General features: G+C 38.3%; 3 protein-coding genes across 4 annotated transcripts; 2 read left to right on the top strand and 1 right to left on the bottom strand.

Moving 5' to 3' along the window:
- Nucleotides 1-6,031: 6,031 nt before the first annotated feature.
- LOC586758 (leucine-rich repeat-containing protein 51) lies at nucleotides 6,032-11,660 on the top strand. Its single transcript, XM_786528.4, has 4 exons — nucleotides 6,032-6,179; nucleotides 6,968-7,130; nucleotides 8,033-8,241; nucleotides 8,773-11,660. Exons 2-4 carry the CDS (start codon nucleotides 7,013-7,015, stop codon nucleotides 9,061-9,063), a joined length of 618 nt encoding a protein of 205 aa, XP_791621.3. The 5' UTR covers nucleotides 6,032-6,179; nucleotides 6,968-7,012; the 3' UTR covers nucleotides 9,064-11,660.
- Nucleotides 11,661-19,647: 7,987 nt separating this feature from the next.
- On the bottom strand, nucleotides 19,648-36,465 carry LOC581890 (ragulator complex protein LAMTOR1). Of its 2 annotated transcripts, none has more exons than XM_011665890.2 (6): nucleotides 36,243-36,465; nucleotides 25,625-25,689; nucleotides 23,229-23,312; nucleotides 22,313-22,390; nucleotides 21,000-21,129; nucleotides 19,648-20,390 (listed from the first exon to the last, which is right to left on the bottom strand). In XM_011665890.2, the coding sequence occupies exons 1-6, from the start codon at nucleotides 36,282-36,284 to the stop codon at nucleotides 20,292-20,294; spliced, it is 498 nt and encodes a 165-aa protein (XP_011664192.1). In that variant the 5' UTR covers nucleotides 36,285-36,465; the 3' UTR covers nucleotides 19,648-20,291. The 2 variants fall into 2 exon arrangements, with proteins under 2 accessions (XP_011664192.1, XP_003725044.1); XM_003724996.3 differs by lacking the exon at nucleotides 25,625-25,689 and adding an exon at nucleotides 25,754-25,824 and having other exon boundaries at nucleotides 36,243-36,463.
- Nucleotides 36,466-40,273: 3,808 nt separating this feature from the next.
- LOC593601 (N-alpha-acetyltransferase 15, NatA auxiliary subunit) lies at nucleotides 40,274-59,704 on the top strand. Its single transcript, XM_030981096.1, has 19 exons — nucleotides 40,274-40,461; nucleotides 42,090-42,174; nucleotides 42,790-42,894; nucleotides 43,375-43,463; nucleotides 44,190-44,258; nucleotides 44,864-44,998; nucleotides 45,616-45,763; nucleotides 46,324-46,539; nucleotides 47,055-47,234; nucleotides 47,740-47,915; nucleotides 48,498-48,650; nucleotides 49,062-49,190; nucleotides 49,878-50,027; nucleotides 50,705-50,953; nucleotides 52,550-52,658; nucleotides 53,650-53,748; nucleotides 54,339-54,485; nucleotides 56,044-56,141; nucleotides 57,026-59,704. The coding sequence occupies exons 1-19, from the start codon at nucleotides 40,405-40,407 to the stop codon at nucleotides 57,302-57,304; spliced, it is 2,673 nt and encodes an 890-aa protein (XP_030836956.1). The 5' UTR covers nucleotides 40,274-40,404; the 3' UTR covers nucleotides 57,305-59,704.
- The last annotated feature ends 223 nt before the right edge of the window (nucleotides 59,705-59,927 follow it).

Consider the following 59,927-nt stretch of genomic DNA (forward strand, 5'->3'; position numbering starts at 1 on the left):
AATATGGACAACAAGAATAAGGAGACCTTTCAAATGATATTATGCAGTGCGATTCGATACAAATTTTCAAAAGGAGACTTAAGAAAAGCTTTCTTCTGAATAGTGACTAGTAGTAGAGTCAAAGTGTGTAGACCCCGCTGATATTTTTCGGGGACAAAGGTTTTTAAGTGTTTTTGAGTTGTTTGGAGGTCAATGATTAAAATTAGCTTGGGTAGTCCCCTCCTAACTCCCGGCAACTCTCGTAGGGGTCAAAATAAGGTCAAAATGGGGTCAATAGGGGGTCAATTTTTTTAAATGCCCTGATTATGTTAAAAGACATGTCAAATTGTTTGTCTCGTCATACTGAACAAAAAAGTGTACATGATCATATACCCCTGACCTCCCGTTAAGAAGTTATGGCCGGAAAAGTCAAAAGGTCAACAAACTTTCATTTGAGGGCAAAATACACTAAAAGTGTTAGGATCGATAAATTTTCATGTTTTTTGTGTCTATTTATATGTATTTTTATTTAGAAATTTGAATGAGACAATTTCTACTTGAGAAAACCGTTTTCAGTAGATATAAGGGGTCAAAATAAGGTTTATGCTTGGGGTATAAGTGATGAACAGTTACTACACAATGTTGCTTCGCGCCTTAAAGACAGGCTGTCAGGAGAAAATGATATGCCCTGGCCACCCCGTGTTGTTGATCTAGAGGATATAGAAGAGCCTCATGTACTCCTGCGCAAGTTTCTGACTTGGCTTAAGGACCCAGGTGTTCGAAACTTTACTGAAGCATGTGATGACCCGGACATTGTTGCACTGTCATCCCTACTGTTCTCACTAATTACTGGTAACCGCACAACATTTCAAACATGTTTGTCAGTCACGTTGCATGGCTTAACCCGAAGTCGTGAAATCTCTGACATTCTCAAGAAATTCGGTTTGGGAATTAGCTACAGTGATACTCTACGTCTATACGATTCATGGGCCATGCATGCAGTAAAGGAAGACTCAACCTGCCCAGATGCAATAGCAGAAGGTTTTCCAGGTACTGGCATCTTGGACAATGATGACTTTAAGGATGACACACTTACTGGGGCAGATACATCTCATCGAACTAATGTTATGTTTGTCCAGCCTGATCACTTCACAGCCACAGGAGACGAATGCTCCCCTCTTCAGTTGGTCAAGTCCGATGACCTAAAACAAGTAACTTCTGAACAGCTCAAAGTACATCCATACAAAACAGTGAAACGTGATCAGCCAGAAGTGCGTACTGAAGTTGATACATCTCTTCCGACGAGTTGTGGGCAAAGAAAGAGGAGTGCAGTGCATTCATTGGCTCGGACTAATAATGCAGGACATAACATCCAAGTTCCTGATCAAAAGGTTGGAGGTTTCACTGGCTTCCAGGCGAAAATCCAGGGAAATGTTACAAAGAGTTCTGCTCACTATTTCCTGACATTTCCAAAGCCACCTCAGAAATCAGTAGTTCATGAGGTCATGTGTAGGATGGTTTCTGCAGCTGTAGCCAAGTCAATGCCATTTATTCAGCTTGTTGGTGACCAACCTGTGTATCCATTGATGGTACAACTAAAGAATGAGAATCAAGCCAAATTTGAGCTTATCCTCCCTGTCCTTGGTCCATTCCACACTCAATTGTCATTCATATCAGCAATCAACAAGCGCTTTCAAGGCTCGGGATTATCTGACATTCTTGTCGCAGCAGACATCATCGCAGAAGGTTCGGTTGACCAGGCACTTCGTGGGAAGCACTACAACAGGAGCATAAGATGTCTCACTCTCATGTATGAGGTACTCATGCGCAGAGTCATTCGACATGAACTTTCCAGTGGGGTAGATCTGTCACCTGAACTTAAAGTCAGCCTTGAGATTCTCAAAAATCCATCTACATGTTCACAAGCGCAGTTGCAAGCAGCAGCTGCAGATCTCCTGGAAAATGAAGAATTCACATATTTTGTGACAAAGGCATTTGAAAGCGTTGAAGCATCTGATTCTCCAATGGCTAGGTTCTGGCTAAGCTTCATGGACATGGTGGAAATACTGCTCATGAACATACATGCTCTGCGGACACAAGACTGGGATTCGTTCAAAGCTTCTCTCAGGATGATGTTTCCATGGTTGCGCATCTACGATAATGACAAATACAGCAAGTGGCTGGTTGAGTTTTGGCTCGAGATCTCAAGTCTACCAGAAGAGAAGGAAACCTACTTGAAAGAGGGGTTGTTCTCCCAATCAATGACCGGGAAACCATATTCCTGTTTACCCCTAGATCTATGGATAGAGATGACCATGAACAAGGGTTCAAAGATGAAAGCAGGATGGAAACATATCTTGAAGAACGAAAAGATGTTACTTGCACACACAAAAACCACAAATGCTTGCAACAAAGTGAGAAACTCCTTGCATGTACTGGCAAACCTCAAAGACTCTTCCAAGGATCACAGAGAAAATTGCAAGAAGAGACTGCAGAGAGATGAGAAAGGGGTTCAAGATCTGGACAAATGCCTGGGTGAGTTTGACTGTGACCCGTTTGATGAGACCAAGCCAACATTGAGGTCTCTGCAGTCTGGTATGATGGCATCCGATCAGCTGGTCGTTGACTTTGAGAATGCGCACAAAGATGGTGAAGTGCTTGTTCAATCATTTTTCAAAGAGAGGATGTTTTCCGATGAGAAGAACTTTGATGACACGATGCACAGGAATTCACGCTGCAGTTTCACCAAGCCACCAATTGTTAAAGGAACATCTCGGGTTACAAAGACTGATGCAATGGAGAACAAGGCCATGACAGAGGTAATCTCTCTTGCTCAGAAATGTGAGGACACATTTCGACTGAGCGATGTACTGCAATATCGTGTTACAGATGAATGTCTACCTATCTTTAACGTGAACGGAACACTGAGAAAGGTGATGAAATCAAAATTGGTTGACAAGCTCAATCTTGAGGAGATAAACTCGCTTAACAACTACATTGCACTCGTCGACATGGGATTCATTTGGAGACTTAGTACTCCATCAGTAGAGGATAGAGAGAAGCAGGATGGTACAGATTACACGTGGGGCGATTATGCAAACAAGATTTACAACATAGTTGCAGGTCGTCACAGAAAGGCGACCACAATTTTCTTTAATTGTGAATGATCCCTATGACCTAGATGAGAGTATCAAGGATAGTGAACATCAGAGGCGTACAGGCGTTACTTATGTAGGAGGTAGCCGAAATGTATTTATGAGAAGAGATGATCCACTGCCAACATCCAGGCTGTTCAATGATATGTTAAAAAATCCAGGCAACAAAGTTCGGCTCCAACAGTTTCTGAATGCAGAGTTCAAGATCATGTCATTAGAACACCCAGAGACGACTTATATATACTCAGTGAGAGATCGTTGCTCAGATCTGCAGAAGGGCACAGAATTAGAAAAATTCACATGCCAATTAACACACAGAAGCGGACACCATCCTTCTCTATGTGTATTAATTACCAACTAAGACAGTCAGGTGTGGAAGACACTGTTGTTATCGATGCAGAAGACACAGATGTTATGGTTCTAGCAGCATACGCAGCCCATCAGATTGAAGGACCATTAGGCATCAAGAGGAAGGGCTTCGTCTATGACTGTAAGAAGCTTTGCAGTCCTGAAGTGGCAGATGTCATTGTCCCCTTTCATGTTCATACTGGTATTTGTCACATCTATCCGTCCTTAAAGGTATGTTGCAACAAATTAAGACATTTACCATACCTAGTAAGAGAGCGCAGGGTTGTGTATGTAACTGATGGGCAGATAAAAACAATCAAGCTAATTTGACATTGTGGCCACCAGTTAAATTACATGTAAACTGCATTGTGACACTTAAAAAAAATGAACATGGCTTTGTTGTCACTCCTATCGTATTTTAACCCTAGAATGAAATTGCTTTTTCTCATTCAGTGTGAGAGTGCATTACAGCACAATTTAGGTCAATTAAACATTTTTGACCCCAAATGACCCCATTTTGGCCTTATAATGACTCCTTACATCAATTGAATATGGTTTTCTAAATTTTAAAAAAATAAAATAAATTCATTCACCATTATTCATCAATTTACACATAATTTGACACAAATAAGTCCTAAGTCTGTTAGTGTATGTTGATCCCAAAGGAGCTCATTTGACCCCAAATGACCTTATTTTGACCCCTTATATCTTTTGAATACGGTCTTCTTAAGTAGAAATTGTCTCATTCAAATTTCTAAATCAAAATACATATAAATAGACACAAAAAACATGAAAATTGATCGATCCTAACACTTTTAGTGTATTTTGCCCTCAAATGAAAGTTTGTTGACCTTTTGACTTTTCCGGCCATAACTTCTTAACGGGAGGTCAGGGGTATATGATCATGTACACTTTTTTGTTCAGTATGACGAGACAAACAATTTGACATGTCTTTTAACATAATCAGGGCATTTAAAAAAATTGACCCCCTATTGACCCCCATTTTGACCTTATTTTGACCCCTACAAGAGTTGCCGGGGGTTAGGAGGGGACTACCCAAGCTAATTTTAATCATTGACCTCCAAACAACTCAAAAACACTTAAAAACCTTTGTCCCCGAAAAATATCAGCGGGGTCTACACACTTTGACTCTACTATAGGCTATTGCATTCCATTTTGTTGTGTGACTTTATGCAACTTTGATGTTTGTGTAACTTTGATTGTTTCTTGTAATGTATGCAATTCTCATTGTTTTGCGTTTAAAAAAGATTTTTGTATTATACTGAATCAGTTATCGTATATTGTTTATGTTTTTTTCCTCATAAAATAATAATTTATGATAACTAGGCAGGGGACGTAGGCCTACATCTTACAAGCTCTGCTTTTGAGTCGACCCTCCTTCCCTTTCAATTGTATGTTTTTTAATGTATTGTATTTTGCAAAAAATGAGAGGAAAAATAAATTTATTTATTTATCTAAAATTATTTATACAGGATGTACAATATCAGCCAAAGCTGTATGTCATATATGGTAAAATACAAAATTAACAATGAAACACAAAATATCAACGAAATAGGCAAAACACAAAACATATTACATGGATATTAAAAAAATATAACAGTTTATAAAATAACCAGCGACTAGAGACATGGATTTACATAGATTTACCCCAGAAACACAAAATGAATGATTTAAAACAAATTAAGAAACAAACAAGAGATACCAATAAATGAATTGAATGGAATTGAATCTATAATTGAATTGAATCTAATTGAGTTGAATTGAATAGGTAAAATACCATCGATGATATTCAATTTCTTCACATTTTATTTTAATTAATCAACTTATGTTTCAAACTGTAGTATATAAGTACGAAATCGAGATCAAAATCTGTTTAAACTAAATGCTCCCGTAATCACCGGGAGCAATTTAAACAAATCTGTATTCAGTGAAGACAGAATTCCTAAGACTAAGAGAGCTATAGGCTATATCTAACCTATGAATATAGTCAGCAGCTAGAATACGTTGCGTAACACGCTTTCATTTTTTAAGTTGTAATTCGTTAATAATGGAAACGTGACGAAGAAAAAAACCTTGCTATATATTAAAGGTATACAGGTCCAAATGTAGCTCAAAAATTATGAGTTCGCTTCTCATTTAAAATTCCCGCAAGACATTAATTGTTCTGCTCTTTTTTGCATATTTTTTTCTCCAAGCCAGGGGCAGATCTAGGGGGGGGGGGGGGGTGAGGCGGTTTACCCCCCCCCCCCCTTGGGCAGCCAAGTGAAAAGAAGGGGGACTGAAAAACTCGGGGGGAGAAGAAAAAAAAGAGGAAAGAGGCGCGATTTTTGGAAAATCTTGGATCCGCCACTTGGTCAACCCCCCCCCTCCCCCCTTGGCAAAAAAGCTAGATCCGCCCCTGCTAGCTAGAATATCAAATTGAGTTATCCAAAACTATAGTGATACCAAAAATGAATTTGATGTTAATGTACCACCGGTGCACCTTCTATAAAGGGACACTATTCACAAGAAAGGTCTAGCGCCAGCTACTGTTGAAGATGTGCGTTGTCCAGAACAACCGGTACACAAAAGTGTCAGCTGTGTGAAAAGTAAACGCAGTGTTCAACTTCATGTTTTAGTTTTAAATCGTTATAAAGGTAAATTTCAATTAAAGAATACATTGGAAACTATCGCACAGTAAGTACAGATATATTTTTGCATCAATTTTTCGAATATTAAGTTACAAAACTGTGTGCAAATGTTGAACTAGAGGAGAACAGTGATCAGCTGTCCCACACGTTCATATTTATGTCTTTTGTATGTGTTATAAAAAAAAGGGTTGGAAGAATGAAAGCGACGGAAGTGAAAATAAGAAAAAGAAAGTGTTTCATACATTTGACCGGACTAATGTTAGATCAAAATTTGTTAAATAGATCTGGACTATTTTTTGGTGTCTTCTTAAGTTACTCTTGACTTGTCATGACTTGTTGATTTTTTTTAAATACAGCGTTTCACCGTTTGTCTTTCAATTTGTAATATTTACGCTTAGGTCTAATTTGTTCTAGATTAGGTCTAGTTACAACATGGAAAGTACTTTGGATAATGGATATTTAATTATTTTGAATCTTCATTGAAATAATTAGCTTATTTGTGCATATAGATCTATGACATTCATGCCAAGCTGTCACTCTTTGTTCGATGTACGTGTAACCTACCCCAAATTCTCTTTGAATTCAACTTAAGGTTTGTAAGGGATTTTCAAATTTGTTATTTTGTGTTTTGTTGTTGTTGCAATACTTTAAAAAGGCAAATGTTTTGTATGTCTATTAAAATACAAGGATATATTAATTTTGTCAATTCTTTTATATATATTTCAATCATAAAATAACAAACCTACATGTAGGTCTACTCACATACATCACATGTAGTTCTAGAATGTATTTATTATGATACTTTGATGAATGATAATTCATATCTCTTTCCAGCTTTCCATATTATTTAATGTCCTGCTGATACCTGTCATCACCGCCATGACTACCATGACAAGTACAATGAAGTCTCCCCGTGATACCTCAGCTGCCATAGATGCTACCAATGAGTACGGCCCACCAGTAGATTATTCCTTTAAAAGGCTCACATCATTTCTTGGTAAGTTTGAAGTAGTTCAGTGTTGATGTCATTTTTTTAAACAAAGTGGTACACCAATTTATTCAACAGTGCCAAAGGTGGTTCAATGTACTCAATTTAAATTTTAAGATATTCAAATTTCCTGATCCCTTAATTAATGTATTCAAATCCAAACTTAAAAGGTAGCTTTTACATAATCATCAATACCTTCGCTCATTCATTTAACTCAAGTTAATTATTATTTATAAATTTGTTTTTATATGTAATAGTTTGCAATGTAAATTAAACATCTATTTATTACAAGCATGGGTTTTTGCTATAAGTTCATGACTTTTTATAATCCTGCATATTAACATGCATTTGTTTGTAGTCTAATTTTATTCTGTATTTCTGCTACTGTTCTTGTTGATTTTCTTCTTCTAATGTTTATTATGTGATTAATGTATTGAATAATTACCATGTATATCGTGTACATTGTTTAGTTATATTTTCTATAAAAATGCTTCTTCTTAAAATTCTAAACCGGTTTTTCAATTGTAAATTTTGATTTAAAGGAACACTGTTCGTGTCAAGATAACTTAGACTTAATTGTGTGCCCAATTAAAAACTATAAATGAATATAAAAAAATATAAAAAACAGGAATTTTTTTTTTTTTTAAAGGAAAATGTAAAAATAAAAGAGAATATAAGTGTTGTCAATTTGAAGAAAAAATTAGCCTTTTAGAAAACTCCTGTTATGGATATTTATTGTTTGATTTTATGGTTTATTTTACCTGACTGCTAAGAAGGCATGTGTATGCTTTTAATTAAGAATACCTCGAGAGGAATAGCTTTAAGTCCTCTCTTGAGGGAATAGGTAACGGGCCTAACCAAAGGGCACTGGCAAATCCACTAGCCATCTCAACCTTTGTCCTTTTGTGCAGATGTTCCGGATGAAGTACCGAGGAAAGGACAGAAAAAGAAGGATTGCAAGAACCAAAATGGAAAGTACAACAGCACCACACTTAAGTTTAGCAACAACACTATCACAGACTTTGAGGGATTTGAGAGTGCCGTTGAAATGCTGCTGGAGAATCCTTCTGAACTGTCTTACCTCGATCTCTCCATCAATTACATAATGAAGCTGGATGAGGTAAGTGTTGACATCACTGTTCAGATTTGTTTGGGGGTGTTACATTGAAGGGTGTATGCTGTCTTTCTTTACAGTGTGAATTAGTAGAAAGGAACACCTACAGAATACCCCATTACACAAGTAAGACCCTGACCTAAGGGCCTAACCCTAAACCTAACGCTCATCCCCAACCCAATCCTAACCAATAATTTAACTTTAATCTTTGAACTCCAACTCTGATATGCCTGGTGGGATATTCTGCGGTTAAGCCATCAAATAGATGAATTGATCTTTACATAAAACATACAATATGTACATGGTAGGCTATAACTCCATCTGATTAGACACTACTCCAGTACTTCTTTATGAACGATCAACTTCTTGGGGTCTGCTAAGCTGATGGGGAAACTAGATATTTGCACTGTAAGTTTATATACTTGCATTATATTAGATTGACCCATATATATATGCTTCTTTTGTTCCTGTCCCTGTTTTCTTGAAAATGAGATCTTGATATTGTCTTTGGGTGCCCTTTCTTTTTTCTCTTTCAAGGCTATTCTGAAATATCCCAATATCAAGATGCTCTATCTCCATGGGAACAGGATAGATAAATTGGAAGAGATTGACAAGCTAGGTGCCTTCCCAAACCTGATCAGCCTGACGGTTCACGGGAATCCGATCGAAGACCAGGCGGGGTTCCGTTCATACATCCTCTCCCATCTACCAAAACTCAAGAATTTGAACTTTAGTGGAGTCACCAAAGCAGACCTGAAGAATGCAACGACGTGGAAAACCATGTACGGAAACAAGAAGAAGAAGAGGAGACGAAAGGAGGAGGATTAGAGGCACCAGGATTGCAGAGATTTTTTAAATATTGACCTTGTAGCACCATGTGAAGAACTGTTTATAGACAATCTCAAATGGACGACTTCTACCTGTAAAATAACGTATCTGCATTGAAAATCATTCACAGAAACAAAGAGGAAAGGAAAGGATGATGAATTACAGCATTTGAATTTTTATTTCTTCTTTTGTTTTTAAATTCATCATGTAGCCCTTAATGAAGAAAGGGTTAACGACAGTCCTGACTGAAACATCTTGTAAGATTATAGTGTATGAGACGATGCATGGTCCTATTATAGCTTGGATGAGACAAAAGATTATTGAGGAAACTTAATCTTTCAATGGCAGTCATGTTTCTTATTCCATGGTGCTTAGGCAATGAATGAAACACAAAATGGCCAATTAATTTTGACTCGCCCTTGTAAATCATACGTAATTGTTACATGAGTAACATATAAGAATCAATTTGAGAGTCTGAATACCTGAAAAGACCTGAAAGGAACCAAATTCCTGTACATACATTCACAGGTTTTCAAAGATTGAATGTACATCCAAAAGATCTTTAATTTGCTTTATGAAATATATACATGTATAGTGTGTACTTAATAATTTCTCTTCAATATATCTAGTATAAAGGGTCAACTAAAGCAATACTGTTTTGTACATTATTATGAGTGTTTTGAAAGTATACATACAAGGTACGGGGAATTTACATGTATATGCAACCTTTGTATATGTCAGTTCTTTATGCATTTGGAATTGTACCACCGTGGAAGGATTATTCCGTCCTAGCAACTTGGCTGACGTGCCTATAAATAAGAACTTATTTTTTATACAGCAATAGCAACAAAGTGATGAATATGAATTAATTGTTAGTTTACCGGTATATCAATTCCACTTAGTGTATAGAGCATGTTACAAATGAACCAGTTTTTGTTCGCACTCTGGAACTGAAAATTTGTATAGCTCTGGCAGCCATTATCAGATCCCAGTTCATTGCACAGAATATATTCTACGCAGGTATCCATCTTCTACACCTGGGTAGCGAGTGATAACTGTAGATGAAGTGCCTTGTCTGAGGATACAGCAATAAACCAGTATTCAAATTATCAGCCTCTTGGTCGAAAGTTAAAAAAAGATAACACCATACAGGAAAACTATATGTGGGGTTTAAATTTTCAACCATTTGCAGATCAACAGAATCCACTGGTTTCTTTAATAATTTGGTTTCAAGCATGCACTATATGTAAAGCATACATTGAACATCATCCCATTTTAACACTGTAACACAATTCCATGATTTGGTGTATTTTCAATTTGTTTTCTAGAGTTTTGATATATACAGGTATCATGTATGAATTAATCTTGTTTCTGTTTTCGTTTTGCACATTATGTTTTGCATATTTTGTATACGCACGCCAATGTAACTTGTCAGTTTGTATAATTTTATCAACTGTCCCGTTTTTGTTTTGATTAAATGCACTCGAGTTTGCATTGTTGAAATTATAGGAGCATATTCAAGTTTTATCACAAATATATCATAGATACTTGTGCATATCACATCCGATATCAAATTCATATCAGAAGAAAAATAATCAAGCGCAGTTTACTTCACTATATACCATAACTAGTTGCTCAAGACATTTATACTTGCATGATTCTTTTTGTATTCTTTGCTTAAAGCTATCTAAAGTTCAATTTATTATCAGTTGAACACTATATTCATTATTGCCAGTTATGTAGTTTTCATATAGCCTGAAATTCCATATCTTGCTGTCATTAAACAATTCCCTTCAGTCACTGAAAAATGTCCGACTAACAACATCGTTTGACATGCATACCAATTATATATTTTGTTTACCATTTACTTGTAGTGCCATGTTTTATTTTTACATGTTGTATGATTATGTTATTGAACACATAAAGCGTGTCCACTTATTGATTTTTTGTTTTTGCAGAAAGTATATTTCACAATGAGGGTACTGAAGGCATGACACATTTTTAGATTATTTTTTTTTTGAGGGGGGGGGGGGGGGGTACGAGGAGGGGCTGGGAAGTTACAGTCTACTCCAAAATGATCGAACACACTTGAGAATATTATTTCAATTTTGACCTGTGAATTATATCAATCCTGTGGTTTCCCATTAAACAGGTAAACACAAAACTTACATTATCCTCAAATTCCATTGTAACTTATCGTAAAGCCTGTATATTCTGTAAAGATAATCTAGAGTTCTGGTAATTGAGGAAATAGATATTAAAAACTTACACAAGAAAGTCACTCACAAGAGTAAATGTTGTTTTCTCAATGGTTTAACCAGTGCATGACCTGTATTTCACAATACCAAAATTACAGTCAAGTTTGTCAGTTAATGAAATTTCAAGCAAGTTTTCATTACTTGGTTTTTATTTGACTGATAATGTTTAATAAAAATATTTTAAAAAATCATAATTTATTTCAGAGTTAGTTTCTCTTCAAACGAAACCCACTACCAAAACTCAAGATTAGCTTGAACAGGCATGATTCACACATTGTACTCAATTATGACCAAGACCGATTGTTGCATTTATAATAAATGTATTTATTACAGTACAAATAGCATTCAACATTTCATGACTTTCTTTCTTTCAGAAAAAAAAGGAAAACAAAAATGTCATGATTATCAATTGTATACATTTCTTCACATTACAATATTTCATTTTTTTCTTCACTGGGCACTGGATGATATATACGCCTGATATAAAAGAGGGGCTGAATCTTTTTTCCATAAACATTCAATTTTCCATTCATTTTATGAAGACCAGCATGCAACCTCTGAACACTGAGAAAGCAGGAACATTCTTTTGAAAAACAAATATTTTTTGTTGCTATATAAACTTTACATTCTGAACAGTTACATTACAAGTATATTTACTTGTCTCCACAACAATTTGTTTATTTTGTTTTCAACATATTGTACATGTTTCCAGATCACACTGGAATGTTAAGTAACCCTCGGCCAAACTGTTACTTTGAAAAGGCAATCAAACTAATAGTGCAATACACAAGGCAAAATAACTGCAATGCAAAATAGATCTTGGTAACAACATATACATATTGCTTTAATTGAAAATAAAATACATTGACATTGTCTCAAAAATACTATCCTTTACCCTCATCATTCCTTCCATCGGGGGGAGGGGGGGTTAAAGTTTCCTTCAGGCCTCCAGAATAAACAGCTAGTGGCATACTCTGCTATTTTGTACAAAACACAATACACATTGAACAAAAATTCAAATAATTACTCTTTCTTTCCAGAATATTTCATCTAAAAAAAAAAATTCATCTAAACAAAATTACTACATAAATCACATTAAACCTTCAGAGCTCTGATGAAAGGCAGGCCACCATTGAAAATTTGCCACCCGAAAAATGAAAGAGATGCGTACAGCATGTTGTACATGTTTATCCATTAGAAATTGAGGAGAATGCATCGGTACCTGCGCATGAAACTATTTTTGTAGCCTGCAGCATTGCCCCTTTGTGACTCTTTCACACATACAGTTGTAGGTTTGTTATTTGGTTGCTATGATACGTTTCCAGGTTGTTATCAAACTCTTGTCTGAACAGGGCTACATAGAACAAACTACAAAGATGGTTTTAATGTTGTTGCCAGTTCCTTGAAATAATCAAAGTAGATCCAAGCATTACAACAACAACCCCCAAAACACAAAACAAAACAAAAGGATAAAACAACAAAGAAATAAACACAAAACCAATGCCAAACAAAATTGTTTTAAGAAAACTGAGAAAAGCATTCTAAAAAGGAGTAATATTAAGATCAAAGCATATATCATACCGAGGGGTAGTTTTGCCATACAGAGCTCTTGTACAAGCCTAGAAATAGCAAAAATCCAATGATGGAAGTGGAAGTAAATTCCAAGGACTGACATTTTTTTCTCTCGTCTAGACAGAAATTACAATGTCTTTATTGCAAATGCGCAGAAGGGAGAAAAGATACCATAAAGTAATACAAGTAAAATAAATGGACAACAAAGTATAACAACAATCTCCAATATTAGATATATAATTCTTTATTCTTGGAACTCCTTTAGAATAGTCCCTAAGAATGACAGCTAATTTCTATCAAATATGGGTACAGTTTGAAATAAAGATTAAACATAAAATGTAAGATATGCCAGTAAACTTGAAGTTAAATCTTAATACTACTATACTATTTATATATCCAACTTAGTTGGTGAGAGAGAGAAAAAAAAAAGGAAATGGTTACATGCAATATAACAATTATGAGGAAGCAAGTCAATTGAACTTATGCTTGGCAAGGAACTATAGTAAATATGTACGTATTGTGACTAATTTAGAATTGATATGACCAAAGAGTAATACCTGCCACAAGCAAGGTTGATCTCCGTCCTGTCTCGCCTAATAGAGTACCGAAGTGCTAACGTCATATTCGCTCATTGTCCAGGTTACTGGTTCTAAACGATAGAGCCTGCACATGAGGTTCACCGCAAATGTATTTAAAGATAAACTTGAGTTTGGGTTAATATAGAAAATAAATTCTCACAGAATAAAATGAAATTTACACTGAATGTTCAAGATTACAAATGACATGTGCCAACCAATTTTTGTAGAAAATGTATAGATGCTGAGTAATGAGCATAGAAAGATAAGGAAACCCGGGTAAGTAGGCCCGACACCATGTGCTTAACACAGGTCACTATGTGCATATGGGAGTTGAGGTTTTTATCAAAAATGATGCCCAGTAAGTTTTTGTGCGTTTTTTTTATTTCACTGGTTCAAACAACCGATTTCCTGCAGGATAAACAATCCAGAATTAATCATAGCAATTTTCTCCAAAAATATTTTTTTCCATACCAGAGCTCAAGATTAGCTTTAAGCAATTGAGTGCTTGGCACTGGTGTGATCATCACGCCATTGTTTAGCACAAAATTGTTTGGAACCAGCAACCTTGACAACTTGGTCAGTGCGACCTCACACTTCAGTCTGTTGTCTGGAGTTAGGTGTGTGACCCCTAAAACAAGTCAATTTGATTCCATCTGAGGGAGTGTAATCATTATCTATAGTATGCACAGAAAATGACCGAAACCAAGAATGTTATGTGGTGGTTATTTTACCCGACTGCTAAGAAAGCATGAATGCTTGTTAGTAAGCAACCAGACGGCCTACGGCTTTAGGTCCTCTCCGAGGGACCTGGTAATGAGGATTAATGCCTTACCAAAGGGCACTAGCGCATTGACTTAGTTTCGAACCCGGGTCACCGGATTATGAAACAGGGCTCAACACTAGCTTTCTCTGTCCGGAACTTAAGTTTTAGAGTCCATTACAAACACCATTTTATAAATAGAAATAAATTTTCTTTACAGAAGGATTAGTTGAATTCTTGGCGTTTTCAGATTACACAATAAATTGTGACATCTATGACAAGGCTACCACATTCAAACCTGCTTCAGTGACTACCTGTATAGAAAGAACATACATTTTGTTTCTTTTGTGAAGTGTTACAGGAAAATGTGTCTATAAAGACCACTTGCCTATAAAGACACTTTAGTTTCCATTGAAGGGTCTTTATCATAGGATTCATAATTCATCTCTCTATATATGCTTTCTGAGATTTATAAATATTTTTTACTGTAATCAGAATCGATGCATTTGACAATTTCATTGCCGTGATAATTTTTTAACAAACAAGTCACAGTTTTTGCTTGGCGAGACAAAAGCAGTGTCGGTTGTTTACAACAGGTTATCTAGGGACTCTGTAGGGAGATAATAAATTTGGTTCTATCTTACCCCCACACATAGCCTCTTCTTGCTGATCGCCATTCAATTCAACAGAAAATTTCTGCTGCTTTGTCCCAGGGTAAATATAGCTGGGGAATTATCTGACCCATGGGTATCTGATTTTGGAGTTCCTCAAGGGTCAGTTCTCGGACCGATCCTTTTTAGTTTATATATCACCCCAATATCTGATATTATTAATAAATATGGTTTACAGTATATTTGCTATGCTGATGATATTCAGTTATTTACTTCTTTTGACCCACGCTCTTTGGAAAACATTAACGAAACACTCCATCAAATCTCACTGTGCATTGCAGAGATCAGCACTTGGATGTCGTCGAACTATCTCCAACTTAATAATAACAAAACTGAATTCATGGCCTTCTGTTCTTCTGCTCACCATCTGCAATATATATCAGATGTACAGCTTAAAGTAAATAATCAATTCATTCCTCTCTCTCCTAAAATTACGGATCTTGGTGTATGTATCGATAATATGTTCAAATTGACCTCTCATGTAAACCAAGGGTAACCCGACACATGCTCCGCCGACGATTGCTCCGCCGACATTTACTCCGCAAAACGCGACAATTGCTCCGCGACATTTGCTCCGCGACATTTGCTCCGACGTCAAATGCTCCGCCGACAGTTGCTCCGCCGACAGTTGCTCCGCCGACAGTTGCTCCGCCGACAATTGCTCCACCGACAGATGCTCCGCCGACAATTGCTCCGCCGACAATTGCTCCGCCGACAATTGCTCCGCCGTCAATTGCTCCGCAAAACGCGACAATCGCTCCGCCGACATTTGCTCTGCCGACATTTGCTCCGCCTGAAGCGACACTTGCTCCGCCGACATTTGCTCCGCCGACAATTGCTCCGCCTTAAGCGACAATTGCTCCGCCGACATTTGCTCCGCCTGAAGCGACAATTGCTCCGCCGACATTTGCTCCGCCGACAATTGCTCCGCCTGAAGCGACAATTGCTCCGCCGACATTTGCTCCGCCGACATTTGCTCCACCGACATTTGCTCCGCCGACAATTGCTCCGCCGACAATTGCTCCGCCTGAAGCGACAATTGCTCCGCGACATTTGCTCCGACGTCAAATGCTCCGCCGACAGTTGCTCCGCCGACAGTTGCTCCGCCGACAGTTGCTCCGCCGACAATTGCTCCACCGACAGATGCTCCGCCGACAATTGCTCCGCCGACAATTGCTCCGCCGACAATTGCTCCGCCGTCAATTGCTCCGCAAAACGCGACAATCGCTCCGCCGACATTTGCTCTGCCGACATTTGCTCCGCCTGAAGCGACACTTGCTCCGCCGACATTTGCTCCGCCGACAATTGCTCCGCCTTAAGCGACAATTGCTCCGCCGACATTTGCTCCGCCGACAATTGCTCCGCCTGAAGCGACAATTGCTCCGCCGACATTTGCTCCGCCGACAATTGCTCCGCCTGAAGCGACAATTGCTCCGCCGACATTTGCTCCGCCGACATTTGCTCCGCCGACGTTTGCTCCGACGACATTTGCTCCGCCCAAAAAGTGTCCCATAAACTACAAATGCTACTAGTAATACGACAAATGCTTCGCCGACAATATTTTCTTTACACCTCTTTTTTTCGTTTCTTTTTTTCTTCTTCATTTTCTGAATGCATTTCTTGAAATAATGTAGATGAAATGAAATGAATGAATGTTGATGAAGTGGGAGGAAAAAGGAGTTACCTAAAAGTCATTTCGAATATACTGAAATAACTTTCCATCTATCACTGTACGTCCCATATAATGTATACTAAACACTCATTACATGTCGTGGGAAGTTTTTTTTAAAAAGTAGAGCAGCAAGCCACATTCCCCAATACGCGCATACCTCCTAGTTAATTTCAAGTAGCTCATCAATATGTAATACCTGAAATTACCTCGATCAATGCATCTTACTAGGTAAAGCATTATACAATGTAATAGGTCATCATGGAAGTTTAGAAAATAAGTAAGGGGGATTTACCAAGTGTTGATCTTTTTAAGAGTTTTATAAAGAAACAAAAAGATATTGAATATTTCTCAGCGAAAAAAAGGAACAAGCTTGTTTCGCATTTTAAGAAATGGCGATTTGACTTATGATACTCATGTTGATTTAACTTTTATTCCTGTGCCCCCTCACTCCCCTTTATGCACTGGAGTTCAAACTATGATTTATATGTGTACAGTGTATTTTTTTTTACTATAATGTTTTTTTTTTATAACTTTCTTGTCCTTTCATTATTGTTAGTTGTTCTTATAGATATTGTTTTTTGTTTTTGTCTAATTATTACCAATGACTTGTAAATATGTAATTTTTATATGATTGAAAATTTAATAAACACACAAATATAAAAAAAAAGTTTAGAAAATAAGGGCACTTATATACGTAAGGAAGAGAACCCATTCAGACGGGAAAATGAGATGGCAGCCTTTCTGCTTATTCACATTTATACAAATCATTTTGTTGCAGTTTGATGTTAGTTCTTCATGATAAGCCAATTGCTCTTCTTCCGGTGGCTTCGTGAGTCCCTTAAATTATTTAGTGAAAACAAAGTACTCGAATGAAACGGAGTGTTTTGCACACTAACATATATATATTAAAGCTACATACACTTAACCAAAGGAAAGAAACCTTTAGAAAATGGACTGGATATTATTGAAAATATTATTCTAAACAAGAATGTACTACATGATTGTATTACTTTACGTTTCAATTTCACGAGAGAAATAGAACTCGAGAGGGGGAGCAGAGAAGAAGTGATGGAAATGAAAGAAGACTAATAGCATGAGAGGAAAGAAAAGAGCAAAGAAGACAAGAAAACGGTGTAAACAGGAAAAGGAGGAGCATGGGAGAGAGAGAAAGAGAGAGAGAGAGATAGCCTTGAGCTTTGGATCAGCTAATGAGTAATACATGAAACAGATTTTGAGCGGAGTAATTATCTTTCGCCGGAGAACTTGCGTAAGGAGCTATAATTATATTTTTTATTTTTTTAAATCAAACATTATGGGGAATAGCAAAAAACGGTTGTCTTTTTTGCTCTTTTCTTTCCTCTCATGTTATTAGTCTTCTTTCATTGAGGTAATTTCAGGTCTTACATATTGATGAGCTGTTTGAAATTAACTAGGAGGTATGCGCGTATTGGGGAATGTGGCTTGCTGCTCTACTTTAAAAAAAAAAAAAAACTTCCCATGACATGTAATGAGTGTTTAGTGTACATTATGTGGGACGTACAGTGATAGATGGAAAGTTATTTCAGTATATTCGAAATGACTTTTAGGCAACTGCTTTTTCCTCCCACATTATCAACATTCATTCATTTCATTTCATTTACATAATGTCATGAAATGCATTCAAAAAATGAAGAAAAAAAGAAAGAAACAAAAACAACCCGTGAAAAAAAAATATTGTCGGCGAAGCATTTGTCGTAGTACTAGTAGCATTTGTATTTAATGGGACACTTTTTGGGCGGAGCAAATGTCGTCGGAGCAAATGTCACCGGAGCAAGTGTCGCTTCATGCGGAGCAAATGTCGTCGGAGCAATTGTCGGCGGAGCAAATGTCACCGGAGCAATTGTCGCTTCAGGCGGAGCAATTGTCGGCGGAGCAATTGTCGGCGGAGCAAATGTCGTCGGAGCAATTGTCGGCGGAGCATATGTCACCGGAGCAATTGTCGCTTCAGGCGGAGCAATTGTCGGCGGAGCAATTGACGGCGGAGCAAATGTCGGCGGAGCAAATGTCGGCGGAGCAAATGTCGGCGGAGCAAGTGTCGCTTCAGGCGGAGCAAATGTCGGCGGAGCAAATGTCGGCGGAGCAATTGTCGCGTTTTGCGGAGCAATTGACGGCGGAGCAATTGTCGGCGGAGCAATTGTCGGAGGAGCAATTGTCGGCGGAGCATCTGTCGGCGGAGCAATTGTCGGCGGAGCAACTGTCGGCGGAGCAACTGTCGGCGGAGCACCTGTCGGCGGAGCATTTGACGTCGGAGCAAATGTCGCGGAGCAAATGTCGCGGAGCAATTGTCGCGTTTTGCGGAGTAAATGTCGGCGGAGCAATCGTCGGCGGAGCATGTGTCATGGAACCAAACCAAGTAGTCCGTAATAGTAATTTTCATCTCCGCAATTTATGGAGGATTCGCAGATTTATTGATTTAAAGACATGTCACCATGCTGTCCGAGCTCTTATTATTTCTAGATTGGATTACTGCAATAGTCTTTATACTGTTTTATCTGCTAAAGATAGAAGGAAACTTGAAACTGTCCAGAATCGTGCCGCTAGATTAATTTTTGGCCTTGGGTCAAGAACTCATACTTCACCTTTACTTAAGGAGCTCCACTGGTTACCTCTTCACCAACGTGTTCTGTTTAAATTTTGTTTGTATGCTTTTAAAATACTCAATCATCTGGCACCTGAATATCTTAATGACACCCTCCAAATATATACACCAACTCGTAATCTTCGTTCAGCAACCGACACATGTAAACTTAACATTCCCAAATCTAGACTCTCAGTAGCTGAAAAACGCTTTGCAGTAGCTGCATCAAAGACATGGAACAGCATCCCTCTTTCCATAAGGAAAATTACCTGTCTTGCCACCTTCAAAAGATCACTCAAAACTCACCTTTTCCCCCAATGATCTATGTGATATACTTCCTGTACTGTACTTTCTTGTCCTCTTTACATATATTTGTATTTGTAAGCGCTATGGTACTTATTGTTTTTAGCGTTCCTAAATATTCGATATTATTATTATTATTATTATTATTATTATTAAAATGACCACCCGCTTCACATCAGTCTTCAATCAGCCCAAGAACTCTCTAAATGAGTGCAATCTTTCCTACATAATATGTACTTGAAAAGTTTGGTTTTCAGATTTATATAGTAAGCTTTAATCAATGCTAAGTTGTTTTTATGAGTTTAATAATTAAACCTATGCCTAGATGAAACTTGATCCCTCTGGTTATGTGACATGGTCGGACATGATAAACATGACGAGCGCCCTCTACATATAGGAACATATAGGAACATATAGGAAACCTTTGCAATAAAGATGGCCAAAATGAATCAGGCGGCTTTCTGCCTACATAGAGGTCGGATACACGAAACATAGGTAACCTTTGTAATAAAGATGGCTATATTTAATCAGTTGATTTTCTGCCTACATAGAAGTAGGCTGGCAACAGAAGTTAAGACATGTACACGTGTCTGATATGATTACGCACACTGACAGCATCGTATCCATCTCAATTTCCTGCTCAACAGTGACTTTCTTTCATAACAGGTAAGTAAAACTGCATCACTAGAAGTCTTCTCTCCTTAGTTTCCATGGTTACTCCACTTGATTTAATACACACTTTTTCTCTTTTCAAGAGTCTTTTTTTTTTAATCCTGCGCACTCAGGCACAATCCACCTCAGTTCTGTGGCATTCCAAACTGGACGACCAGATTCTCTTTATGCGTGACTTGGATGTCCTGCGAAGCCTTCCATGCGTCAGCTGCGGTCTGTGTGATCTGAGAAACAGAGAAAGACAAAAAATCTATATTGGAAAAGTTTCAAGTCTGATGTGATCAGAAGAAAGAGCTTGTTTGCCATTAATGACAGTATGACAGCATATCTGATGGTTTTATACATATTGTATATATGCCATTCATTCTTTCATATAAAGATCCATCTTTTCTTGAAATAATAACACATTCCTTATTTTTCTTATCTTTTCATGTTCCTCCTCCCCCTACTTCATTTCTATCCTCTCCTACTTATTATTCTTTATCTTCTTCTTTTCTTCTTCTCTTCTCCCTCTTCTCCTTCTTGTTCATCTGTCTGTCTGTCTATCTTAATGCTATTTCCCGTTCATGCATGTACCCAGTCTGTCACTGTTTGTCATATGTAAATTGATTTGATTCTAAAACAAGAAATATTAATCTTGACACCCTATTTAGAATATGGAGTAATAATTAGGACATCTAAAGCAAGAAATACAAACTGGTGAAATAAAAACCCTTATTATACAAAGCTGGAGTCGAACAGTTAATATTTGCACAAAAATGGACTTCTACATCAAATTTGAATATTTTCATAATTCCCTGCCGATTATTAAAAAAGGAGCTGCATCCCCTCACCAGATTGATGTCGTCAACTGAGACAGGTTCCTCCGAAAGCACTGAGTATGGCATGGAGACCCCCTTGGGAAGTCTTAAGAAGCTTGAGAGGGGCTTCTTAGGACCCGTCACCACCACGGCAACTCTTGAGCTAAGGGGTACACAGAATGTGATAGGGTTAAAAAGATGAGGGGAAAAGGGAGTCATATGAGAAAAAGATGATTGTGTTAAACATACATAGGGCAGTACAAGATATGGAAGTATAGCAATCAAAGAGAAAGAGATAGAGAGAGAAAGAGGGAGAGAAAGAGAAAGAGAGAGAAAAAAAGAGAAAGAGAAAGAGAAAGAGAGAGAGAGAGAGAGAGAGAGAGAAAGAGACAGAGAGAAAGAGAAAGAGAAAGAGAAAGAGAAAGAGAAAGAGAAAGAGAGAGAGAATAATACAGAGGGAGAGAGAGAGAGAGAAATAAGAAAAGAAACACAAAGAGAGAAAGTTCAGTGAATTTTTATGTATGATAGGAGATTTTGTCCTTTTCAAAAGAGAGAAATACAGAGAGGGGGAAAGAGAGAGAGAGAGGGAAAGAGAGAGAGAGAGGGGGGAAAGAGAGAGAGAGGGAAAGAGAGAGAGAGAGAGGGAAAGAAAGAGAGAGAGAGAGATAGAGAGAGATAGAGAGAGAGATAGATAGAGAGAGAGAGAGAGAGAGAGAGGGAGAGGATGGCTGCAGGAAGTGAAACAAGAAGCACTTAATCATTTTTTCTTAGAACATTCAATCTGGGTATAAAATCAAACTCAGTATCATAGTATTATCATTGTGGTATTATTGCCATAATACTCTTCTTCCTTGGTATATTTGATTTTCTTCTTTGCATCTATAAGGAAATGGTTTAAAAAAATGATCTTAAAAGCGTAGGTTAGGATAAGAATCTGGGAAGTTGACTTGCTAAATATACATACATGTACATAGATTGTAATTACAGAGTAATAATTCTACCAATAATAATATTATTACATTGTGGGTTCTTGTATAGCGCTCATATCTGTCAGACTTGACATTCCTGACACTCCACACTAATAGTACCCCAGCTTTAGCAGGGCTACCATTATATCGCTCTAGCATATTAAGGAATTCATTCCTGCCAGGCGCCCATTTGCATGTACCTCACCTGGGTCGAATGTGCCATATGTAGGATAATGCCTTGCCTACAGACATTAGTGCTGTGGCAGGGTTTAGAACCCTGTAGCCTGTGGTTCACAGTCCGGTGACTTATCCACAAGACCACAAAACCTCTACATAAGTAAGCTTTTCATATCATAAATAAAATTCAATAAGGCATACCTGTATGTTCTTGCCCTATCCATGTATTCATGTTGCTCTAATGCTTGAGAGTCTATGGCAGATACATCTATTACATTTCTGCAAAGAGAAGAGAAAGAACAATAATACAGTGATGCTTCCATACAGTACACATTGAGTTGAACTCAAACTACATCTTATAACATGCAGTTTCAGTACAGTATACAGAATTTCTGTTGTAATGCTTGATGACAGTTCTGAAAATACTACCAAGTTATGAAACTGACATATGGGTTGACTGGCGTGGTTTATTTCCTTGTTTCAGCCAACATCATATAGTATCCTCTAACAGTCAATACATAATCGTTTTGAAAATCAGTATGGTGTTCTTAAGATAGCAGTAAAGTATCTAGCTGTGCTACATCCATTTTTACTAGAGCCCTTTTGCAAACACGATGGGAGAATTACGGCGATACAGCTCTTGCATCACCAGCAGCACCAGCTACATAACAAAAATCTCATATACCTTGCAGTTCAGCATAAAAAACTTTACATGTTCATAATCTTTTTACTTTAAAATGTGAAGAAAAAACAGGCTACATGTATTTCTCAACAATTATTTTGCCTTTAGCATGTCACCTCACACTCACCGACTAGGCGACTACTGATTTACATTTATGAAAAGAATTGTGGTTACATGTAGTAAAGAGGCCCGGCCCCCCCCCCCCCCCTCAGTGTTATTTAGAGTACGCGTATGCATGTTCCCTCCTTTTGAAAACACCCCCTAAGTCCGGTGTGTAAAGTCAATACGGGCCGGATTTTTGTGTACTACGAGCCAGACTTTGTTGCGTGAAAAGTATCCCTTTACCGGACATTTTGGGAACACGCATGCTGTCCCTCCGACCCCGGAGTGGGGGGGGGGGGGCTGGGTATAGAGGGAAGAAATGTTTATACTTACGTAACGGCTCTCTGTAGCACCTTATTGAGCTCTGACTGTTGGTCCCCTATCTGTACCCCATTAGGGCTCTGAGAAAACTGATCGCTGCAAAGGGTGTAAGAGAAAATACATTACGGTCGGGTGGTTTCATGAATGCCAAAGTTTCTGATTTTCATTACAAGTATTCTGACATTTAGAGAAATTCCAAAGGCTTTGAAGGTCAATGGTTTTTGAAAGATTGAGAAAGAAGTGCTGCATGAGGATCTCACATCCACCATATCGACTGAATCAGAACAATTTGCTTCTCTTTTTTTATACAAAATATACGAAATCAACAAAATACACATTATTTCCATTTTTTCTAAAACTGCTCTCACATATAGATTTATATTAAAGTTCCCTGCAACTACACTTTTATGATTTAAATGACCTACAGGTAACAAGATTGTTATAGAGTTACAATATCATTCTCTATGAACATCTACCAATGTTTCATTCTTCATGAATGAGGTTCTTATTAAATTATTTACAGGAAAACTTTTAAACCACAATTAAAAAGATTTTGCATCTTCAGATGATGCAATTTGAAGGTGCTGTCATGCTGTGGGCTTTATTTACACAAAGACGTACCCAGCCATTTACACTTCAAAGGTAACAAGACAAGTGCAAGGCTAATTTTACAATATATTTTATATATTATCAACAAAATGGGAAAAAACCTGAATCTCACAAAAAAGAAGGGTATCAACCACCAAGGAAGTAAATGAAAACTACAATAACTAACAAAATACATACAATATAAGTTACTAATCCACAAACATGATACTCTGACAAACATTGCATGGTATTGAATTTCACAAGACACAAGACATAAATAATATGATTTCTTCAGATATCGAGTAGATTCCTCCTAAAGTGTATGCAGGTGTATTCAAGTTGTGCAGGTGTACATGTATATTCGAGAGAGGTTACAATGCTTGTATGCTTCTCGTTATAACACACATATTAGGGATACTACGTGCAGGGCTTTGTCCCACATACGGTAGTTCTATATTTTACCCTCACAAAATTGCATCTCATTTACAAGAAAAGATTTGCTATGTACAGTTGATTTTTGAGGAGTTATCCAAGTTATATCTGAAAAAAACCCTAATACATCCAGTTAATAGAAAGCCAGTATGTACCCCATCATGCCTTGTAATACAAATGCATACATACAGGTACATGTATAGCTTGTACATCATACATTGCAGGCAGTCTAATCTAGAAAGTGACATGCAATGACCTTTAACACCGAGACAAAACAAGCATGCAAGAAAAACAAATAAATAAATCAAATATCCAGACTTCATGAGATACCCACATACAATTGAGATTTGAGAAGCCCTTACACTTTACAATACATAACTTTTATCACTATTATTCTTGTGCTGGTGTTTCGCTTAGCATCTAACCATGGAAACTTAGATTAGATTGTCATACAGGTTACAGGTCTGCATAACCATTTTATACATAAAGTTATTGCTAAAATCATCTTTGGTGAATTATGTATCATCATTTCAATCATAAACAAATAAACAAGTACGGACCAAAAGTTGGAGGGCAACTTTTGATCTGTACTTGTTTTTTTTTGGCAACTTTTTTATTCAAATTTCAAATAGTCTTAAAGTGACTGGGGACATTGCCTTAGATTCTGAAACAAAATCCTGGATTTAGCTCATGCTGATATCATAATTATAAACCTTTAGGTCAGTCAGGAATCCCATGACTTTTACAAGCCAATTGCCTGTCTGATTATCAAGATATTTATGATTGGAAATCAAAATTTCAAATTTTTTGTTTTCCTAACGTTTTTATATAACACTACAGTCTATTGGGCAAATGATAAAAACCGGTCACTCAATTTTTTAAAACTTTTTTGAGGCACTTCATGATCATTTTGAAGCACAATTTGTTTAGGGCGTCAATATTACACCATATCACAGACACTGATAACACGTAGGGCCATGCATCTCAGATTTAACATTGTTAAACGATGCCTTAACTATGATGTCATTGCTGAATAGATTGTGCAGTAATTGCAAAAATAATAATAACAAAAAATTCTTTAAAAAAAAGGTCTATTTTTCCCTATAATTGATGAAAATGAGTAATGGTTCTTTGGGATCAAGAGTCATACTGTATATAGATGGTTCATGGCATATTTTTCTGTTCATGGATTATCCGCTACAGACATCTGAAATACTGTTGAAATGGCCTGGATGAGCTACTCCTGACATAGCAATAATCATGCAACAATCCATTTGATATCAAGAAAAGACGCTAGAACACAATTTGTTTCATTTACGTAAGCCAAGAAACTCAAGCCAGGCACCGAATCTAGACTATACCCAATACCTCATCACTCACTCACTTACCTCCCCCTGATTGGTCGATATCCTGCGTCTCTCTCCTCTATTAGAGGCGCATTAGAATCAGTGTCCTGCGTGAGGGAGGATATTATCAAAAACATGTTATATAACTATAAAAGGAAACTTGGGACTAACCTGTTCACAGGTCTGCTAGGCGTATTCCTCGCTGGATCTAATAAACGAGTTGTTTCACTCGGACCGTTTTCCTGAAAATGAAAAAAAAAATTGTAGTTTATGATGATATTCAATAAATCCATAAAGAGGCAATAAATCCAATCATTATTGGGTTTATAGAGCCTTTTGCTAGGAGATATAAAGCAATTTAACATGTGTGCTATGAAGAGTGATATACTGTACATGGTCCTCCTACTCAAACATCAAATTAATTCTTTGTACCAGATACATACAGTGTTTACATAAAGCAATTTTACATGTGTGCTATAGCTAGTGCTATACATGGTCCTCCTACTCAAACATCAAACATTTTTCAAACTGTTTCTTTATACCAGTAAACATACACTTAACTTACCTCACATGGGTCAAGAGAGACAGTGAAGATAAAATGCCTTTTTAAAATAAAGGCACAAATTCATGATCTATTGTAAAACTACAGTCCTCAAGTTTGACAAGCAAGATGGAAAGCCACTTTTTGACAATGCCCAACTATTATGAAAAATGGAAACTCAGTACTGGTACCTTTTTAGGAGCCCCTGGAAGCGGCCACACATTGATCTTTAGACATGATGGTAAGACTAATTTCCAACTCCTTATCTGATCAAAAGACAGCATTCTCTTAAAATCTCAAGCACTTTTCGCCTTAGCAATGACTTCAAGAAGAATATGACACATTTTAAACTGCACAAGAACTTAAGCATACCTCTGTTATCAGAAACAGCACAGGGTAAACTGTGCCTTATATGGTTGCAATATGAGACAAAACTTCACCTTACCAAACAACAATGGGTAAATCCTTTGACTTTGAGGTTGACTTCCGTTAAAGGTGAAAAAAATAAAATGATGAGCTTTCTCATTCTTATCATTCCTCTGTGGAAGCATAGTAGTAATGTCACTTAAAGCCCCACTGTACTACTTATAGCTACATGCGCCCTCTACATAGCAAACAATGCCTAATCGGTGGCCATTGGTCCCCATGATCCCCTTTTTCTTATGTTAACTGAGAGCTGAGCTGATTTGATGAGATAACCACCTGTCAATGACCATGCAGGGAGGTCAAATCCCCCCCTGGCCAAACTAGTGGAGATAGGCTTTAACTGGATCAGTCTTTTAAGTGCTTTTATATTTCAAATATGATTATTAAATAGCTTTAGACTATGGATCAAATTTTGATGTCATATGTCAGTCAGTGTAGTCCCATAGACCCATATACCTATCTACATGTACACTGTACAGTGTATGTGCAGTGCTTTTTACTAGATATAGAATTATTTAAGCCAGACTGAGTCTATTTTTTGTGTGGTCATTTTGACAATTCCAAAACCTCAAGAAACACTAGTTTAATACATAATAACCACTCTTTATTTACTACATAATCAACCATCCAGAACAGCTTCTACAGTTTCCTTTGCTTACAATTCTTTTACATCACCAGTGCTTCACTTTATCTTTAAGTACATGTACATGAAGGACATATGAACTGGTACTGTCTTCCTGTAAAACTAAATCAAATCCCTGTAAGAGTAGGAGATAAAATGGAAGGAAGTCTGAAAGGGAACAGGAGGGCTTGGACTTCGACACCATTAAAACTCCTGCTACAATGATAGCCCTATACGTGAGTCATTCTTCTATTGTTGGCAGCATGTGGTCGGCAGCAATTGGTCATATGGTACTATTGCTCTCTAACATATCGAAGCAAATCAATTTTTAGGAAAGAATTGTGCAGGTACCAAATCACATCAACGTTTGTTGCTTTTGGAATGGTGGGTGGTTGAAGCATAGTGTCTGTCATAAGTTGAAAGATACTCTCACCACGTTTAAAATCCCTCCTAAACTTTATATTGTCTCTTACAATTTTCATAATGAGAGCCTCACGTTTTACAATACCTACATGTAGAGTGTACCAAATATAACAAACACTTGGAAAAATTCCTTTACAAAATAAAATATTCCAATATCTGGCTAATTCTCTCCATGGAACATATTTTTGATGATGTCACATTTAGCACCAACAGGCAGGTAGAGTCAACACCCATAATTTTATATTGCAGCTGGACATCCAACAGATTTCAATGATGATATCAAATTATCACCTTGAGTAAAGAGAAATGGACCATGTGGATGGGGCCTGTGTGGGATTGGCCAAGAAATCGGGTTTTGTTTATCAGAAACATGAATGGGTGGGGGCATGTTGATCAACAAAGACATTTTGCCCAAGCTGGAGACAAACTCTGAAGATAGCAACTAGGTCTATTCAGGCACCTAGTCACTTATGATGGGTGCAAGATGATCCTCCAGCTCACCATCTTTCTCATTATTTGTGAAAGATTGATAGACAGAACTATGCATTCCATGGACATACAGTGTACATGTAGCTCTAAATCCTGAGGTGGAATATCCTCATTGGTCACCCGAATTTACCTCTGCCCAGTGATTGCTTCCTCTGCGGATACTTAAAAAACAAGGTGTTTACTAGGGCTGCGACGAGTAGTCGAATACTAGAGTACTCGCACTGTTGACAACTACTGCTCTATTCGAGTACGATTTCTCATACTCGGATATTCGGCCGCAAAAAAAAAAAAAAAAAATCCCGATCACCTGGCACTGTCCAGGCCGACGCTTACCCGTGTCAGAGAGAGCGCCGGCCGGCGGCATGGTACCGTCGGTAAAAATGTTTCTCAGCTCAATCACTGTCAAACTCATCACTCAGAAACTGGGACCAAATGTCCGGATCTCTGTTTGGACTCAGAGAAAAATGGATTATTCTGCCATCTTTGGTTTTTAAAACAGCATTGTTTACTGATATTATTATTATTAAATCGGCGCCTTCAACTGCAACTTGAAGTAAAATTGCGTAGTATGGTGGTGGCAAAAACAAAAAACAAAATTTAAAAAATTTAAAAATTTAAAAAAAACCCATGGCGTCCGAATATTTGAGTATTCACTTGTAAGCCTGGGAGTGTACTCGGGTACCTCATCATACGGTTGTGCACAGCCTTAGTGTTAAAATCCACACAACATAATCTGAATGATTTCAGGCTTGCATTAGACATGAGATGAATGATCTGTATTTCTTCCAGAAGCTTTGGTATTCAAGGTATAACAATCCTGTCATGGTGAGAAGAGCGCTTCAGGACATGCAATTTCGTTGTCAGCTTTGTTTTGAGAGGGTAGGTACTACAGTTTGTAGGTAGACATGCCGAAGGTACTGGTGCTTATAACCTAAGGACAATTATCACTCATTCGGGGATATTGAAGAAAAAAAGGAATCCTTTTTAAAATTGATTCTCCCAATCTTTTTAAAAAAATTAAACATTTTGAAAAAGTGTATTTTGCATCTACCGGTATAACCTCCAAGAGCACCAAACTACTGTAGGTCATGCATGATATTGATGATGCAAAGAAGATGTTCAAGGAAAGCAGAAAAGTTGTTCTGTTCATTATCTAAGATATAAAATTGTGTAGCTTTAAAAGACTTGACCTATGAACTTCATATACCTTTTCTAGGAACACCTTGTAGAAAAAAATGGAAAACCTGCCAAGAACTTTGAACTTAAACAATGGATGAGTAGGGGGCAAAGCACACAGGATGAGTAGGGGGCAAAGCACACAGGATGAGAATCATGAGAGAGTGTCTGAAAGGACTGTTTGGAGATCCAGTGATGTCTAATCACATCAAGGTCACTAGACCTAACTCTTTATGGGGACATCTTAACTCAGAGTTTTCAAGATCCCATCAGCACATATGAATGAGTGAGACTTATCAACTTATACCTCAGTCTTGGTGACACGGCCAGACCTAATCCAAACTGACCAATTTTTGGCCATTAGTGTATTTTTCTGTTTGTTTGTAGTCGGTCTGTTGTATGGTTGGTGTGAAAATACAAGGCTGATTCTCTCCGGAATAGCCGCCAGCCACAAGACCAAACTAAATCATTTTTGTGTGTGTGAAAACATGCCAAATGATAAGTTTTCACATTTTCAAATCCTACCAATCTAGATGATTGAGATTGACACGCTAAGACAAGACGGGGTTGCTTCCCTCTTGGACAGCCACCAGTCAACAGAACTAACACCAATAGCCTCTATCTTGGGTACGTGCCAAACAGTATTCCCATATTCAAGGGTAGGTCACACAAGAGCCTTGCATAACCCAGTGATGGCGTCACTAATCCTTGTTGTAGAGGAAGGTACGTTTGTTTAAGGACTGGAAGGACAAAGCTGGCTTTGAATTTGATAGTAATATTTAATAATAAAAACGTTTCTTAATATATTATAAAGCGCTTACCACTGAAGTCTCTCAGCGCTATAACAAACAAATTAGACTGATAATCAATTACGTAAACAAAACAAAAAAATGCAAATAAACCTACTGTATTGAGACGTAGTTCAGATATATAAGACACGCGCATGCGTGGACTTTATTAAGTCATTCAATCCCGTAGGATACATACATGTATATCATAACATCCCCTTTTTTTTCAAATTAAAATGTTAACTATTGAATGTACACTTATAGCCTTTTGCTAGATAAAAAACTTTCCTTTCTAATATGAAAATCTTAGAAAAACTCTTAAATGATTTTCTTTAAATAAAACTCAAATATTTGTTATTGTTGTAAAACTTATTAATTTCATACGATTTTGGAATGTGAGGTCAGGTTGATCATTTGCTGATCTTGTATAATATTGTTATCCAATTATTTGTACTGTCTGATACAACTTTGAGTAAATACGTGCACTTATTCAACTCAAAATTACACTCAAGTATAATCAGTTACTACTGTTTTCCTAAGCAATAATAATAAATTTCCACATTGTTTGTATAAAACACTTGTTACGTGTCTCTGACAAATGTTACGGTAATTTGAACTTATTGATTTATTTCAATGTCTAAATATGTAACAGACAATTAACAAATTGTCGCCTCGTTACTCGTATTCTGCTTAATTACGAATCAATGTCATTTCACTTTCATCTGCTATGATTACTATGAACTTGTATTTTACCATAATAAATGATGAGTACAGCTCTGGAACATGAATCAATGTAATGTCTTACTTTGTACTTTCTAACTCTAATAACTAACTCTATGATATTTACAAGTTTGTTCCCATCTCATCCTGTATGGAAAAAAGCATATACACGACTTAGTGTAGGTCCTTTGCTTTGCAGTTGAACATATCTATAAAATGTAGTAAACTTCTTACTAGTGAATTGAGATCCACATGGCAATAATAGATCAACATTTTACTCAAAGATCAAGAAAATATCACTTCCTGTATAACGTTCAAATAAACGTGATAATCGAATATGTCAGTTATAGGAGCATGAATATTTATCCACGGGCATGCAAATTAACGAGGAACATAGTCCTTCAGATAGTTTGGACGTTTGACCGTACGCCCTGAACGAGTTTTCGGCGCTAGTTCAATGTCATTTGATTGGCTTGCCTGAGGGGCAGGCCGCGCTTCAGTTTCATCAGGTGTTGCATTGTGGTCATTTGCGTGTTGAATTTCCGCGGTTTCGTTGCTGCTCGTGGTTGTTTCATCAGGAGGATTTTCAGGTGTTTGACGCAAGTGTACGCGATTGCGACGGTAGATGCCGGAGGGCGTTTCGACAACGTAGGAACGCTCATCCAAGCGTCGCTTCACGATTGCTCTTTCCCAGTTCTTTTGCCCCTGGACAAGAGGTTGCATTCGCACGGTATCACCTTCCTGCAGTGGGGTCAAATCTTTTGCAGATTTGTTGTAGTTGTACGCTTGCTTTGCGATACGTAATTGCATCTTCTCACGTTCACGTATTACCCTTGGCTCGAGTAGACTCGCTGAAGTAGGCAAGAGCGTGCGTGTACGGCGATTCATAAGTCGTTGGGCCGGACTTGTATCCAGACCTTGCGAAGGTGTATTGCGGTGATCCAACAATGCAAGGTAAGTATCGGACCGCGACTTATCACTCTTCATGATGATGCGTTTTGCTGTTTTGACTGCGGATTCTGCCTTTCCATTGGCTCTGCTGTTACCGGGACTACTGCAGAGATGCTCGAAATCCCATTCACTTGCGAACTGCCGAAACACGGCTGATGTATACTGGGGCCCGTTGTCGCTAACGACTTGCGTAGGGCTTCCATATCTCGCGAAGTGTGCTTTGAGCTTTCGAATCACCAATTGGCTACTTGTGTTATCCAGTCGGTCAACTTCAAAGAAGTTGCTGTAGTAATCGACGGTTACCATGTAATCTTTTCCCTTCAATGAGAAAAGATCTGTGCCTATTTTTTCCCATGGCCTTTGAGGCAGATCATGAGCCATCAGAGGCTCCTTTTGTTGCTTGACTTCGTATGATCGGCATACATCACATGTCGCGATAAACTGCTTGATTTCACTAGCCATACCAGGCCAAAAGATTGATTCGCGAGCACGTCGAAGACACCCTTCCATGCCCAGATGGGATGAGTGGATCTTTTCCTTCATCTCCCTGCGAAGGCTTATTGGAATTATCACACGCTCTCCTTTGAAGATTAGACCATCATGAACTGCTAGTTCATCTCTGTAACCGAAATATGGTGTTAGCTCCTCAGGCAGAGTGTGCCGGTCATTCGGCCACCCGCTGACGATGACGCTCTTGAGCTTCTGAAGTATTTGATCTGCAGCGGTCTGCTCACGAATTTGCTGAAGGCGCTCATCTCGGATAGGTAAATGTGCTACCATATTCACTTCTTCAAAGAAATTCACTTCGCTTGGATCACCACCAACTGCCCGCGACAAGGTATCTGCGAGATACATGAGCTTTCCTTGTTGATAGCTGATATCAAAATGATATTTTTGAAGACGGAGGAGCATCCCCTGAAGGCGTTTCGGAGCCTTCACCAGCGGCTTCTTTATGATCATTTCAAGCGGCTTGTGGTCGCTCACAACGCTAGTAAATCGACCAAACGTGTATTGATGAAAACGCTCCATTGAAAACACTACAGCTAGCATTTCCTTCTCAATTGAGGCGTACCGCGATTCTGTGTCGGTCAAGGATCTACTGGCATACGCTATGGGGCGTCCATTCTGCAGAAGTGCTGCTCCCAAACCCTTGTTGCTTGCGTCGCATTGGATGGTTAGCTCTTCCTTAGGGTTGTAGTAGGCCAAGAGTGGTGCTTCTGAAACCATTCTTTTGATGTTTGACATTGCGTTGGCTTGCTCTGTAGACCATTCCCATGCTATGTCTGGGCGTGTCAGCTGTCTGATGGGTTCTAGCGTATCGGACAGACTGGGCAAGAATCTGCTTAGGTAGTTCACAAATCCCACTAACCTCTGCACGCCTTGTACGTCAGAGGGATTTGGCATTTTGAGGACATCAGCAACCTTCTTTGGATCAGGCTGTAGTCCTGCACTTGTGACGACATGTCCTAGGAAAGGAATCTCAGTTGCTCTGAACACGGACTTCTCCTTGTTGAGCTTGATGTGTTGTTCAACACATCGCTGGAACAATTGCTCAAGCTTCGAGTCGTGGTCGATGATTGCTTCTTCCATCGTTGTCCCTTTCCCATACACAAGGATATCGTCTGCTACGCAAATCACCCCTGGCAGTCCTTCAAGTGCTTGATGCAATCTTTGCTGGAAGATTTCTGATGAGGCACTTGTACCGAATGGTAAACGGCGCCATCGGTAGCGGCCAAAGGGCGTGTTGAATGTCGTCAGGTGGCTTGAGGGCTCATCAAGTTTCACTTGCCAGAATGCAGAACTCATATCAAGCTTGCTGAAGATCTTTGCTTGGTTGAGATCTGGCAAGATATCCTCAACTATAGGTAGAGGGTAGTGCTCGCGTTTGAGTGCCTTGTTCAGTGGCCGTGGATCAATGCATATCCTAAGGTCACCATTCTTTTTCTCAGCCACCACTAGTTGGCTGACCCAACTCGTCGGTTTTGTCACCTTCGCGATCACTTCACGGTCAACCATGCGATCCAACTCTGCTTTCACTTTTTGTTTGATTGCATGGGGTAGTCTTCTTGGAGGTAAGATGGTGGGCTGCACCTCTTTATCCACTTGCAGGTTGACCTCTCCAGGCATCTCTCCCAGCTCTCCATCAAAGACTTCTGCATAGCGTTCTTCAGGCTTGCATGCCTTGTCTTTCTGGCTGGAAGCTGCGTGAACTCTTATGAAGTTCTCATTATTGACCGTGATGAGCTTCAAATGCTGGCTGACTGTGCTTCCCAACAACGGTGTGAAGTCCTTGTCCACCACTATGAATTCCACCGAATATTTCTGCTTCGTCTTGGGGTTTAGCATCTTGACCCTGCTGACGCCTTCGATGGCCATTGTGATTTCGTTCCACATCATGAGCTTTTTCTTGCTAGGTTTCAGGACGTAGTCAGCCCCTTCCAGGTGTCTCAATGGCAGGATGTTGGCACTAGCCCCGCTATCCACCTGGAAGTCTACTGCTTTCTCATTGATCATCATTCTGGCATACACCTCATCTCTCGGTTTAACGGTGTTGATGGTGATTGTGACATTGTCTATATACTCGGTGCTCGAGTCACTGTCGGCTGGATCATTTACTTGGTGCATTCGTTTGCTCAGCATGCACACATTGGCGAAGTGGTTTTGCTTTCCACATGCCTTGCAGGTTTGTCCGTAGGCTGGACATTTGTTTTTGTCCCGCGGGTGCTCCCTGCCACAGTACTTGCATTGAGATTTTGCTGCTTTGCCAGTGCTGCGCTTGCTGTTATCTCTTTTTGGTCCACCGCTCTGCTTTCCTTTCTTAAAGCTTGGCCGGATCTTATGGATATGAGCCGCTGATCTGCTGCTACCGGCCTCACTGAAAGCTTTGAGGTGCGATTCAGCTGTCTCTGCGCTCTTACAGATGTCGATGCAGCCACCGAGTGTCAGTTTCCTTTCTTGTAGTAGTTGCTTCCTCGTCTGCGCATCATTGGTGCCCAGCACTATCTTGTCCCGGAGGAGGCTGTCTGTCATGCATTTACAGAAATTACATGATTTGGCGAGAGATCTGAGATTGGCAAGAAATGACTCAAAACTCTCACCTGGTTCTTGTTGCCGTTTATTGAAGAGGTATCTCTCGTAGGTTTCATTCTTCTCACCGACAGCGTACCGTTCAAATGCCTCTATTATCTCATCCAGGTTGCTAGTTTCCCCATTGGCATTAGCGAAAACAAAACTGTTGTATATTTCTAGTCCCAACGGGCCGATTGTATGCAAAAACAATGCCGTCTGGTACACTGATGCTTGGCGATCCAGATGTGCTACCACGCTGTAGTTCGTCCACATCTGACGCCATGTTTTCCACCCCTCAATCACTCCGCGATTTATAGTCAATTGGGGTGGTGGTCGTATCCCGCTCACGGGAGGCGGTGCTGACACTCTCTGCTGAGTGCGACCCGTCGCTAGCTGCGTAGGCGACTGGTCAGCCGTCCCGTTCTGCTCGACATTGCCATCGGGCTGCTGCTGAGCGGCTGTCTCATGTTCGCCTGTTGTAGGCATATTTTCTGACGGCTGGATTCACTTATTCAAGACCTCAAAATTTGTTCACACATATATTCACCTCAGCTTGAAACTTGCGCTATTAATTTAGCACTGTCCTTTTTCTCGTAGGATTTAAGCTATCCTGTGAAAATGTCAAATTCTAAGGCTCCGCCGCTGCCACCATGTATTGAGACGTAGTTCAGATATATAAGACACGCGCATGCGTGGACTTTATTAAGTCATTCAATCCCGTAGGATACATACATGTATATCATAACACCTACAAAGTACAATACATATGAAATACACATCAACATGATCAATGTGAACAGAGTACCGAAGTTAATCATCAAAAGCAAATTTGGATATAGACTACAGTATTTCTTGAAATAAAGTAGACACATTACCACCAAGTCACACCAAGGTCTATGGGATAATGCATGCAGTCACGCGTGACACAGTGTGAGACTGCCAACTTTATTCCAAGCAATACTGTATGTGTCTTGAGACCAGGATGCTTGAGACAAGTTACAGTACTTACTTACAATTACATAGACCGAAGTTTCTGTCTATTTCGTTCGTTAGCCTCTCATTTGGGTAGGGTCGGCTCCTCTCAAGAGAAGAGAGGAGCCGACCCTACGGCCCTACCCAAATCAGAGGCTAGAATAGAAGAACTTAGATCTAGATCTAGTACTTGGAAGAGAGGAGCCGACCCTACCTAAATCAGAGCAGAGGCTAACAAACGAAAGAGACAGAAACTTTGGTCAATTACTTACAGTACTTTACAACCATAGCAATTAGTTTAGTTAGAGCAATATAAACACGTTTAAACTGTAAATTTGCAGTATTTAATAATACGTTTCTTAGCTTATATTTATAAGTTACATCTGGCCTGCCGATACTTCACACAGAACAGAGGAACAGTACAGTAAACCACTAACTCAAACTCTGTCAGAGTCAGAGTACAGTCGGACTCAAAATACTCACTAGCAGTTTACTGTCGTCGTCCTTCCCAAAGCAGCAACCCATTTTGTTCAAATATCTCGAATCTCGTGACTTCCTATGAATTATTATATGCACACTCACAAAACAGTCATTTTATTATGAATACAGAAATTAATTCAGACGTCCTGTTTCAAGTCATTTTGAGCAATAAGTTCTGGTTGTACCGAGTCCAAATCGTAGCTGCATACATGCAATATATTGTGTGCAGGTCATATGACTTTAAAGACGTAGTCTCTTTGATGTCTGTGTAATTTATGATTAATCAGAATAAGGGGGAAAAAAGATTCCTTTAGGCAAACAATTTTATAAAAATCCTAAAATCTCAAATGAAACAAGTAATATTTTGTTTTTATAACTGATATTTGATATTCTACTATACTCTACTAGTTTATCGAGTAGTAAACAAAATCCCGCTAAATCTGATATCCTTGATCAAGTATAGGGCTAACTCATTTTCAGGGTCTTGCGCGCTGCGGTCGACGATGGATGACCGCCTATTGTACTCCCTCTTTCACAGAATCTCTCTCTCTCTCTAGTGAATTTCCTAGTATAGTCCTATACGATTTGAGATATATTCTCATAATTTCTAATCTATATTGAATATTTTTAAATTTCTGGGTACTACAGTCATAGGCCTACTTATCTTTATTCTTTCATAGAGTATTTGACTACTTGATGTTACTAAAAAAAAGTCATCTATTAAAATCAACTTCTCCCTATTTTTGCTGCAATTAAGTGAATTAAAATGACGGAATGGAGCGCTATACAGTGCGTCCCAGATATTAACGAGCCTAATTTCCCAGTTTGATACAGAATTGTATAGTCCTACGAGGCTAAAACAGCCTAGCAATATAAGTAGCAGACGATTTTCCGCCCGGCGCCCCGCGCCCCCCCCCCCCCCCCCGGCCCCACCCCCTCCCCGACAGTGATTTGGGGTGGGCTATTCGATCATTGCACTCCCTCCAGAATAACGAAATAACTTCTGTAAGGGTGTGTATATGATCACTCTTGCGATTATAATGTTAATCGCAACATAGTCAATGTAGGCTTCTTTGAAAATGCATTTTTAGTAAGGTCTAAGACAGGACAAGTAGGCTCGGCAATCGAACTGGGAGCGGGGAGCATTTCCCATTAATTTCAGAGGGACTGATATCTCGGAAAATGTGAAGAAAACAAAATCCCACTAATTTAAAATTATTAAATTTTGTTTGCAAGAGGTACAATAATCCGAGTGAAAGACTTTTGTGCTTGATCGTAAGTTTCAAACGACTAGTTATTATTTTACAGCTGTATAGGCTACAATCTTTAATAAACAAATCGAGAGATTGTATTGTATGATCGGATATATATGTATTCCATCTTAAAGGTAATACAAAGTTTTGGGAAATTTTGAAAGTTGGGTGGATAATGAATCTTTACAATTTTGATATATTTGTATGCCCCTGTGGATGTATTATAAGCACTGGAAAATTTAACCCCAAAACACTTCTGTTTTCGAGAAAAATTGAATATAAAAATTTACCGGTGCTCCCGGTAAATTTCAAATAGCGCCTACGGCCGTACAATGGTAGCTGCGACCATGAAAATCTCAAAATATGTAGTTGTGATATATAATTTCCAAACGGGAATAGCTAATCGGTCGATTTTAGTCAAGAAACATTGTTTCATTGCTAAATTAATATCTTGACCTTGAGAGGGAGCTATACAACATAAAGAGTTTATTATTTATAATTTCCTAACTTTAGACTCGATTTCAACCGGGACAACGATCAATGAATATTGTAGGAACGCAGTGGCGTACGCAGGATTTTTTCAAGGGGGGGGGGGGGGGTTTTAAAAATCGGGTCCAAAATTTCGCAACGACTCTGGAAAATTTGAAAATCGCGCCGGCCTAAAAGTCGCTCAGTGGGGGTGGGGGGGGGGGGGGGGGGGGGTAAGCGGACACTTTTTTTTTTTTTTTTGGGAGTCCAAAAAAAATCGCAACGACTCAGCAAGCCGAAAAGTCGCTCAGTGGGGGGGGGGGGGGGGGGGGGGGGGGGGGAGTAAGAGGACACTTTTTTTTTTGGTCTCGAAATTTGAAAATTTGACATTTTGCTCCGTTGGGGGGGGGGGGGGTAAGGTCACCTTTCTTAGGTCAGCCATGGTGGGGGGGGGGGTTTAAGGGATTTTTTAGGGGGGTTTACACACATAAAAATACCAAAGGGGGGGGTTTAACCCCCTAAACACCCCCCCTGCGTACGCGCCTGTAGGAACGCATATACTTCCAATATGTTAATTTGAACCAAATTCATGACCCCATACCAAAACTTTGTAATACCTTTAACCTAAAATTAGAAGTACCTATATATAAAACTTAAACAGAAGTGTTGATCTCTGAAGCTATGGGTCGCAGAGCTACCCTAGCTGCTCAAGAATAAAATCATAGAAGGTAAAATAAGGTCCAGCTGCCCTCGGTCGTAAATGTATATTTCATCGTATATCAAGACAATTGCCCTGGACAATCACCCGAGGAAATCCCCCCCCCCCGAAGGACAATTACCAGGCCTGACAATTATCGTTACCCCCTACCCCAGAAAATACCCCCCTAGTACAATAATATTACCCCCCCCCCTAGGACAACCACCCCGAGCATTTAGACTAATAAAATTGCAAAAGTCTTCTCGCTCGGTAGCTACGCTCCCTCGCATAATATCCTTCAAAGTATGTACAGGTGAATATTGTAAAAAATCCCGTATCGCCCTCCGAAAATAAGTTGGTTTTAATAAAAGCAGCACTTTTCGGGGGTCAGTAACCCTTGAGGAAGGTTGTCCTCGCGGGGGGTGGGGGATAATTGGCCTTGGAAATGAATAGAATGATGGGCTGTTGTGTGTTGAACGAATGGAGTAGAATCCGGGGGGGGGGGGTGTACTTTGGTTTGGGCGGGGGTGTGCGGCTGAGGCGTCTTAACCAATTTGCATTTTTCGGGTCATTTTTGTAGAAAATGGTACCCATTATAAGCAGGGGGCGGCGATTTCTTTCATGACCGAGGGGGGGGGGGGGGACAAAATGCGAGATTTTTTAAACAATATTTACTTGTATATTTTGAAGGGTATTATGCAAGGGAGCGTAGCGACCGAACGAGAAGATTTTGCATTTTTATGAGTCTAAATGCTGCGCCCCCTTGGGCCCTCAAGAGCCTAAAATGGGCCGGGGGACGATCCCCCCGAAACAAATTAAAGACGGGAGGACGTGTCCCCCCACTCGGGATCGCCGCCCCTCATAGGGACTTCCATTAAAAACGCATGTTGTACCCAAAAGTTGTAATGGCAGACTAAGTTGTGATCACAGATGTTTGTATTGCTCGAGGAGGAGGGAGGGAGGGGGGGGGGGGTTACCCGTTTATCAATTAGTCTGGAGCGGAGCTCATTCATTTTTAATAAATCTGTGCGACCCATCGGCGAGTGACCGTGGATGAAAATCGAAATTATTTCAATTATTTTTGCGGGATTTTGCATCTGGAATTTTCACTTTATGGGTGAGATATTATCCTGAAGAAAATAGTATCCCATGTTTAAGGCCAAGATCTGAAAAGTGGGCCGGGTACTTTTAGGGATTTTTTGCAAAAACTTCCCGGGGAGGGGGGGGGGGTACTCTAATTTGGCTTGGACGCTTGCTTTCTTCACTCGCTTGTTGATAATTGGACAAATTATCACATCGACCCCGCCTCTGGCGAAATTGTACCTGACGGCTATAAATTATGCATGTATGCAGGTGTATCGAGTATCGACTAACTTAATTGGCCTTGATTGATATGGGGATGTTCCAGTCTTCCAGAGGTTATGTTTAATATAATTTGGCAAAAATGTATAGCTGCCACAAATAAAGTATGATTAGAATGATGAAATTTGAATGATGAACCCAATGTTGTCGGAAGATTGGAACATAGAGCTCCCTGTTGTCACGAAGTACCTGGGTTGGTTGCGGGCACTTTGAAGGCCCCACATATTTTGCGTTTCAATTTAGTCGAATTGGAAATGCGCATGCGCAAATTGGCTGCAGCCATTTTCTAGCATTCACCACGAGGTGTAGATGGCAACCTCGTAGAATTTCACGAAATATCGTTTATTTCGACTTAGAAAGTGACTTAGGTGAATCTGTCTGAACCATGCCTTCTTCGAGCCCTCTTCCTCCCAAGGAGAATGCTCTCTTCAAGAGAATATTGGTAAGACCAATTATAATTGATTGCCGAAGTAGTCGAACTTTGTGGTTAGTGCGCAAAGAACGTGCAAAATTGTGTGCAAATGAATGGAATTAATGGGCTGTTGCGTGTTGAGCGAATGGAGTAGAATTTCGTACTCGGTCAGTGTGTATTCTGAGTAGTGACAAGCTGACATGTGATCAACGATCGCGACTCGCCCAGCTATTCAGTAGGCCTACCGTCACTCAGTCACTGAATTTGCGTAGATGTCTTGGTTGAAATATTCTGTCATTTTCATGATGGTTCCACTGCCTGGTCTTGTGTATTAAAATTGACAGAATATTTTAAAAGAAATCTCGCCCGTCTACTCTTAATCAGTTAATTGTGTAGCAGAAGAAATAATTTATCGATAAAGGAAATGATTTGTATTCTCCAGCTCCAACTCCAACTGTAAATTATTTAAGGCAAGCATATTTATATAATCAAGAGGTGGGGAGATGCAGGTTCATGTTTGCATAATTCTGCATTTACTTGACCTATTTATGGGCTGATAATTGACAGGATTTAAGCACATTTCAGGAAACCAATTTCAATTCAGGAAACCAATTTCAACCTCGTGTGTCCTTCATGCTCTTTTCCATCTTTGTTCTAAAAAATCGTTGGTTATCACATCATTTAATAATATGTCTTGGACTGTTCAACAGTTGTAATGTTAGATGGTCACAACTTTTTGGAAGTGCTTCTGTTATATTTTGATTCCAAAATCATGAAAAGGCACTTAATATCAACAAACATGGTCTAAAACAACTCCTAAAGACAAAATAATCCCAGCTTTTCATGTTTTTTTAGCATTTGGTAGCCCAAACCTTGAAAAATGTTGTCATTTTTAAAAATATTTGTTTACCGATCATTTTTATTGATTGGCGATCGGAGTTTAATATCCAATTTCATCCTGATCGGCCAACGATCCAATGATCGGTTACAGGGTTAGTCTCTGTGAAAATGCGGACGATCCTTATTTTTTAGGAAGCGATAATTTTCTGCGTTTAATAGATCTACTAGGATATCCTTGTTCTCGGACCAGCTCCCCCACCGATAGCAATTTAAGTTCTTGGCTTTTTGCTTTTTAAGTTTTTAACAATTCAACGGTTTGACCATTTCACAATAATTTTTGATACTCTCAGTCTGAGTAAGGTTAGTGGTAAGTGAAGGCTCTGTAGCCTTAATAGGAATGCCAGAGGTGCTGCACAGCACTTATTTGTCTGTTCCAAAGAAGTGTTTCAATATGTACAGTCTGTTTTTAGCTTAATTTGTTTGTAGTTTCACAATAAAAAAACAACACTTGCATATCCTGAATTTCAGATAAAATATTACATAATTTGTCCGGTCAATGGAGCGAATAGATTAATCTATTATAACGCAATTGAATTTTTGAAAAGAAACTATAATTATATCCACTGATTAATTAATCCAGGGATTAGGATCTAGTGTTGAGGACTTATGTCAATTACTTGTAACTGGAAAAGTGTGGTAAATATGAGTTCTGAGTATAATTGTAAGTAATGGCAAGGACATGTTCCTGTGTAAATTGTTACCAGTTTTAGGCATCTGTGCCATTAACACACTGAGATATGTTTGTTGTTTATTGACAGAAATGCTATGAACAGAAGCAGTACAAGAATGGACTCAAATTTTCCAAGCAGATTCTATCGAATCCAAAGTTTGCTGAACATGGAGGTAAGTTGAATATTTTCTATGTGTGTTAAAGCACAGATGAGTTTATGATTCAATTTAGTGTTCTATTCCAAGAGGGTTATTTATTTACAGAAGTTTTTGTTTGATTGACTGTTTGTAAGATGGGGGTCTCGATCCCTTTTTTTCCTTTTAGGTCTTGGGGCCTTTTTTTTTATCTTGAGGCTAATGGGTGGTGAAGAGGCTAGAGTCATCACAGGTTTTGCAGAACCGGTGGTTGACTTGCAAAATTTCAGGCATGAACCAGTTCCCTGATCAAGAATTTTCCAAGCACCGAAAATTGTGTGCGCGTGCAGCAATAGGATTTACTGTGAAAATGCTGATCTAATAATGTGACAGAAAGGACATGCTTCCAAATCAATTTAAAAAAATGGCTTCTCTGGGTGGGGTACATAACATTTCGGGAGAAAATAAAATTATTTAGATTAGAATGACAGCTACAAGTTTTGTTTGCTTCTGATATTAAGGAATTCAAGGGAGAAATCAAGCTTTGTGATACCATGCATCCTATTAGCCAAATGAAAAATGGGTTACGTAGCAACTTCATATGAACATACGACCACACTCTGATTTGATGATTACTTTGCTTTTTTTTTTCAGAAACACTTTCCATGAAAGGCCTCATTCTGAACTGCCTAGGCAAGAAAGAAGAAGCAATGGAGTTGGTGAAGAGAGGACTTCGTAACGATCTCCGAAGTCATGTCTGTATCCTTTAAAAAAGATATTCAAGATATCCAAGTAGGGGTGCCAAGCACACGACATACCGTGTATCAAGCGAGCATTATCGATGAAGTCCAGTGCGCATGCCTCAGTTTAGCAAATATCAAGTGCATAGACTGATTTGATGTTGGTAAATAAGTAGCTATACTGACCTATCTTGATCTCAACAATGCTGTTACAAATATTGGGTTTGGAACAAGGATCTGTTCAAAGACTGTTCTCTTGAAGGTTCTCACCTTCGTTTCTCTGGCTTTTACCCAAGCATTGAAGAGTCACGGTCAGTCTGATCTTGTCTCTGCAATGCTTAGAATTTAGATGAATTTCAAACTTCCAGAATGTGTAGTGGGTCATTATTTATGGAGGAAAATGTTTTTTTGCTGATGGATACCAAACTGAACAAAGGCAAACCAAATTATTGCTACATGTATTTGAAAAGCTTATTGTCCTTAAAGCATTTTGTGTCAGGCTGGCATGTATTTGGTTTGATACAGAGAGCAGAGAGGAAGTATGATGAGGCTATCAAAGCCTACAGGAATGCACTCAAATGGGACAAGGTAAGAAGACGTGTCTGACAAATTGCATGACTATAAATCTAAGGCTTATTTCCTAAAAAAATGATTGATATAAAAATGTGGTATTGGTAATCATTTAAAGGGATCGTTTAACAATGTTAAATCTGAGATGCAGGTCCTACGTGCTATCAGTGCCTGTGATATGGTGTTATATTGAAGCCCTAAAAAAATTGCACTTCAAAATGATCAAAAAGTGCCTCAAAAAATTAAAAACCTTTGAGTGACTGGATTTACCATACTCGTTTTCCCCAATAGACTGTAATGTTATGAAAACTGTTTTATAATTGTTATTGCAGCATAGCTAAATCAAGGATTCTTTAAAAGGATCTAAGACAAAGTTATCGGATCCCTTTAAGCAACTACACACCTTACAGGAATCTCAGACTTCCTTCGGAAATGAGGAGTCAAATGCCACTGGTATTACAAATTTGTTTATCAACTTACCTCAGACCCTTACTAGTTTACTCAATTGTTGTTTGCTGATGAAGCACAGCTTCTTGAGTTATAATTCTACTTTGTTAAGATAAAAAAGGTATCATTCTTCCAAACCATATTTCAGGTAGGTAATGTTAAACTGAGGATACTGGGGTTGAATTAGGGATAAAGAACTTGCCTAAGATCTTAAGTAAAATTTTCTAAAGAGCTTTTGTTTTAGGAGAGATGGATTTGAAGTTTCTTATCTTTTTTGCATTATGTTGTATTTTTCAGGAGAATCTTCAAATTCTACGAGACTTGTCATTGCTTCAGATTCAGATGAGAGATCTAGAAGGGTACAAGGTAAGAACTCAAAAGATAAAGCTCAGCTGTAACCTCCATTTAAAAATACTTTGTGTATTAATAGACCATTACTCTTTGAAAGCAACATTTTTTCATTCAATGCCAAGTATGTATCTCTTTTAGTGTAAAGAATTTACAAAAAAGAAAACCCAAAATGACAAATACTCTTTCTCATGATGATGATATGGTTCCCTCTCCTGACATATTATGGGTGAGGAGAAATCTCTCAAACGTCGTAGCCAAATAAAACAATTCTGAGGGCAAAATCCACAGTAAGATATTCATACTAAATGGCTTCTTCAATTCCTTTGACCGTTCTATCACTTGGCTTGACCTTTTGCTCTGGATATGAATGAATTATATGACAAATGCTCAGGCAACAGCTGCTTTGTAGTCCAGCTCCTACACTAGTTCGATTCCTGACTTAAACCATTTATCAAACACTAGACCAACCCTCGACTTGAAATGAACCCTATATCAAAATTTTGCTGGAGCAAATTGACAACTGCATAAATATGTGGGATGCAATGCCCAACATGAAGTTTAGGGTATCTTTGATAATCCTGCAATGTTGATTGAATGAATCTTCTTGATGTTTATATCAGGATACGAGATATGAGTTACTTCACTTGCGACCAGCACAGAGGGCATCCTGGATCGGTTATGCCATGGCCTTTCATCTCCTCAAAGATTACGACACCGCACTCAATGTGTTGGAGGAATTCAGGAAAACCCAACAGGTATAGTAGCTTCTTGTGAGTGGGCAAATCATAAGAATGGAACTGGAATTAAATGACATAACAAAAACTTGAAGTGCCCATCACATGCTGTTATACTAGACATTTCTGTTGAAGAGATTTGTGATGTAGATGTATTTGATTGTGTAGAGGCAGGGCAGAAAGTTTTGCTCAAATGTGTGACTGTAAAGACAGAAAGACCCTGGTTAAGACCAAGATGAAGCAATTACCTTACATCACATATGCCATCAACAACAAATGATTGAATGGGTAATCTGTCCAACCAACTAAATCCAAGAAAATGAGAATGCCAAAGCTGTGAAGCAAACATGCATTGTCAATGGCAGTGAACAGCTTTGACCCTCTTACATGCAACACAAGTGTGATGAATGAAAAGTACTTGCAAGTTCTTCAGACCTAAACCTTGGCATGTAAAGTGATTATTTCATGTATCTCAATTGAAGTAGAACCGTCTTGTTGCAGTCTGACTCATGACTAACCCCAGTTAATTTATTCTTGAAGATTTCTGCATTGTCTGGTATTGGATAAATATGCAGGAGTGTGAGAACCCTGTATTTGAAGGTAACCAAATCAAGCAACCCTTCCTTCTCTGCCCACAGGTGAAGTCATACGACTATGAACACAGCGAGTTCCTCCTCTACATGAATCAAGTGATGAGGGAAGCTGGGATGCATGAAGAAGCTCTTAACCATCTCATTCAGTACCAACAACAGATATGTGATCAAGTTTGCCTTCAAGAAACAAAAGGTAACACACTATCCGTAGGATGGGACCATGTACATGTGAAATATTGCTACAATAGAAATGATAATTCTGATATTTATGAATGATTAGATAATAGACTAAACTGAGGGCATTGACAAGTTATTGAAAATATTAACATGTGATGAGAAGGGAATCGCCCATTTCAAATGTACTTCTTAGCAGCTATCTAAAGATGTGTACACAGTCGGACTGTATCCCTTCCCCAAATTGCTCACTAGTCATGCATGCATTGGGTATTAATAAAAAAAGAAATCAAATGATGTCAACTGCATTAATACATATTCATGACAATTTTCAAAAGCACCAAAGCCGTTGCAGAAATTCAATCCATTTATACAGAGAGCGTATTGGATTCACTTCAGGACCAGAATGTTGCATTCATTTGATTATCCTCAATGTAGGGTTTATTCTACACTTTGTTTACAGCCTAAGTTAGCGATCCTTTTTTTCTTCAAAATAATAGAAAAACAATTTGGTGATTTAACAGTAGATTGAGAGTTTTGATGGAATATTAACTCAAGTATCTTTTCATTTATCCTTAGCTGATCTGTTATTAAAGCTTGGCAAACCAGACGAAGCAAGGCAGATCTTTGAGCATCTGCTGGAGAGGAATCCTGAGAACTGGGCGTACTATGAGGGCTTGGAGCAAAGCACCAACCCACAGACTGAGGCTGAGAGATTAGCCATCTACACCGCGTACATGGGGAAGTATCCTAGAGCGGCAGCACCCAAGAGGTTACCCCTCAAATTTGTGACAGGTAGTTTATCTCTCCTCTCATCTTTCTTCCCTGTAAGAAACCTGGCTTGGGAATTACATCATTCTGATTTTTTTTTTTTTTTTCGTTGATGAAGAATTGGTGTGTACTGCAAGGCTCTGGAGTCATCAAAATCATAATAAATTTGGCCCAATCTTGGTTAAGTAACGAGCACTATACACAGAAAGATGTATATGGAACTACACAAATGGTGTCGGGCTACCAACCTTGATTTCCTTATCTTTCTATGCTCATTACTCAGCCAGTATACATTTTCTACCAAAATTGTTTGGCAAATGACATATTTGTAATCTTGAACATTGAGTGCAAGTTTTGTTTGATTCTGTGAGAATTCATTTTCATTTTCTTTTTTTACCAGAACTCAAGTATATCTTTATGTGATTTGCTTGGGGCTGTAAATATGTTGTAAGTGAATCGCCTGTTACTTTAAAGTTATGAAGATGAAAAAGGAGAGAATATTAAAGTACTGTACAATGTTTGTATCTTTTGTGATGTAGGGGAATCATTTGACAGGATGCTGGATGAATACTTGAGGAAGATGTTCAGGAAAGGAGTGCCTCCAGCCTTCACCAGTCTGAGAGGAATGTACAAAGACCCTGCTAAGGTTGCTGCAATAGAGAGGATGGCGTTGAGCTACAGGGAATGCCTCGACTCCATAGGAAGGTTTAGTAAAGAAGGTCAGTGCTTCCAAGAATTTTTTTTTAGGGGGAGGGGGGGGGGGGTTGCTGGTGATCATTGTTGGTTATCATGAGTATTAGATGCTCTTACATATGTTCTAACAACATTTCTGTGGGCATTATATTGTAAAATATAGAGGGATATGGTGTAATTGAGTTTTAGGTTAGTTACAGGGTAAGTCTTAGCCATATTTTGGGGCCCGGGTTGAAGTTTGGAATTTTTGCCTGCGGAGCAATTGTCCAAGAAGCACACATTATACAACCAGGGACTCGTTTCACAAAGCCTTTTTCAATGACAAATGATCAGTGGCAAATCTGCTGATAACTAATCAGAAGCAAGGATTTCACTAGCTTATAACAAAACTGTTATTTGTCACTGATGAAACGTTTTGCAAAATGGGGCCCAGACCGAAAAGAGGAGTATCATGGACTTCTGCTTTTCACACCTTGTAGAAGTCTTAAAAATCTTCTAATTTTATGTGTTTCATTTGATATGCTCCTCTAGACCCTACCGACGTGGAACGTGAACCACCAACAGTACTGCTATGGACGTTATACTTTCTTGCTCAGCACTATGACCACTTAGGTAACCTGGACAAGGCTTTTGAATTCATCAACAGGGCCATCGAACACACACCTACTCTCATAGAACTCTTCATTGCTAAAGGCAAAATCTACAAGGTGAGTTCAGCAGTAGGACTATATTGAATGGTTTGAGTTTAGCCAGGGTGCTGGACCTCTTCTTTAATCAACATCCACTTACAGATACTGTTTTCAAGTCTTTCAATCCATGAAGCCAGTGCGACCTTATATTGGAACCATTATATTTAAGACAGAACTTGGTGTTTGATCATTTAAAAAAGAATCCCTAAAGTACTTTAACCTGCAGAATTTCACATTGGCAGAAGAGCCACCTTGGTAGAAGTAAAATGGCTAATGGTTGAATTTTGAAGTCTTTAGTTAATGGCCCTTTGCAGGTCTTACTCAGACATGAAGTATTCTTCTATCATATTTGTGTTCATTACTGTATTACAAATCTCTTTATGATTAGATATGTTGTGCAAAAAAACACTTTGACAACAATAGTGTTGTGTGAGGGACCTCCTTACAATGGCATGTAAAGGAGTCGAAGCTTTATGTGGTATTGATGTTTTCCTCTATTGGAGTCCAATGCATGAGAAAGTAATATTTGTATGCCATAGAGTGCTTGTAGTTGGATGTATTGATTCAGCACCCTTCTATTTTGTGTTGTCTTGTCTCTAGCATGCGAGAGATTCCAAGAAGGCGGTAGAATGTCTAGATGAGGCCCAGTCACTGGACACAGCTGACCGCTATGTCAACTATAAATGTGCTAAGTACATGCTGAGAGCTAACATGGTCAAGCAGGGAGAGGAGATGTGTAGCAAATTCACAAGGGTGAGCTACTTTATTAAGTTTTTTTTTGTATTTTTTTGTTTTTGTTTTGTTATGTTTGCTTTACATTATGCTATGAGTGCTTTGGGAACTACGCTTGTACCAGGCCTAAGGACGTTATTTATGTAGTTCCCCATTTCATTTTCTAAATTTGTTTATGAACTATGTTGTATCTTTTGTATCAATGTAATTTCCAACCGAGAATGAAATAAAAGAGAATTGAATTGAATATAAAAAACATGCGAAAGTAAGAATTGGTTGAAACAAACAGAATTGGACTTGGTGTCTTCTGTTTCGTGATATGAACAAAAAAATGTTTGTGTGCAAGAAACTTGGTCAATTTCGACTAATTTTGCTAAGATGTTGAAATGCTTATCCAACATTTTATTAATGTACTGTTATTCTATGCTACAGGAGGGTGTTCCGGCCGTTGAAAATCTGAATGAAATGCAATGCATGTGGTTCCAAACCGAGTGTGCTCTCAGCTACCAGAGACAGGGCATGTACGGCGAGTCACTCAAGAAATGCCTTGAAGTCGACAGGGTAAGCTAGACCATCGGACTCCACAGTTGCTTTGTAATCCTTCTGAAAGACGAGTTCTAACAAAAGATTTCCACATAGTATTAGATTTCCTGGATAATTTTATCGCTAAAGTTTGATCAATCTTAAGTTCAAGTTATCAAGACTAACAGGTAATATCTGTTTAGATGATGAATTGATGGTAAATTGTTAATCATATTGTCAGTTGTCAAATATTTTGTGGCAAAAAAAAAAGTGTTAATTTATCACATGGCCAATGAACTAGATTGCCCAAAGATGCTTGCAGGAATTGGGAATTTTTCACATCAAGATTCCTTGTTTCCAAATTTGAAAGATACCCCTTGTAAATGTGATGCTTTTTGTTTTTTTCCTAACCTAAGAAAGAAAGGGAGATTCTCTCCAACTCTTTTCAGGATGTTTTGTATACATGTATTGTGAGAAAATAATTTGAGGCCTTTGATCAGTCAAAATTCGAAAATTATGCACATGCACGCAATGTGATGGGTATGATAGGTATGCACTCCTCAATGGGATTTTCACACTTTCCTGCCAAAGAGATGATGTATGTTCAAAAGTACTTTTATAATGAATGATACCTACATTGCTTGTTCTTTCACTTAAAAAATTGAATACTAACTAGGATGACATCATCAAATATCATTTCTCAATCCTTGTACTTCTATCGTGCAGCATTTTACTGAAATCATTGAAGACCAGTTTGACTTCCATTCATACTGTATGAGGAAGATGACGTTACGAGCCTACCTCAATCTCTTGAGGTTAGAGGATGTTCTAAGGAATCATAGGTTCTACTTCAAATGTGCAAAGATAGCAATAGAGGTAAGCTTCTTTATCCACTTCATGTGTTAATTGTGATTTGCAAATATAATACTTTATTTTGTTTGTGTGCAAAAAGAACCACATATGTCACTCAAAAACTACACATTCAGTGATTTTATTTATATTTTGTCTTTGAATATCTTCCACTTGATCCATTTTATCCATAATAAAATGTTCAGCTACTTATTGACTGCCTTATTGACTAGAAACTTGAGGACAAGCCCCTTGGAGCTAATGCACTCCAACTTTAAGGCCATGTTCTCAAAAGTCTCAGTTAACCATAGTGGCAATTTTAATATGTAAATGAATGAAAAAAGCCATTGTCCTGGGACTTAACAATATTTAACAATATATAAAGACGATCCAGACCTGTCAGGCCTAAGGATGAAGAAGTGGTGCCGGATAAGTGAGTATGCGTCCATGAGATGTTGAATTATAGATGATATTTTGTAGCATGCATTATGACCAGAGAGACAGCATCATAAGTGCTAAAGGTCAATGTACACAGACGACTCCTACACATTCTCTCTCTGGTTTGTGTGATAAGAGATGAGGAAAAAAGGTAGCAGTTCAAAAATTGTCTTTTGGATCTTAAGTAATTGTTTTGGGTTTGGACAGCCCTAGTGCTAGTGGAGCCATTCATTGCTAATTGGAAACTTTGTGTTTTATATTTACAGGTGTACATCAGGTTACACGACAAGCCCCTGGCGGACTCCGATGCAGCGGACGACATTGACACGGCCAACCTCACCCCCAAGGAGCTGAAGAAGCTTCGGAGTAAGCAGAGGAGAGCGCAGAAGAAGGCACAACAGCAGAAAGAGGAGGAGGAAAGGAACAAAGCCCATGAGAAGCAAGGCAAGAACAAGCACGACCCTGACCTTGATGGGCCCAAGGAGGAGGAACTGGTGCCGGAGAAACTTGCAAGGGTGAGTGCATTTTCATTTGTTTGACTTACTTAACTTAAGCCGTCCACACCATCACTGGGATGTATGATAAGTTTCATAAGGGCTATCCACCCCTTCCTATCTTCTGTCTACCTAGTGGCTTTATTCAGGGAGTTAAGTTATGCAGTCCACCTTGAAACAGTCCGTCCATCTCTTAGCTGGTCTCCCCCTTGGGCGTTTGCCATGTACATTTCCGTTGAGAAAGATGTGTGATAATAATGGTTTCAGTTTCAGTTTCAAGTTTTATTTCTGCATTTTCCATAAACAATAACAAAAATAACAATGAATACATTTTAGCAATATAATGATAAGTAATACAAGTAGTAATTCACAAATAAATAAATATAAATAATCAATAGTACAATTAATCGTATTTGAAAAGAAAGAAAAGGGGGAGAATGCAGAAGACCGATATCGTAAGCAGAGCTTGAAATGATACCGGCCTTACAAAAGGAGGAGAGGAGACAGGAAGAAAGAGCGGGTGAAGAGAGTGCTGTGCAAATTGAAGAGTGCACTGCGTGAGCTCCTCAATCTGTCAAATAATTTCCTTTTTATATACAAATAAACAATGAATATTTATATTAAAACAAAGTACATGTAGTATATTATGACCAAAATCTAATTTTTATACCTTATCAATACATATTCTTTCATCTTCACTTTAAAGGAAACAAGTGTTGTACATAATTTTAATGTTATAAGCAAGGAGTTCCACACATCGGGTCCATTGTGTCTTATTGATTTTTGTGCCAAAACAATTTTAGGGTTAGTTAAATGAAAATCCATAGAGTGCCTCGTGGGGTACGAATGTACATTAAAATTATGAATATAAAAATCATGAAGGACTTAAGAAGTAAGTTGGAGACATATTTATACATAAAAATAGCTGTTTGAAAAATGTGCATATCAGTTACTTTGAGAGTTTTCAATGTTTTAAAAATAGGTGTAGTGTGTGCTAAATAATCAGATTGTGTACAAATTCGTAAGGCTTTCTTTTGTAAAAGTTCAAGTGAATTAATTTTAGTTTTACAACAGTTTCCCCATAATAATGGTGGTTATAGTAAGAATGATAAACAAAGAGACTTTGAAAGTGCCGAGCATTCATAGTACCTTGAATGGTTAGAAAACGGGTAAATACTTCAGTCTTAGGAAGGCCTTAATAATCCCAAGGGTCTATGGCCAAAACAATATTTTGGCAATATTTCTATAGAGAAACTCCCTATATTTTGAACAATGTTTTAAAATTTACCCCTAGAAGAAAGTGAGGAGCCCTGACTCTTACAGCTTGAATTATTATCAGATTTTTTTTACTGTAATTAGAGAGGTATATCTACTCGGGAATACTTGGTGTACCTCAGTTTGAAAGCCACAACTTCTTGATTCAAAGACTGCCTTTTTTATTTTTTATTCCTGTATCAATCGGCTCTCTGCTTAATCCTAATTTGAAAGCAGTGATTTCTTTTTAAAAAGATCAGTTACGTTGTACGTGTTTGTTCATCATCTGTATCTGACTTGACCTTGCTGTCTGTGATGGTTGTTCTAAAGTAGATGTTATTTTGCCCTTTCTGCCTGCATTAGATTGAAGACCCCCTGGAACAAGCCATCTATTTCTTGAAGCCATTACAAACCTTAGCAGGGGACGTCATAGGCACACACCTTATGGCTTTTGAGATCTACTACAGAAAAGGTAAGTCTAAGTGTATGTGATGTTTGTGCCTCTGCCAGCTTTGGTAATACTTCAAACTTGGTAACAGCATGCAATGCTTCGGCGTTATGGACTGATTAGATTGACGTTTCAGTATGTCAAAGCTCCCCAAGGTCTGTATTAAGAAAAACGTTGATACAATCATGACAGTTTGTATAGGGTCTGTCGTCCAATGATTTTTTTTTTTAAATACACCAAATTCAACAAAAGAAAAAAAGAACAGAGCAATCAACCACAAAGAAGTAGAAGGGAAAACAAGAGAACCACTAATATAGGGATCTATGAACTGACTCAACTGAAGGAGATGATCTTCTTTGGAGTTGCCTGTATTATAAGGTCAAAGGTCTCAGATCACTGTTGCCATCTTGACATTATGTTTAGAACCCCATCCCTATGATATGATATCTTCAACCACCCTCTTTGTAAATATCTTTTGTCCTTTGAAGATCATAAGGTCTCCTCTCCTGACATCTTATGAGTGAGGAGTAAAACAAACATCGAACCCAAAGGGCAAAACTTAAAAAGCTTTGGAGTTTAATGTAGGCAGTAGAGAAGATGTTATGTGATGATTTTGTCAAATCATTTTTAATCTTTCTCAGGACTGACAAAGAAATAGTGATAGGCACTTCATGGAATAGGTGTTTCTTCAGAAATTTAAACGAAGGGACATTGAGGTCGATTTTTACCATACAAATGCAGAAGAAAAATCACATGTGTTACTAGAGTATGGTTATAAACATGAATGTTAAGCATCCATAATGCATGACTTGAGGCCAACTGGTGCCAGGGTCTCATGGGTGCCAAAATTCTTAGTATGGACCCCCATAATTTAGAACATTAAGAAGGGGCTTACACACTCACACAGACCCTAGAAATGTCAATCTTGACCTTTAGTAAAGAAAAGTTTGCGAGTCTGCCTAACGTCCTGAAGAGTGTTACCAACATTATGATTGTCTGTTTTTCTCCCCCTCAGATAAGCTGCTTCTAATGCTCCAATCGATCAAGAGGGCTCGTGCTGTGGACAGTTCTAATCCCAAGCTACATGAGTGTATAGTCAAGTTCTGTAAAAAGGGTGAGTGCCTTCATCAGATGTACCATGTAATGGAGTAACTTGTCACATAATCCTCTGTAGCATTTAACTTGCCTCTGAAGTAGTGTTTGGAATGTATCAAATGATTCTTTCTTCAATTTGGATGTTCACAGCATCATTATCTTCATCATCATCATCTTGCTAAATATATTACTCATTGCGAATGTAGTATCAAAAATAATATCGCTAGTGATATTCGTTTGTCTCGCAATGTATGGTCAACAAGGGATCTAAAAGATCACAACGTTTCATGCGCCACTGCAACACTTCGTCAGGAGATAAAATATAATGTCAGCAAACGTGTTTTATACTCTACGGGCGGATCTGTCAGTCAAATAATTCGATCAATAATTAGAATAATAACGGACAAGGCCTATTGGCCGAAGCGCACAGGTGCTCAACCTATCAGTGGGTCGCTGGCTCGGCGTGCTTTGGCCAGTAGGCCTTGTCCATTATTGTTCTATTTATTGATCAAATTATTTGACCGACGGATCCGCCCGCCGTAGAGCATAAAACACGCTTGCTTACATTATATTTATCATTACCTTTATTTCATACTTTCTTCTTGACAGTGAATGAGAGGATAGAGCAGCAGCCTGAAGCTGTCCGAACCGTCCTAGAGCAAGAAGTGAAACTCCTACTTGGCGATAAAGACATTGCACAATACAACAAGTTCTTCACTGATTCTAACCTTTCATCCCATCCTCACAGAATATCAGGTAGGTAGTGGTGGCATCTCTCGATCTCATCATTTTGTCTGTTCTTTCATGCAAGATTGCTAGTTTTCTAGCAAAATGCATTATTTTCATAAGTACCTAATTATTGCAGCTTGAGTTCCAAGCAAAGCAAAGCAGTCAGAGGCTTCTTAAAGAGAAGGTTGAGTTCTGGGAAGAGGTGAAAATAATTTGTGAGCGTTATCATTGTTATTATGCAAGTGTGGAAGAACACCAGATAAAATATGTTCCCTGAAATGCATGGCTCTTCAAATGCCTTCATATTCTAAATATGGCATGTATCATCGTAAAAATCGGGACAGATTTTAAGCCACGTGTTTGTGTAGTCCCATATACATCTTCCTGTGTACAGTGCTTGTAACTTCACCAAGACTTGGCCAGACTTCTTGTAATTTTGATGATTCCAGAACCTTGCAAAACACACAAATACTTATATGCGAAATGATCAACCTTTTCTGGTCAATTCCACACCGTTTCTTTCACAATGCAATCGCATGACCAGAACTCAACTTTATCTTTAAAGGTAAAGACCAGTATTGGTAACGCCCCAATTTCAAAAAATGAAATGGAAGCTCTCATTACCAATCATGTGAAAGAATATGTTTTGACTAATACATGATGATAAAAAATTTGCCGGGAAACCGCCTACTAATTCATATATTTGTAAATTATTTCTCTCATGGTCGTGTGAGAGAGATAGGGTAGTCCCATATACATCTTTCTGTGTATAGTGCTTGTAACTTTACGAAGAATGGGCCAAATTTCTTATCATTTTGATGATTCCAGAACCTTGCAGATGCTAGATGCTAGATGATCAACCTTTTCTGATCGATTCCACAACGTTCTTTCACAATGCAATCGCATGACCATTACTGGTCTTTACCTTTAATGATAATGTACAAAGGAACTTTCATTGATCCAAATTAATGGGAAGTCCCCAAATCAGTTCCAAGTTACAATTGCAACTTGTCCTATGTTAGGAATTGTAGGAATTGAAGCGAACGGCAATTACAATCTATAGGAAAGATTTTAGGATGGAGCTGACTTTCCATCATGCAATCTTGTCCAAGAGGGGGGGGGGGGGGGGGGGGGGAGCAGTGATGGATCAGGGATTCCACTAAAAGAAAAATGGCTTTAAGGTACAATAGGTGACCTAATCTCGTGCCCTGTGATACAACGGTGACATTCTCTCTCCTGACATTCTGTGGGTGAGGAGAGAAACCCTCAAACATTGTACCCAAATAAAAACACTTTCAAAAGCACAGCTAATGGAATTCAGGATTAATGTGAATGTGGTAGGATACTTGGTATAAGAATGAAACTGTTTGAATAGTGTATGCTTGCATAGAACATTCAAGAGATGTGGTCTCTGACTTTATTTTAGAGAAATTTTCTTCTTCGTATTTTGGCACAGTGTGTTTAGTTTGCTTATGGGAAAAGTAACCAAAATACCCACATGTTTCAATTTGTGAGAGATGTATCAAAATTGCACAACATGAATTTGAAATTCTCTTCTCTTTTCTTTTTGTTCTTTGCATGACAGGCGCCCTCGGTATGTACTTCCTTGACCCTTCCAAGAAGGATGAAGCAATCTCATTAGCTACTCACCTAGGAAACACCCTCACGGACAGGACTATTCAGGTCAGTATCTCATTTACTCCATGGAGTTTCACAAAGATCCTAAGTTGAACTTATCTCTAAGTTGAACTTAAAAATTATGGAAAGCCGTTAGCATCTTTGAACATATTTGTAAACGTTATTTTAAGAGGCCTAGAATGTTGATTCAAATCATTCATATTTTCTATTTGGAGATTTCATGTTCTTGATGTGAAATTTATGAAAACTCTAAAATACTTCAAGTTTTGCTTTTGAATATATTTAATTTTAAGGCTACAAAGGCTCTCCATAATGTTTAAGTCCAACTTAGAGATAAGTTCAACTTAGGATCTTTGTGAAACACCCGCATTTCTATGATTGCGATGGAAATGCTCACTCAATTATTGTAGAAATATCCATGGGCAGTTATGTTCTAGATGGTATTGCAATTCAAAAGATGTTGTAGATATAGAAGTAGCTTTTTGGCGTAGTATAATTTTCATCATGCTATTTGATATACAAATCATTTATCATTCACAAAAATAATGATGACTTCTGAATGTATGATAAGAGGAGCAATATAGGGCATCCAATTTGAGCATTATCTATGAATCTTGTCAAAATTTTCAACAGACGGACTAGATTACGTATTGATCAGTTAGCTCAATTTTCATTTAGAAGTAAAGTGAAGGTACTAGGTTTCTTATACATACCTTGCAAGGTGTGTATCCGAACTTGGTATCAGGGTCCATATGCAAATGCAAACTTGTAAAAAGAAAATATGCAAACTAACAGAGAGCAAAAATTTTGATGACTTTTTCAGAAAGAGATAGAAAGTAGTACCCTCTAACAAAAGAAATTCATTGTGGCACGATTGATTTTGATATATTGGAGAAATTGTCCTTATCCTCCAGTATTCTCTCTTTCAGAATGGCATCCGAGTTCTAGAGCTTCTGCAATCGGACTTGAAATGTGAATCGATGGCTTCAGAGTACAAGGCCCGATGCCATGAACTCTTCCCCTATGCAACCGCTTTCCAGCCGCCAACGATGAACCACACCATGGAGAACAATGACGACGACGCCGAGGAGGAGGACGAGAAGACGACCCCAACTCAAACGATGCCTCGCCCATATCCAACGACATCTCCCCGACATCAAATGATATCGAGCTCTCCTGCAACTCAACGGGGGATAACTGAGGTTTGATTTCCCTGCTGCCAGGTTTCTTCAAGTATTTCCAGGAAGTGCGAGAAAGAGGCGATGTTCAAGTGTCATGTATCATGACTTCTGGAGTAGCATCTGTTAGTGCTTCAGTGGAATTTTGATGGCGTTGTACTCCGAGGCCAGATGGTCAAACTTTGCAAAGTTTTGAGGGTCTTAATGATGCCATGCAATACTGAGAGAACTCTTTATCCTGGTTAGGGTTAGAGTGGACACAATCATTAAATTTCCCCAATCCCCCCCCCCCCCAGATCTAAGCCACAGACAATACAATGATAGGGTAAATTGGAGTTGGAGATATCTTGAGATGTCCAATGTTTGTGTTATTTGTGTGTATTATGAAATCCAAGTCTCCTGTTACTTCAGCTCTTGTTGATGAGCAGTATTTCCACTTTGCTGGAGCAGTACCAGAGTGTCCAAAATTGCAATGTACATGGTCAAATGAGGGCAACTCATAACTTTAGGATTCCAAGTAGGTAACATGTTTTCCAGAGCGAAGTCCCTGGTAGCATTGACTGTAATGACTCTACTATTATCTATGAATGAATAGTCTTCTCACTGATGTTAGAGCACAATTTTTGTGTTGTTAGACTTTAAATGTGGAATAATTTGAAATATTCAGTTGATATGTTATCAGTTTTCAAATAATCCATTCCTTGCAATGTGCGAGTACGTTATTTTCACTTGAACAGTTTTAATTGTAGTGGAATACATAGTCATTGCTTTGATCTGTTACAAGTATGAGGTACGTAGTGGTTGCCAGTGAAATATCCCATTATAGAGATCTTTTCAACTCTCCAAGTTGCAGCTGAAAGAAGTACAAGATGGTGAATCACTATATACCTTTCTTAAAGCCATGTCATCTTGACTATTCTCATTTATCAAGCACATATCAAGAGATTTGTTAGTCAGTGTTAACCGGTAACGTTGGACCTCTGTCTTAATGAAACCAACTTTATTGGGGTGTTCAAACTGGAACTCGTAGTTATGACTCTACACTTTAAAAATACAAGTAAGCCAAAATTGAACAGATCAGCACAAACATTATATAAAGAATCAAAGATTTGACCATTTTTGTCAGTGATCAGTAAATTGTCAATAATTTCTTAGCTTGTGTTTTGCTGCTTAATTTTCTAAATGTTGACTAAAAGGTTAAGAAAAGAAATAAAGAGATGCACAAAATCTTTGAATTAAGAGCTATTTGCCAGTTGATGGTAATATGAACTGTTACCTTGCATAGGCAATTTATAGACTTCGCCAATTAATTATCATCCAGAAGATTAACGATAAGCAGCCTTTTGCTATATAATATGGAGACATTGCAGGAATTGTATTTATTTGAAAAATTTAACTAATTTATAGATATATCCTTTTGCATACTTTGTATGGCACTCTTTATTTCCCCCAATTTTCTTTGTATTATTGTGTCTGTTTTGTTGTTGAAATGTTAAGTTTTACTCTAGGTTGGATGCTGCCTGAAAGAGAATGGTATAATTATTAGGGGGGGGGGGTTATCTGGAGAGAATAAAATAAGCTAAATGTTATGTTTTCTATAAATACATCTGTCACCGGGCTGCATATAGCCATCTATCTTATCTGGTAAAGATATCGGTTGACCTCCAAAGTACACGAACCCATTCTCATTAGTAATTTAATACCTGATATTTTATTGACAAAAGCTATTTCAGCAAGCAATAAGTATGTCTTGTATCAACTATGACTAAGACATTTCAAAGATTTTCTCCTTAAATTAACTAAAAAGAAATCTAGAAAAGAGGAAAAGTTATGCACTTCTTTATTTCTTTTCAATGACTGGGGGGGGGGGGGTGCAATTGTGAAGAAATATCACTGCTATTGCTCATTTCAGATTATCTACTAAAGATTTTTTGTTTAGTTCGTAGGCAATTTGATAGGTATTCGATCTTTGTGTTCCCTCTGCAAGCTAAGAGAGGGAGATTTGCCATAGATTATTCTCTGTGATACTAAAGAAGGAAACGCAAAGTGATTGATCAATTAAAATCGTTAATTGATGCATTTAGTACTTCCATGCTCTTGTTTTCTCTCACGTTTGTTCGTCGGTCCACAGGAGTTCAGAAAATGAAGAAAAGTAAATGACTTTTGTTCTTTATTTATTGTTATTTTTTAATACGGGAAAGGAATGGAGTTGGAATTTTTGTACACTTATTTGCGGTCCTATTTCACAGGGCTGTCTGTGTGTTGACTATAAGATGGAGAATAATTTCTGACATCTAAGAAAATTCAATTTTGCAGTTTGTTAGCAGGAATTCTTAAAAAATGAAATGGTTGTGTTTTTTTTTCAATATTATATTGTACATGAGAGAATGTAGCTATGACGAAAATACAATTTCTGATAAAAATCACTGATACCTTCTGGATGTATTTTGTAGTTACTGTGTAATATCTTCATTGAAAGATTGAGAAGAGCATATGTTTCCACATTGGTAGAGCTGTTTGGTGCAAGGCTGCAGATGATCTATTTTATCAACGCAATCGCAACTACTCATGGAGAAAACAAACTTGAGGGCAATTTTCAATACCCCATTGTATTCCATAGAAATCATGTTCAGGTTACAAAATGAATCATTGT

The sequence above is a fragment of the Strongylocentrotus purpuratus genome, unplaced genomic scaffold, assembly GCF_000002235.5.
Source record: "Strongylocentrotus purpuratus isolate Spur 01 unplaced genomic scaffold, Spur_5.0 spur5_scaffold_11, whole genome shotgun sequence".
In the NCBI taxonomy this organism is placed as follows: domain Eukaryota; kingdom Metazoa; phylum Echinodermata; class Echinoidea; order Camarodonta; family Strongylocentrotidae; genus Strongylocentrotus; species Strongylocentrotus purpuratus.

Coding starts and splice junctions, on each gene's coding strand:
- LOC586758 (XM_786528.4), top strand. CDS start 7,013: ATGACTACCATGACAAGTACAATGAAGTCTCCCCGTGATACCTCAGCT. Junction 7,131..8,032: donor AAGGCTCACATCATTTCTTG/GTAAGTTTGAAG, acceptor CCTTTTGTGCAG/ATGTTCCGGATGAAGTACCG. Junction 8,242..8,772: donor ACATAATGAAGCTGGATGAG/GTAAGTGTTGAC, acceptor TTCTCTTTCAAG/GCTATTCTGAAATATCCCAA.
- LOC581890 (XM_003724996.3), bottom strand. CDS start 36,284: ATGGGTTGCTGCTTTGGGAAGGACGACGACAGTAAACTGCTA. Junction 23,313..25,753: donor CCTAGCAGACCTGTGAACAG/GTTAGTCCCAAG, acceptor CACCCTTTGCAG/CGATCAGTTTTCTCAGAGCC. Junction 21,130..22,312: donor GATAGGGCAAGAACATACAG/GTATGCCTTATT, acceptor TGTACCCCTTAG/CTCAAGAGTTGCCGTGGTGG.
- LOC593601 (XM_030981096.1), top strand. CDS start 40,405: ATGCCTTCTTCGAGCCCTCTTCCTCCCAAGGAGAATGCTCTCTTCAAG. Junction 42,895..43,374: donor CGATCTCCGAAGTCATGTCT/GTATCCTTTAAA, acceptor ATTTTGTGTCAG/GCTGGCATGTATTTGGTTTG. Junction 50,954..52,549: donor TGCCGGAGAAACTTGCAAGG/GTGAGTGCATTT, acceptor TGCCTGCATTAG/ATTGAAGACCCCCTGGAACA.